Here is a 72089-nt window from a genome sequence, read left to right as displayed (position 1 = left end):
ATTATTAAAAGTAAACATTGTTATATTTCATCAACACTATATCATCATATTCAACAGTTGATCATTAATAACTGCTTGTCATAAATGTCCAATATTGCTTAGTGATTGCATACTGCTCCGCAACAGCTGGAAACACTCACAAGCTTGGGAAAATACACCAGTCACGTTTTCAGTTTGAAGGACGCAGCGCATGCATTTATATAATAAATCATATTCTTTTGAAGTTCGATTCCTGTCTTTCTGTCTTCAAATTTAAGACCTCTTTAAATTATAATTAAGACTTTTGTTGTATCATTTAAGATATTAAAATGTTTTTATTACCTTCAATTAGGGAAAACCGAATTTAAGACATATTAGGTATCCGCAGGAACCATGGATATATCTTTTTTTTATATATATAATAATCCCACTATGTTTGCCACTTTACCATCACCGTGGTGAAGAGAGCAGAAGCTGCCCTGATAGCAAACATACATCACTCAGACATCATTTTGACATGTGTGTTATTTAATGGACCAGCAACTTCAAGTTATGGTTAAAATAAAACTGAAAAGGCAGATATATTTATTCTAATAAAATAATAATAATAATATTTTAAAATGATTAACAATGCTTCAAACATAAAAATGTAATTTTATATTATCAGGTGAATTATGTAATTTAATAGTATGGAGTGCTTTGATAGAAAACTAATGCTTATTTTCTGTAATTTATTTTATTGTGCTTTAAAGAGGTCAGTGTTTATCACTTTTTATAATGAAAATACTGCCTTACTAGGTCCCACAGTAATATTTTAGCATTATGCAATGTTCTGCTGGGTTACAAAAATTTGGTTGTGAACCTTGTTCATTGGCAAAAAAAATGTTTAAGTACAAATATATAAAGGTAAATAATGCCTTTTATTAGGCTACAATGACATACAGGGAACTTTGTACAACATTCTATTGTAAACTAGTTGTTAATTTTTGCAGCTCAAGACTTTAAGACTTTACCATCCACAGTGAGAGCCAGGGTTGTGCACCATGTAGAATTGAATGAGGAATGTCAATTCAATTCCACTTTTGTCTCAATTTGAATTGAGGTAGCAAAAAGGATGTACAATCGCAATTTGAATTTAAAGAATTAGAATTAAAATGGAATGAAATTCCAAGAAATACATAGTTTTTAAGTTTACTTTTTCATAATACATTTGATTTTTCAATATATCATGAAACATGTTACAATGTTTTCACATGCATAACAAATGGGGTATTTCCAGAAACACTACATTTTGAAAAATTATTAGATCAAGTAAAAAAGGCAAATAAATATTTTTTAATATAAAAACAATAAATGATTTACTTTAATCTTGCAGTTTTACAAGTACTGCTGTTCTCTTTATTTAAGATTAAATTGGACTACACAAAAAGTTTATGTGGTTCAGTTGCATTCAATCTCTTCCCAGCATGCACTTGACGTTGAATATTATGGTTGCATTGTTTTGTGATGCAAGGATGAATTTGTTTCTCGTATAAAACTGTTTGATTGTTACCCTTGTCATGTTCTTTCCTCATAGTGTTCATGTGATGACTAAAAATGCGATATTATTGGTTGAAGACAGCAAGCGCATCACTTTCCATGAAATATACATTTATAGAAATGTACATGAGATATTCAGAATATTGAACAGTTTACAACATTTAAATAAAGGAAGCAGAGTTTAAAAAATCTTCTTAAAGTTGCTTAATTTAATATTTAATTGTTAAATATGTCAAATTAATATTTAATACTTACAAATAATATGTGAAAGTCAAGTCAGGTTGATATTTTAAGTTCAGTTAATTTACTTAAAATGAAGTACATTAATTGAACTTAAAAAAAAAATGAAATGCAATCCTAATGTACAAATGTCACAAACTTCCTCATGATGTTCTGCTTCACCTTCAGTTCACTTCAAGGTCTGTTTAGTTTTCCCGTGCTCACGGACTACACTTCCCAGCATGCACCTGTTGATGACCCTCACCTGCCCTCCATCTTCCTCAGCTGTTCCCTGTTATCTCATCAGTCATCTGTTTTTATATATACCCTCTAGTTTCACTCACTTATTGTCAGTTCTTATGTTTGCTGTATGCTTATGAGTTACCATTTAGTTCTTTGTATTGCGCCGTCATAGTGCCACTAACTGGGAAGTATGGCACTTTTAACAGACTTTGAAATGGACCTCTTGTGTTTACATGAATTGCTTTAAAATTCTTTAGAATAATATCAAGACACTGCTGATGTAAAACTGTAAAGGAATATTTGATATCTTAATTACTGTTGCCATGGCAACATAGGAATATTCTTTCCTATATTTGGGTGTTTTTGAGGCACTTTGCATGCTTAATTCATAAACTTTTACACACTTCAGAGTCATTGGCCATGAGTGCTGGGCAAAAGTTCATGCATGGGATTGTAGGGAGGGCTCTCTAATGCCCCCTTGAAAATGACCATGTAACACTTGGATTTGGATGGACACTTGCAACATTTTGGATTTTTTTTTTTTATATTGCAGTCTCTGAACTTTTAAATACTCCTCCTAGGGGTTTCATGAGACTTTGTCAGCTCTCAGGTGTCTGAGATGTTCATGATTTAGCATGTTTGTAAATCTGACATTTTTAAGATGTTTAGCAGATTATCATTAGATTGGAAAGCTTTCCAGATGAAAAGATCGGATACAGACATCTCAGAGATGGACATATGCTATCTGGGTAGTTCAATCAACTTTTAAAATTGAGTTTATCTGACAAAACTGAAGTTGGATTTTTTTTACAGTGGAGTTGCAGAAAACATTGCAGACTGCAGGAACATAAACTCGGCTGCATGTAGCACAGATAAATACATTTTGCAGCTAATTTTATTGGATCACAGATGTCTCTATCGAGCAATGAACTTTTCATTAACAAGAATTTGGTGTCTCCAACCCACTTGAACAGGGGTCAAAATTCACAAGTGCAATCTGCTTCTTATATAACTATGTAACATGTTTACTTCCCCTCCATTGAGATTTAAATAATGAGGCCAGTTAATGTTTTTTATATAAAGCTGCATTTATGGGCATCAAAAAGTATTGCAGACTTAAAATATATGAGTCTGTATTCAACCAGCAGATGAATACAGACTCGTCTGATGTTTGCTGTGAAATCTGAGCACAGGTGTTTTTCCTAAAGTGGCACATTGAGGTATTAAACGCTGAACATGAGCTCAAGGGTCCTGGAGAAACCAAGTACACCAGTTCCATTTTTGAAATGCCTCTGCAGCAGTGTTATAGCCAGAAAAAAAGGCTCTGGGAGTGTCAAGGGAAAACATTGTGCAATAACTGAAGCACAATAAATGAGCCTACCGTTAACAACCAATGCATTCATTTATTTTTATCTCTGAATTCTTTTTTTAGCCCTGTGTTAATGACTTCACTAAACAAATGAATGACACGGGTCTCTCCATATTGTGTTAAAACTATGGTAAATTAGCAGGGAATTTATCCCTCATTAATGCTGTGCAATCTATAATGTCAAAAAGAAAAAATCCAGACATTATACTAAATAAATAAATAAACACACAAAACACACAAAAAAGACTGATATCCCCCATAGCTAATACTTCTATTTTGGATGATACTCTGTCAACATTGCACATCATTACTCTACAATTTCTACCCAAAATCCTTTGTAAAAGGACTGGAAATGTACTTTCTGACTGGCCATTCCTGAACATAAACCATTCTGATTTTATGTCAATCCATAGAGCACAAAAGACTGGTTCCGGAACTAAAAATCCTGTTCATTTTCTCCATAGGCGAATTGAATTTGAATATTAACTTATAAACCTGTAAAGACAGATCTCCTGTGAGTTCCACAAGGTTGTTAATCGATGGTATATGCTTCTGATGAAGGCATCGGTCTATGTCATTTATCCTTGTGTCTTAAAAAATTATGTTTAATAGCATATGAGTTGTGTTGTTGCATGAGTAGTGTTTGAAGTCATGTGTAATGCAGATAAACACACACCTGTGGCCACACATTCTATATTAATGCGATAAGATGAAACGTTGCTTAGTAACACAATCAGCTTACAGTTACACTAATGCACTACTTGGGAGAAGATTTGATTCTTCCGATTTATAAAAGTAATAACCTATGGGAAGCCATACATTACAGTGATTATACCACGGTTAAGAGGGTTTTATGAACACCCCTTAGCTGTGGTAAAATCACAGTAATATACTTCTGGCTTATTACTTTAACATTTTCAGTGTAAAAAATATGAACGCAACTATTTAATTTCAGCCTTGACTACCAGTAAAAAGTTTGGATGCAAGAACTTATTCTTTAATTGAACAATTTTCCAAATGAGTCATCGAAACTATGAAATAACACAAAGGGAAGAATGGGAATTATGTGACAAATAAAACTATATTATTCAAGCTTATTTGTGAAGATTGCTGCTCTGCACACTTTGATCATTCTCTCAAGCAATTTCATGAGGTGCTTTTAAAACAGTGTATAGTAGAGCTCATACCTATGCCCTTAACCCTTCAAAGGGTTTACCCTCCAGAATGAGAGCTTCAGAGGGTTAGGCCTCAAAATATTAGTCGTTTGGAACACACTTCAAATCATCCATGCCAAAGGTGCCAACTGTTACTGTTACACAAAGCTGGCACTAATGAACAGTTATCTTCACACATGATTTTGCCTCACTATTAACCACTTTCAGAATGCAAACCAAAAAGAAACTCATTAAAACACTTTATAAAAATAAATTAAGCTTCTTGTTTAGTATTTGTTTGAATAAAAACATTAACCAGTAAACAACTGTAATGTGTATATCAATGATCCAATACACAAAATGCCACTGTGTATAATTATTTTATGTCAACTCCTTTATTAGAATAACAGATATCCATCCGAATGAAAGGCTTTTACAAACAGATCCACAGTGTATGGCAAAATGAAAATTCTCTCATCATTTACTCACCCTCATCCCATCCCAATTGTGTATGACTGTCTTCTTCTGCAGAACACAAATGTTAATTTTGTCTTCTACAAATCTACATTTTAAGAATTATATTTCAGGGACATGTTCCCCACACTTTTAGAAATAAATAAATTTGTCTTGTATTGAAGTTCTATCATAAAATTGCTGATGTTTCTTAAAAGTTCAGTTGACTACTGTCAAACTATATTACATAGTCATATTTTGAAGAGAGGCTGATGAGATTAAGAATGCCTAAAGCCTTAAAGGTCGGAGATAAGAGAGCAACTTGTAAGCAATGTGCTCTCTCTCCCTCACTGCCTACACACTCCGCTCACTTTCCCCAGAGTGTTGATCACACCCACTTGCTCATCATTAGCGGCTAATCAAGGACAGCATAAAAAGCCCTCTCACTCACAATCATGGTCTGATCTTATTGTTAGTATCTCAGAGACTCCAGATCTCCAGACTATGTTATACCTGTGATTACAGACTCCATTGTTTACTTAACCCTGTCTGGATCCTACTAACCTACTATCATCATTGCTACTGTTTCTGGATTACCTCACCTTTTGTTTACATTGCTGCTTCAAATCACCTGCTCTATAAACCCTGCAATTGAGTTTGTATCTCTGCCTCTGTGAGTCTCTCCAGAGTCTCTCCATGAACCGCAGGTTCAAAATTTATGTTTTGGGAATTACTGTGTGTAATTGATGTTGTTGATGCTGAACAAATGCAATAAAGTAATGTTTACCATAGACCTTATTTTATTCATAAATACAAAACTGCCATTATGAGAGAGAAACACACACACACACACACACGATTGCCCTGTATGGCAGTGAGGTGTGGGGTTCACTGACAAATCCAAATTAAGAATTGGAAAATGGAAAAGAAAATGCTAATTTAGACTCTGCATGCAGAATTCTGTAAAAATATATTTAACAAGTACAGAATTAAGCAAACATCCACTAAAAATACAAAAATAGGCCATCAAATTCTAAAACATATAAAACTCAGTGATCCCCACTCACAGTATATCATTATAAAGCCCTGCATTTAAGCAAAGAAACCCTTAGCCGTCTGGAGCTTTCATCCTGATGTTTCAGTAACATCTACTGACCCCCATTTCACTTAAACTCTGGACCAGAACAATACTGCTAAATTAATTAGAATAAACCAAATTACAGCACAAATAAAACATAATTCTATCATTATTGGGAAACTCAAACACAACAACAGAGTAAAAATGCAACACTGTCTGGCCCTAAAAACAGAATACACAATGACTGAATCCTCATGGAAGAATACACCTTGACAAGATACAGACAAAACAAAATCAAGACAGAGCTGCATTTTCTAACAGAATGCACAAAATACACAGCCATCCGGGAACATTTTCACCACAAAATGAATCATATTCACCGCACATTTGACCGTTTATCAAACAATAAAAAAAAAAATTCCCTTCTTAGTTGAATACATGGACTGCTGTGTGATAGCAGCACAGTATGTGTCTGTCTGTGGGACAGTCTGCATCTCTAACACACTTTACCTTGTCTCTTTCTAGTTTCAATCATATTTATTCCTCCAACCTGGAGTTAAGTGTCTTGCTCAAGGACACAATGGTGGTGGCTGTGGGGATCAAACCAACACCATCTGAGTACCAGTTTACCAGTACTGTGGTTTAGACCACTACACTACCACCACTCCTGGTATCAATATGCCACAACCTGAGGGACAGTGAAAGATCTGGACAAACACACACACTGTTCACTGTTTTCATTGTAATGAAAATAAATAATAATAGTAATTTATATTATAGTTTTTATATATATATATATATATATATATATATATATATATATATATATATATATATATATATATATATATATATATATATTACTAATAATAATATTATATACTGTCCAAGTTATTGGACAAAATGTATTGTGCTTTTGTTTTATTTATTCTATATGATGCTTTGGCAACATAGTTTTTGAAACTTTCATGCCAATAAAACCCATTGAATTGAATTGAATTGAATTGAATTGAACTGAATTGAGAGAGAGAGAGAGAGAGAGAGAGAGAGAGAGAGAGAGCATGTGCAGTCACGGACTTGTAAGCCCGGAACTTTAGTTCTCTCGTTTATGTTTCCGTTCGAACAAAATAAATTGGGGATCTGTTTCCTGTGCGTTACACGCGCGCAAGCTGGCAAAACTACAATAACAGAATAAAGCAGGTTTCAGATAATTAATAAATCACAATGGAAAGCATTTTAGAGCAACAGCGGCGATACCATGAGGAGAAAGAGAGACTTATGGACGTCGAAACGAAAGAAATGCTGACAAAGAAAACTACGGTAATTCCAACACACACATACGCGTCTATTAACATACTGTTATAAACACTCGTAACTGTAATTAACACCATATGATCTTTGCTGCGAGAATCACTGATGAAAAATAAATATGTGAAGTCGTCTGTGGAATATCTATCTATTCTAAGTCAGCGTTTCTTGCGCAAAATCAATCTTTTCATGACAATTTCTCTCTGACCCATTGAATTAAATAGGCTTATTCTTAAATACGTATGTAAATATATGTTAAATTTATGTATGTAAATGTATCTACATTTCCAAGTTACAGTATGTTTTCATAGTACATCAAACTCTTATTTCAGCTTATTTGGTGGGGCAACAGTACCTTGCAAACGTTTCCAAAAATGCCTCCCCTTCACATGTAAACAACTTCGCTTATGAATAGAATCTGTTGGTATCATACTACCACAGTAATTTTTTGTTAGGGGAAATAACAAGGAAGATACTGTTTTACCCTTTTACGCCTTTTCTTTCAAAGGCCAACTTATTACACGTATATTTATTTGAACATTTGTGAAACATTCCACGTTGGTTACGAGTGTTTTATCATTTTAGTGTGCATTTTCATTGGCAGTAATCATTGCTGCAGCATGCTTTGTTGATGTGCACTTGATAAATAAACCTTTGTATACAATATCTTTTCTCTCTTCAACAGCTGAGAGACCAGATTAATTCAGATCATCGAGTCAGAGCTATGCTTGATGTAAGCGGCATATTTAATGTGTTCTTTATTTAAAGTGTGCAATTTTCTGCTTCTCTGGTGGTATAAAACATATTTGAAAACACATGTGTAGCATTTACAAAAGTAATGATTGTTTGCAAACGAATGGATGACGTGACTATCAATGTAATAACATTATCATATTCACAGTTATGAAAGCAAATTCTAACATTGTTTGCATTTTTTTTTTCATGCAGATGTACATGGAAGTGAGTGCAAACCTCAGAGACTTATACGAAGACAAAGATGGGTAAGACTTTGTCAAGGACACTTGTGTCCATAATATAAAGCATACACTTGTGATCAGTTGAATGCCATTTTGGTGAATTAAAGTACCAATTTCCTTCCGAAACATCAAAATCTGTCCATTATTCCAAACATTTGTCTGCCAGTGTATATGCTGTAGGTTGTGTGATCACATGGCTGTGTGTTGTGTATTCTTCATCAGTATGAGAAAAGATGAGCTGAATGCAATATCAGGACCAAACGAGTTTGCTGAATTCTACAATCGCCTCAAACATATTAAGGAGTTCCACAGGAAACATCCCAATGAGGTAACACGGAGTGATCTGTGTCTTCCAGTTACATGCTTGTATGTATGAGTGCAAAATAATATGCATCCCTTCAATTCCAGATCTGTGTGCCCATGTCAGTGGAGTTTGAAGAGCTCATGAAAGCCAAAGACAACCCCAGTGAGGAGGCACAAAGTAAGTCCCAATGTTATTGGCGTTGTTTTCTAAGGCAAGTTGGAGTTCAGCGACAAAGTTTAAAGACTTGAATGGTGATGCATTGTTGTTCACATCTTCCAAAAACCTTTTTTGCTGATCACAGACCTGGTGGAGTTTACAGATGAAGAGGGTTATGGGCGCTACCTTGATCTCCATGACTGTTACCTGAAGTATATTAATCTTAAAGGAGTAGAGGTGCATTATTTCTTTCAATCTCTGTCTTTCCATTATTATCAGAAAGATTAGTAATACTCAATCTGCTGTTCTCTTCTAGAAACTGGAATATGTCACATACCTGTCAACATTCGATCAACTCTTTGACATCTCCAAAGACAGGAAGAATGCAGAGTATAAGAAGTATGTGCCACTTTTTAAAGATGTAAATAAACCATTAATTAATACAAAATTAGGTAGTTGATGCATGTGTCCAAAAGCTTTAACTGCACATTTGCCACGCACACACTTCAGCTAAAAATTGTTGTCAGTGCTTAATCATTTTCTGCACACACACACACACACAGTTCTGTAATTTACGGGAGTGACAACCACATTCTTCAACTGAATTAACTCCTGAAAATTTCAGGCAGTGACGTGATCAATGGCGTGTGTGAGTTATGTCCGTCTTCTCCTGGTGTAGATAATCACACAAAAAGTTACTTATCTTGACGCATTCATATGTACCAGTCTCTCTCCAGTGTAGTTTCTCTCATCAGCCCTGACGTCTTAGAGTATCTGGTACTTTACAGGCCAGAGAACACATGCTGTTTAATAGCAACCCTTTAGATGCACATCAGCTAACTAAGCATTGCCGGATGATAATACATCTCTGGTGGATAATCTCTTTGCTCAAAAACAGCGTGCAGAAAATGGGGTAAACTTTGCGAGATGCTGCTGCATTACTATGATTATCACTTGAAAGTTTGAAGTGTGTACGTGGCCATTGTCATATCATCAACCATCCAGTTATCAATTTTATTGAAGTTTCACAAGCCTCACGAATACACATAACACAATAACAGTTCTTGGTTAATTTCAAGTCAGACAAAACAGACAGTAAGTATTTTCTTGAATAACTTCAGTAAGTTATTCAAGAAAATATGTGGCTGTTCATTTGTTAGTGAATCGGAGTACACTGTATGTTTGATACACACTGATATCCTGGACTCAAGATGGCGCCGAGTATGGCTGCTGCGTTGCGATCTCCGACACAACACTGCAGTTTATTGTTTGTTTTGTTTACAGTTTTTTTGTCTTTGATGTCGTCTGCTTTATTGTATATGACAGACAAACGCTTTTGGACATTGGTTCTACAATTACACACCAAAAACCGGACTTCAAATTCCTCAATGCCGACCAGCTGTTTACAAACACGCCAGCAGAGCCCTTTGTCTGGGCTGCCCGGCCACGGAAACGCAGAAGGAAAAGGGGGGAAAAATAGCCGGCGTTCTCATCAGAGTAAGACGTCGCGCAAATCGACCCCCTCTTCCCAGTATTCTACTGGCAAACGTTCAGTCTCTGGACAACAAGCTCTGAGAGTGCGGATCTCTTTCCAACGAGAGACGAAGGACTGATGCGTTATTTGCCTTACGGAAATCTGGTTGTCTGCGGAGATTCCAGACTCGGCCATCGAACCAGCGGGGTTCTCAGAGCGGAGGGAGCGAAAGACCTCTCAGGTAAAAGCAGAGGTGGTGGTGAATGTTTTATGATCAACAAATCATGGTGTGATCAGAGGAATATACATTTTATCAAGTCTTTCTGCTCCCCTGATCTGGAATATCTCATGCTTCTGTGTCGACCACTCTGGCTACCGAGGGAATTCACAGCGGTCATTAACACAGCTGTGTACACCCCACAAGCCGACACCGACCGGGCACTCAAGGATCTGTATGGGAGTATAAGTGAGCAGGAAACCACGCACCCTGAGGCCGCTTTCATTGTTAACGGGGACTTTAACAAAGCCAACATTAAAACAATCGCGCCAAAATACCACCAACACATCAGCTTCAACACACGAGGGGATCAGGTTTTGGACCACTGCTATTCTCCTATTCTATCTGGCTACAAATCCCTCCCCCGCCCACCTTTTGGCAATTCAGACCACTCATCCGTTCTGCTTCTGGCCGCTTGCAGACTGAAATGAGACGCACCCACCCTCTGAACGATCCAGTGCTGGTCGGACCAATCAGACTCAGCGCTACAAGACTGTTTGATCACGCGGACTGGGAGATGTTCCGGTCCGCCTCTGACGACGACATCGAGGCTTACGCTGATAGCGTAACGTGTTTGATCAGGAAGTGGGTAGAAGACTTTGTGCCAACCAAAACAATATGGATCTATCCCAACCAGAAACCATGGGTTAACGGCGATGTTCGCGCGGCACTTAATGCGCGAACCTCAGCTTTTAATTCCGGGAATGCGGTGGAGGGTAAACAAGCCAGTTATGCCCTCCGTAACTCTATCAGAACATCCGTAAAGCCGCGGGTCCAGACAGCATTCTGGGCCGCATCATCAGAGCGTGCGCGAACCAACTGGCTGGTAACATTTTCATCCTGTCCCTCTACCTGTCTGTAGTCCCCACATGCTTCAAAACGTCAACTATTGTGCCTGTACCGAAGCAAGCCGAAATCACTTGCTTAAATGACTGGCGACCTGTTGCTCTGACCCCCATCATCAGCAAATGCTTTGAGAGGTTAATCCGAGATCACATCTGCTCTGTGCTGTCCACATTTTTGGACCCGCTGCAGTTTGCCTACCGCAACAACTGCTCCACTGATGATGCCATTGCATCTACAATACACACTGCTCTCTCCCACCTGGAAAAAAGGAACACATATGTGAGAATACTGTTTGTAGACTACAGCTCAGCATTCAACACCATAGTGCCCTCCAAGCTTGATGAGAAACTCCGGGCTCTGGGCATAAACAGCTCACTGTGCAGCTGGATCCTGGATTTCCTGTCAGGCAGACGTCAGGTGGTTAGAATGGGCAGCAACATCTCATCACTGACCCTCAACACTGGAGCCCCACAGGGCTGTGTTCTCAGCCCACTCCTGTATTCACTGTACACACATGACTGTGTGCAACACATAGCTCCAATGTCATCATTAAGTTTGCTGATGATACGACGGTGGTAGGTCTGATCACTGACAATGATGAAAGAGCCTACAGAGAGAAGGTGCACACTCTGACACGCTGGTTTCAGGAGCACAACCTCTCCCTCAACGTCAGTAAGACCAAGGAGCTTGTGGTGGACTTCAGGAGGAAAGACAGAGAACACAGCCCCATCACCATTAATGGAGTAGAGAGTCAGCAGTTTCAAGTTCCTCGGTGTCCACATTACTGAGGAACTCACATGGTCCGTCCACACTGAGGCCGTTGTGAAGAAGGCTCACCAGCGCCTCTTCTTTCTGAGACGGCTGAGGAAGTTTGGAATGAACCAGCACATCCTCACACGGTTCTACTCCAGCACTGTAGAGAGCATCCTGACTGGCTGCATCACCGCCTGGTACGGCAATAGCACTGCCCACAACCGTAAAGACCTGCAAAGGGTGGTGCGAACTGCCAGACACATCATCGGAGGCGAGCTTCCCTCCCTCCAGGACATATATACCAGGCAGTGTGTGAAAAGCTTTGAGGATTATCAGAGACTCCAGCCACCCGAGTCATGGGCTGCTCTCACTGCTACCATCAGGCAGGCGGTATCGCAGCATCAGGACCCACACCAGCCGACTACATGATAGCTTCTTCCCCCAAGCAATCAGACTTTTGAACATTTGATCTAGCACGATCAACAATGAGCACTGCACTTTATTAATCTTCATCTTATTATCTCACACTGGACTGTCAAATATATTCTCCACAATATAACTACTGTGTATATATATATTTTATATACTCTTTATTAGATTCCTCCGTAAGGAGGGAATCTATTGTATTTGTCGGTTTTATTAGATTCCTCCGTAGGAGGGAATCTATTGTAATTGATGGTTTTATTATTATTATTATTATTATTATTATTATTATTATTATTATTATTCTTCTTCTCCTTGAGCCCCAATAGCTCAAAAAGTCACTGGTCAAAAATTTTCTAAATTGGCACATTGATACTCCATGCCAACGGGTACCCCCAAACCAAGAATGGCCCACATTCGCCCATAGGTGGCGCTACAGGCCACGCCCAAAAAAACAAAATTCAAAGTGATACAATTTCCACGCCATTTGTCCAAATCTTCTGAAATTTGGTGTACATGCCTCATTCCTCATGGGGAACAAAAAGCCTCAAGAACCCATAACTTCCGCCATGATGGATTTTCCCGTACGTTGAAAATTTGCGAAAACCTACAAAACTCTTCTTCTCCTGAACCGTAGCTCCAATTGACTTGAAATTTGGTACACATGTGTAGAATGGACATCCTTGAAAGCGTTACTTAGGAAAAATGAATACGATACAAAATGGCTGAAAGGGCGTGTTTATGTAAATGTCCAAATTTTAACAATATATACGTGTCAATAAATCAAATGTAATTTTGACTGATGGTTTTCAAACCTAACATGCTTAAAGATGACATCACTCTGAAGTACTGTGCAAAGAATGGCCATGCCAAAATTCCCATTTTCTGGTCAAAAATGTTCTAATTTGGTAAATTAATAGTACAGGCCAACAGGAATCCACAAACCAAGAATGACCGACATACGCCACTAGGGGGCACTACAGGACAAGCCAAAATTCCCATTTTCTGGTCAAAAATGTTCTAATTCGGTACAAGAATAGTACAGGCCAACAGGAATCCACAAACCAAGAATGACTGACATTAAGCCACTAGGGAGCACTACAGGACAAGCCAAAATTCCCATTTTCTGGTCAAAAATTTTCTAATTTGGTACTTTGATACTACAGGCCAACAGGAACCCACATACCAAGTGTGGCCCACATTAAGCCCTTAGGGAGCTACAGGCTACTCCAAAATTTCGTTTTCTGGTCAAAAGCGTTCTAATTTGGTACATTGATACTGCAGGTCAACAGGAACCCTCAAACCAAGAATGGCCAACATTAAGCCCCTAGGGAGCACTACAGGCCATGCCGAAATTCCCATTTTCTGGTCAAAAATGTTCTAATTTGGTACATTAATAGTACAGGCCAAAAGGAATCCACAAACCAAGAATGACCGACATTCACCACTAGGTGGCGCTAGAGGCCAAGCCGAAATTCCCATTTTCTGGTCAAAAAGTTATAATTTGGTACATTGATACTACAGGCCAACAGGAACCCACAAACCAAGTATGGCCCACATTAAGCCATTAGAGGAGCTACAGGCCACTCCCAAAATTTCGTTTTCTGGTCAAAAATTTTCTAATATGGTACATTGATACTACTGGCCAACAGGAACCCACAAACAAAGAATGGCCAACATTAAGCCCCTAGGGGGCACTAGAGGCCACACCGAAATTCCCATTTTATGGTCAAAAATGTTCTAATTTGGTACATTGATACTACAGGTCAACAGGAACCCTCAAACCAAGAATGGCCAACATTCACCCCTAGGGGCGCTACAGGTAATTCCCAAAAGTCCCATTTTCTGGTCAAATATTTTCTAATTATGTACATTGATACTACAGGCCAACAGGAACCCACAAACCAAGAATGACCCACATTTGCCCATAGGTGGTGCTACAGGCCACGCCCCAAAAAATATTTTCAAAGTGATACCATTTCCACGCCATTTAACCAATTCTTCTGAATCTTGGTGTACATGCCTCATTTCTCATTGGGAACAAAAACGCCTCAAGGATCCATAAGGTCGTATGATGGATTTTCCTGTAGACTGAAAATGTTTAGTTTAGGATTCAGACAGAAATACATGTTTTTGGATTCATCCATTGAGAGGGTTTAACCCCAACCCTCTACTGATCAATTTGAAATGATTTGCCATTTTGAGGAGGAATCCGCATTGCTGCTTGCAGCTATATTTATTATTATTATTATTATTCTTCTTCTCCTTGAGCCCCAATAGCTCAAAAAGTCACTGGTCAAAAATGTTCTAAATTGGCACATTGATACTCCATGCCAACGGGTACCCCCAAACCAAGAATGGTCAACATTCAGCCCATAGGTGGCGCTACAGGCCACACCCAAAAACAAAAATTCAAAGTGATATAATTTCCACCCCATTTGTCCAAATCTTCTGAAACTTTGTAAACATGCCTCATTTCTCATGGGGAACAAAAAATCCTCAAGGACCCATACTTCTGCCATTATGGATTTTCCTGTACAGTGAAAATTTTGGAAAACCTACAAAACTCTTCTTCTCCTGAACCTCAGCTCCAATTGACTTGGAATTTGGCACACGTGTGTAGTATGTATGTCTTTCCAAAGCGTTACTTAGCAAAAATGAATACAATACAAAATGGCTGAAATGGGCGTGTTTATGTAAATGTACACACAAAAGATGATCAAAAATGTTTAAAATCCCATTGATTTACAATGGCTGAGCAAAAGTGCTCCCTCTACTGGACAAATATGGTCCACATGTAAAATCCCATTCACTTACATTGGCTGAGCAAAGAGGCTCCCTCTACTGGAGTAACTCTGTCTACCACATGCAGCTCTTCTGTAGCAATCTCTCTAATGAAGCATTTCGGTCTCCTAGTGGGTGGAGCTCCAGACTTAGACTACAGAAGACATTTTGCGTCTGCATGGAGGTATGTCAAATCAATTGTGTGTCTTAATGCTTTCCAGTTTGAACATTCAAGCGATTTTACACTATTCAACTCAACAAAGGCAAAACAACTCAAATAAATGTTTTCGAGCAGTTTGTGTGACACAGCGGCGAGCAGCGTCGCGTCTAACGTTCGCACGCCGATGAGAGTTACGCTTTCCCTTCTTGCGTTTCAACGGACAATTTCATACACCAAAATACATGATATATTGGGGTGTCTGCTATATCTCAAGTGAACAAACAGTTGATAAAGAAATCGGGTATCAATATATTGAATTATGAATTATTGAAGGGGTCTAGTGATGCCGCTGTGATGTCCTGTTAGATTTTTCTCTATCGAGACAGCGTTAACGTATCAAAACTTCCGAGTATGATGTTGTTTAATTGTCTCTGACAACACGCAATCCTCGAGCGAGATCATTTTTGCTCGCATCTTCCACGAAGGTTTGTTGGTTGTGTACAATGGTTGCCTGCTTGAACATTCAAGCGATTTTACACTATTCAACTCAACAAAGGCAAAACAACTCAAATAAATGTTTTCGAGCAGTTTGTGTGACACAGCGAGCGAGCAGCGTCGCGACTAGCGCTTCGCTGCGCCGATGAGAGTTCAGCTTTCACAGCTTCATGCGTTTGAGCGGACAATTTCATACACCAAAATACATGATATATTGGGGTGTCTGTTATGTATCAAGTGAACAAACAGTTGATAAAGAAATTGGGTATCAATATATTTAATTATGAATTATTGTGAACAACACGGATGCCGCTGTGGTGTCCTGTTAAGATTTTTCTCTCGAAACAGCGTTAACAGCTTAAACAAAATACTGCGTTATTTTTGCACATACAGATACATTTAATACATCGTCACAAACTATGAAAGTTGTACTTTTATTTGTTGTAAAGAAAATAAACCGTGTGCTCTTTGTCTAAGCGAATATCTTTCTGAAACACGTCACAAAAACTTACACAAACATGAAACATATGTCTAAAGAAAGTAGGGATGGGCTGATCAATCCTAGCGTATCAAAACTTCCGAGAATGATGTTGTTTAATTGTCTCTGACAACACGCTAAACCCATGGCGAGATCATTTTGCTCGCATCATCATGAAGGTTTGTCGGTTGTATACAATGTTTGCCTGTTTGAACATTCAAGCGATTTTACACTATTCAACTCAACAAATGTCAAAACAACTCAAATACATGTTTTGCGAGCTGTTTGTGTGACACAGCGAGCAGCGTCGGCGTCTAACTCACGCACTCCGATGTCTTTCGCTGCTGCTTGCGTCTGAGCGGACAATTTCATACAACAGAGTGTCAAAATACATGATATATTGAGGAGTCTGTTATGTCTCAAGTGAACAAACAGTTGAGAAAGAAATCTGGAATAATTATATTTTATTCTGGCATTATTCCAGATGACGTCCTGCTATATTTTTCTCTCGAAACAGCGGAAACAACTTAAACAAAATACTGCGTCATTTTTGCCCATACAGAAACATGCAAGACATCATTACGAACTATGAAATGTTTACTTTTATTTGTGTACACTTACAATAACAACAAAACCTTGTGCTTTTGTAAAATAAATAAACAGGGTGCTCAGTCTCTGTCTTCGCGATTATTTTTCTGAAACACGTCACAGAATTCAAGTGAACAAAATCAACCATTCACGCAGTCTGTATTTTATCATCTCACAATGAATACAAATGCAACAAGCATGGCACAAAACGAAAATAATGATACTTCTCAGTTCTCAAAAGATTAAACTGAACTGTGCCTTAAGTATCGTATCATGCGATAAAAGCCTCTTAAAGAGACAGTAACAATTTAGCCTTCAGTCCTGAACATAGACATTCCCAAGTAATTGAGAAGTACAAATGGTATTATTTTAAGTTTTTTTATTTCTCTCTTACCTTGTAAAATGCCACGTTTTTGAATGGCATGTAAACACAATCACTCCATTTTTTCACTGGATCTGTTGCTATTTTAATGATTTAAAAATCAAAGCACTGACCATTTAAAGTGTGAGCTTGTAGGCTACATTTTGAAATAGTTATAAACAGTCACAGCTATACAGTGTTATTATGTGCCTAGATAGTCTTTCAAATAAAATTGCTTGTGATATGCTTATGTAAGTCACACAAAAAAACAGAAAAAAAATCTTAAGAGAGAAGTGAAAGTGAAAGTAGAGATTTTCAAAGTGATTTTTCATTCAAAGTGATACAATTTCCACGCCATTTGTCTAAATCTTCTGAAACTTGGTGTACATGCCTCATTCCTCATGGGGAACAAAAAAGCCTTAAGGACCCATAACTTTCACCATGATGGATTTTCCCGTACGTTGAAAATTTGCGAAAACCTAAAAATACTCTTCTTCTCCTGAACCGTAGCTCCAATTGACTTGAAATTTGGTACACATTTGTAGAATGGACATCCTTGAAAACATTACTTAGGAAAAATGAATGTGATACAAAATGTCTGAAAGGAGCGTGTTTATGTAAATGTCCAAATTTTAACAATATATACCTGTCAATAAATCAAATGTAATTTTGACTGATGGTTTTCAAACCTAACATGCTTCAAGATGACATCACTCTGAAGTACTGCATAAAGAATGGCCGACATTAAGCCCCTAGGGAGCTTACAGGCCATGTCGAAATTCCCATTTTCTGGTCTAAAATGTTCTAATTTGGTACAATGGTACTACAGGCCAACAGGAACCCACAAACCAAGAATGGCCGACATTAAGCCACTAGGGAGCTAAAGGCCACGCCAAAATTCCCGTTTTCTGGTCAAATTTTTTTTTAATTTGGTACATTGATACTACAGGCAGACAGGAACCCACAAACCAAGAATGGACAACATTCACCCCTAGAGGCGCTACAGGCCATGCCAAAATTCCCATTTTCTGGTCAAAAATGTTCTAATTTGGTACACTGATACTACATGCCAACAGGAACCCACAAACCACGAATGGCCAACATTAGCCATTAGAGAGCTACAGGTAATTCCAAAAATCCCATTTTCTGGTCAAACATTTTCTAATTTGGTGTATTGATTCTACAGGCCGACAGGAACCCACAAACCAAGAAAGGCCCACATTAAGCCCCTAGGGAGCTTCTAGAGCCACTCAAAATTCCCATTTTCTGGTCAAATATTTTCTAATTTTGTACATTTATACTACAGGCCAACAGGAACCCACAAACCAAGAATGACCAACATTTGCCCATAGGTGGCGCTACAGGCCACGCCCCAAATTTTTTTTCAAAATGATATAATATCCACCCCATTTGTCCAATTCTTCTGAAACTTGGTGTACATGCCGCATTTCTCATTGGGAACAAAAAAGCCTCAAGGATCCATAAGGTCCGGTATGGATTTTCCTGTACATTGAAAATGTTTTGTTTAGGAATCAGACGAAGACATGTTTTTTTGAATTCCTTAATTGGGAGGGTTTATCCCCAACCATCTACTGATCAATTTTAAATGATTTGCCATTTTGAGGAGGAATCCGCATTGCTGCTTGCAGCTATATTTTTTTTATTTTTATTGTATATGTATTCTATATTGTGTGTATTGTTTACTGTACATTGTATATTATTATTGTGTTGTGTAATTATATGTACATTTAGATATGTAAATATGTTGTTTACTGTAATTGGTATATGTCTCGTCACTATCATGACTGCTGTGTTTCTCGGAACTGCACAAGACTTTCACCTGCTGTTGCACTTGTATATGGTAGTCTGACAATAAAGTGATTTGATTTGATGTTTCGCACTGCTGATTCAATATTGGTGTTGCACTGTGCTGTTAAATGCATCTGCAAAAGAATGAAAGTTCGACAACCATTAACGGAACCGTAAATCATGAAAACGATGCGGTTCTATTTTTTTGTTTTGTTTTATGGATGGTTCTTGGTTCCTAACTGCATTTTTGAGTGGATATGTTCTCAGCTGATGAGTTAGCTGGTCTCTCATTCTGCTCCTGCAGGTATCTGGAGATGATGTTGGAGTATCTGCAGGATTACACAGATCGTGTCAAGCCTCTGCTGGATCAGAATGACTTGTATGGAAAGATCCTGGTGGAGTTTGAGAAGAAGTGGGATAGTGGGGCGTTCCCAGGCTGGCCGGTGGGTTTGAGCTTGATAGAGCTCATTAAGTGTGATTGGAATTCAAAATGAGTTTGTAATAATATTAGCAAATCTACCGAACTTGATAAAAAAAAAATAGCTTTAATAATTATGGCAGGTAGATCTTATGAATTGGCGTTACATTTAAAGTTACCATTGTTCTCTTTTCCAAATCCTAGACCAGTGGTTCCCAACCCTGTTCCTGGAGACCCCCCAACACTGCACATTTTGTATATCTCCCTTATCTGACACACCAAATTCAGGTCGTAGATTCTCTACAAATGAGTTAATGAGTTGTATCAGGTGTGTTTGATTAGGCAGATATCCAAAAAAGATATCCGGTGTTGGGAACCACTGCCCTAGAGAGCTACCTATCTAGTCAGCATTTCAGAGCATCATTGGTGCACTCCAGATGCGTAAGTGTTGGAACGTGTTTGTTCCAAACAGTAGGAAGCAAAATGATGCTGCATTGTAAGATACCATATGTGTGTGAGCTAATGTTTTGGATGTTGTTTTGGTTTGATGTTTGTGTTGTAGAAAGAGACTAGTAGTGCATTGACCCACGCTGGAGCTCATCTGGATCTCTCTGCCTTCTCATCATGGGAGGTCAGACATGTTTGCTCAATACACTGACTTTGTTTCTCATATCTTTTGCAAAATGTGTGTATATATATATATATATATATATATATATATATATATATATATATATATATATATATATATTTTTTTTCTTCTCAGTACTGATTGGTTTCCTATATCCCTGATTTAAACTCTACAGAGATGTTTAGGGGTTGGGGAAAAATCGGTTCACTGGTGCATAATGATTCTTTCTCAAATTATTGATCAATTAAAAAATGCATATTTAATAAATAAAATAATTTATTCTTCTTATTGGAAAGCATGTACAGGACAAAACATTGCATGTATCAGTAAATATGACGTGGTAAACAAAGCTGCATAAAAAACTGTACAGATTACACACCTGCAGTGGCATTTATACAACAAAAAGGTGTGCTTTAGATGAGTTTAGCTACCATGGACAGGAAGGCTGAATAACTTTGATATTACAAAATGTTCATGAAAACTAACCACCAAGACAGTTTAAAGTCAGTCTGGTGCAGTATTTCATTTACACATAACGAAAGCTACAGAGCTTTGAGTACACACTCCTGGGCAAATAAAAAATAAATAAATGGGCCATGCTTGAAATGGCAAAACATTAAGTTTTTTCTCCACAATCTCCAAATCTCCACAACAAATAAGGTCAGGAAATTAGCATGAATTCAACAAATGCACTCCTGGTACACTTTTGCTGCAGTGAACTGTTTGGGGAAAAAGCTGGAAAAAGGGAAATTCACTTGTATAGTCTTGTTGTATGCAAAGGTAAAATCATGATGGGTGTACAAAATGTTCTAAAAAATATCTTCTGGGATAATTAGTCAATAGTTGGTGATCTGCCATACCTGTTGCAGACAATCAAAGTCCTGAAAACAAACTCCTAAACGGGACCAGGAGCAATAGAGCAGGGAGAGAGAGTCACAAGGTAAAGGAATGAGAAAATCTGCACCAAAAAAATCAAAAGAGGGTTGCTGTGAGAAACCACATATCTGTTCTGAAGTTTACAAGACCCTACAGACAGAGAAGATCTCTATTTATCTATCAGCTATTAAGAGAATAGGTCAACACTTTGAACAGGTGATGTTGACAGGAAGAAAGATCTGGAAGGCCCAAAGCCTCTTCATGCAGGGATGAAGGAATTTCAACACCTGCTGACATGTACAGTTCTCAAAGACAGAAAATAAAAGTCTACAAACTCTTTCAGCAGAAAACAAGAACCAGACGTTTATATAATGCAGGTTTTGTGTCCAGCAGATGTGTGTAAAAGGCCATTGCTGTCTCACAAGATGGAAAGTTTGATGCAGAGTTGTGTGAAGTAATGAATCAGGATTTGAGTTGCATGGTGAAGCTCCAGAGAGGTGTCTTCAAATATCTGGTGGTGAGAAATATAATAGTGAATGCATCTCTACCAAAGTGAAGCATTTTCAGCTGCTGGAACTGTTGACAAGTCAATGAATGCTTTGAAGTACAAGAGAATATTGCAGAAAGGCTTGTTTCCCACTATTGAAAAGTTGTTGTCTGAAGAGGAACGGTCAGATGTTATTTTTCAAGAAAACAACGCTCCTGCCCACACTACAAAGACCACCAAGAAGTGGTTTGAGTGTAGTTATGCAGAATCTTCACAAAGATAAAGTTACATACCCCTAATGCAAATTCATTGTGTGGGAGTGTAATGTTGTGTGTTTTTGTTTGTAGGAGCTGGCATCTCTGGGTCTGGACAGACTGAAGTCAGCTCTGATGGCTTTAGGACTCAAGTGTGGAGGGTGAGTGTCCCATTCACAGCCTTTAATACCTGCATTTAAACAGATTATAACCCTCTCAAAGACCTGACAGTCCCTGATTCTTGAGTGTGTAGGTCATGTGTCTGGTGTTGAGTGACTTATTGTGTGTTATTTTTGTAGTACTCTGGAAGAGAGGGCACAGCGTCTGTTCAGCACTAAAGGCAAATCTCTGGAGTCTCTTGATTCCTCTCTCTTCGCCAAAAACCCCAAAGCCAAGGGACCAAAGAAGTAAGTGTCGTCTCATTTGGGGAACTTTCAGGGGCAGATTCACTAAACGGTTGTGCCACTCTTGCTTGCGGTATTGCAGCTCAGATACCAGAGTCTTCATTAACCACCCGCAGTCGGGTTTAGCAGCCACAATCAGCGCTGATATTGCGCTGCGTCTTCAGTATTGTCGTTCCTTTCCACCCAAACACTCCTCCTTTCTATGTAAATTAGGCTAATTTAAGATTCCGCTTCATTCACAAAACTCTGGGGAAAAAATTCAACCAATCATTTCAGCAGTATTTAATCAAATAATAATCAAATGCTGTTGATGAGCATTATAACCTGGCATATATCCTTATGTGTGGTGTTGTCAAGCGCATGTTCTGCGTGTTTAAGAGATTATCCAGGTGTCTGGATCAAAGTGATGCTCTTCAGTCTCGACAAGTTGGGTCAAATACGGTGGTCTGCGGTCATCCTCTGCTATATTGCACTCAGAATCGGACCACAAGATCAGAATTGCGCATGCAAATTGTGTTCAACGGCGATTTTTGCGGGCTTGTTTGTGCCGTTGCCTGATCTGCATAATTCCTTTAGAGAATTTGGCATTAAATGAGTACATTTAGCACGTGCCAAAAATCTTGCTTTTAGCAGGCACAATTCATTCTTGGTGAATCTGCCCCACTGATTTAAATGTGTGCACAAACAATTCCTCAAGTGTCTAGATTTGAAAATAATTTTGATTAGAATATGCACCTCAATGAAGCCCTTATTTTAAATATGAATGTTGTTATTATCTTTTGTTTTTTGTCTGCAGAGACTCAGAGCGCAACAAGGAAACAGCATTTCTTGAAGCTCAGATTTATGAATATGTGGAGATCTTGGGGGTAAGCAGTCTCAGTCTGTTTGCTGTTGTCTGGGATTTAAGAGTGGAATCTAAAATAAATCACTGAGTGCACCATTAAATGGTGTTGGAAAGGAGACAGGGTCATGAGTATTGATGTGAACTGTGTAGCATTTCATATGGCTAATGTGTGTATGTGTATGTGTTGTAGGAGCAGAGGCATTTAACCCATGAGAACGTTCAGAGGAAGCAGGCACGTACAGGAGAAGAGCGAGATGAAGAGGATGAAGAGCAGGCTAGTGAGAGCGAGAGTGAAGATGAAGATAACGAGATAATTTACAACCCCAAAAACCTGCCGCTGGGCTGGGACGGGAAGGTACACTTCATTTCACTGTAGTGGGAAGATTTGGGAAGAATAAATAGTTTAGATGAGTTAGCCTGGGTAACACAGAAATCCCATTCTTTGTTTGATTTTGTCATAGCAGTTATTTTTTATACTATTCAGCCTTTTGATATTCTTTTGATATTTACGTATTTGCTCCTAAATTATGTGCAACTTGTGTCACCGAACAAATTTTTGCCAAATGCAATTTTTTTTACCCAAAGGAGAGAGTACTGCCCCAAACTTTGACAAGCTACACTTACACTCATCTGAAAATCAACCTACAAATTGTTAACTATTATTTGTCTACATATTAAGCTAGGAAAGGAAGAAGTATTTTAATATTGCAAAATTACACACTTCACCTTTGAAAATGTTGTTTTTCCCTACACAAGAATAATTTATTTAATTTTTATGCACCAAAATAGCAATAACTAGTAATAAACTGCAGTATTTACCTATGTATTTGAACTAAAACATGTTAATACATGAAAAGTTCCAAATGGAGAGTTCCATAAACACTCTTGAGTAGTGACACAATCAAATTGTGTTCTGAAGTTTTTACAGATAATTTAAACTGCTTCACAAACATGAATCAAACTTACCAACGCCAACACTGTTCTACAGAAGTTTAAATGTAACGCTACTTAAACATCTGTCTTCACACTCGTGAGTTGTAAGAAGATGAAGGATCACAAGTCTAATAATCTAACGACACACTCTTTATGAAACATAATGGGCAAATAAAAAGCACATTAAGATGTTGCTTGATTTTATATGACCAGCAAAATCATCACAAATATATAGCAAACATTCAGCAATAATGGGCTTAGCCTGTGTCATTAACCTTGTCTTTTGTCGGACTTTGTTTTTTAGCCTATTCCATACTGGTTGTACAAACTGCACGGTCTAAACATCAACTATAACTGTGAGATCTGTGGAAATTACACATACAGAGGACCCAAAGCCTTCCAGAGACATTTTGCAGTAAGTTACATATATTTCCACTGCCACACATCTATCCACATGTGCAACATTCTGTTTGGAAAATGTATATATATATAAAAAAATCTGTGAATACATCAGTTCATAAAGATTCCTAGGCAAAGACACTTGGCCATGTGTCACCTAATAATGTGAGGTGTTTGCAACAGGATCACGTTCAGTATTCGCAGATATGCCCAAGCATTATATTATAAATGTCATAATTGTTGCACATACAGATGTTGAAAGTAGATATAAGGATACATTTAGTGAATGATCCGTTTCCTCTGTTTTCAGGAGTGGCGTCATGCTCATGGTATGCGCTGTTTGGGTATTCCTAACACTGCCCACTTCGCCAACGTCACCCAGATTGAAGATGCAGTGTCCCGTGAGTACACTGATTATTAAATACCTGAGATATTGTACTGACAATGTATTACACCGTATTTCTAAAAAGCATCGTAAGCCAAAGTAGATCGTAGAGACCATTGACTCCAATGATGCTCCATTATGATGCTTTTGGAAAAGCAGCCCTGTCCAGTACTTTGGTGAAGTGTGAATATGATCTAGTATAAATAAATTGTATTGTCCTGTCTCAAGCTAAATTAATTTGTTGGTCTTTTCCGATTGTGACTTTTAATTGTCATACTTGAGGTGTATGTGTGCTTTATACCCCTGAAGAAGTCATTTATTCTTAACTTGGAGTCATATGCCACGTGCATCACAGCGCTTCAGGAGCGGTTAATCTTGAGGAGCTGCTCTGGGTTGGTCTGCGGTTCAAGTTTAGTTGGATTGCTCCTATAATTAGGGCCTTTATGGAAGTATGTGTAAAAAATACAATTAATAGAATAAAGCTAACAGAATTATTATAATAAACCGAATTATAAACGTGATAAAAAAATAGCATGTAACTATAACATGTAATATAAATAAAGCATGTTTGTTTACATGTTAAATGAACTAGTAAATGAAAAATAACATCAGCTGTGTGAGCTTTTAATGTAATGTCCTATGATTATTAACAGTTAACACATACTGTAGACTGCTCCTGTCTGTACCTTTAACTCAGTGCTTCTCAACTGGTTTTGCTTCAGGGCAGATTTTACATTGGAAATCATGTGGCAACCCACTATAGTAAAAACGTCCTTTTATGTTTCATAGTTTGTTCATGGTTTTCAAGTACAAGGACATGCATTAAGTGACTTTTTGTTTTTGATGTCAACAACAAAATCTACAGGAAGTTGTCTCTCCCCCCTTTTAAAAATTTAAGAGCATATTTACTTATATGAGCCCATTTATTATCCCGTTTATTTACTATTTTCAAACAGAACATACATATAACACAGGAGGAAAGGCTCCTCATTAGCATGGTTTGCAGTGAAGCTAGATCATGATGGCGAGCTCATTACACTCGTGCTAAAGTGCAGATGAGAAGCCTTTACATGATTGAGATTATCATTAAATCTGCCTCGGCAGTCCCAAATATCACTTCAGCGGCCACCGAAATATCTTCAATGGGAGAACCATGGCATTGTTCTTTCCCTGCTGTCCGCAACCCAGTCCGATAGACCTGCAACCCACCAGTTGAGAAACACTGCTTTAACACACACACACTCACTTATGTCAGACCCCCTTGCTTCTCTGACATTTTCTCCATTGCACGTGTGTGCTCGCCAGTTAACTAGTCTGACAGGTAGTTGAGGAGTAAAGATGTGCACACGCACCGTACATTTTCATACCATGGTAGACCGTGAAGCCGGTATACTGCTGCAACCCTAATCGAAGCATACCACATCATCTGCAGTGTTATGGCATGGGCATGTATGGTTGGCAATGGAACTTGGTCACTAGTGTTTATTGATGATGTGACTGCTGACAGAAGCAGCTGGATGAATTCTGAAGTGTTTAGGGCTATACTAACTACATTTCATTCAGAAAGTATTCAGACCCCTTCCGTTTTTCACATTTTGTTATGTTGTAGCCTTATGCTAAAATGCTTTAAATATGTTTTTCACATCAGTCTACACTCCATACCCCATAATGACAAAGCAAAAACCAGAATTTTGATATGCAAATTTATTAAAAAGAGAAAACTGAAATATCACAATGAGACTTCAGACCCTTAACTCAGTAATTAGTTGAAGAACCAGTGATTACAGGCTCAAGTCTTTTTGGGTATGATGCGACAAGCTTTGCATACCTGGATTTGGGGATTTTCTGCCATCTCCCAAGCTCTGTCAGGTTGGATTGGGACTGTCGGTGGACAGCCATTTTCAGGTCTCTCCAGAGATGTTCAAATGGGTTCAAGTCTGGGCTCTGGCTGGACATTCATAGAGTTGTCCCTTATCCACTACTGCGTTGTCTTGGCTGTGTGCTTGGGGTCGTTGTCCTGTTGGAAGGTGAACCTTTAGCCCAGTGTGAGGTCCTGAGCACTCTGGAGCATGTTTTCATTAAGGATGTCTCTGTATATTGCTGCATTCAGCTTTCCTTAAACCCTAACCAGTCCCCCAGTTCCTGCCGCTAAAAATTACCCCAGACCACGATGCTACCACCACCATGCTTCACCGTTGGGATGGTATTGCACAGGTGATGAGCGGTGCCTGTTTCCTCCAAACATGATACTTGGAATTGAGGCTAAACAGTTCAACCTTCATTTCATCAGACCAGAGAATCTTGTTTCTCACAGTCAGAGATTCTTTTAGGTGTTTTTTATGTGTCTTGCACTGAGGAGAAGCTTCCGTCTGGTCACACTGCCATAAAGCCCAGATCGGTGGAGTGTTGCATCGGGTTCTCGGTCACCTCTCTTACCAAGGCCCTTCTCCCCTGATTGCTCTGTTTGGTCAGGCGTTCAGCTCTAGGAAGAGTCCTGGTTGTTCCAAACATCCATTTTAAGAATTATGGAGGCCACTGTGCTCTTGGGAACCTTTAATGCAGCTGAAATGTTTTGTAGCCTTCTCCAGATCTGTGCCTCGACACAATCTTGTCTCAGAGCTCTGCAGAAAGTTTCTTCTGATTTCTTGGCCTGCTTTTTGGTCTGATATGGTTTTTCAGCTGTGAGACCTTATATAGGGACAGGTGTGTCCCTTTACAAATCATATCCAATCAATTGAATTTGCCACATGTGGACATTAAAAGTGTAGAAACATCTCAAAGATGATTCAGAGAAATGGGATGCACCTGAGCTACATTTCAAGTGTCACAACAAAGGGTCAGAATACTTATGTCTGTGTGATATTTCAGTTTTTTTTCTTTTTAATACATTTGCAAAGTTATAAAAAAAAATATTTAGTAATTATGGAGTGTAACCTGATGTGGGGAAAAAAAATATATATTTAAAGCATTTTAACATAAGGCTACAACATCCATCCATCCATCCATCTTCAACCACATATCCGAAGTTGGGTCGCAGGGGCAGCAGCTCCAGCAGGGGGCCCCAAACTTCCCTATCCTGAGCTACATTAACCAGCTCTGACTGGGGGACCCTGAGGCGTTCCCAGGCCAGTGTGGAGATGTAATCTCTCCACCTAATCCTGGGTCTTCCCCGAGACCTCCTCCCAGCTGGACGTGCCTGAAACACCTCCCTAGGGAAGCGGCCAGGGGGAATCCTTACCAGATGCCCAAACCACCTCAACTGACTCCTTTCGATGCAAAGGAGCAGCGGCTCTACTCCGAGCTCCTCACGGATGACTGAGCTCTAAGGGAGAAGCCCGCCACCCTTCTGAGGAAACCCATTTCGGCCGCTTGTACTCGCGACCTAGTTCTTTCGGTCATGACCCAGCCTTCATGATCATAGGTGAGGGTAGGAAAAAAAATTGACCGGTAGATCGAGAGCTTTGCCTTTCGGCTCAGCTCTCTTTTCTTGACAACGGTGCGATAGAGCGAGTGCAATACCGCTCTATCTGCTTGGATTCAGCCAAATGCTGCAATACTTTTGTGAAACCCCTGAAATCAATGTTTATGGTCTCGTCTTGATTGCTTCATTTTAAATCCATTGTGGTGGCGTACAGAGCCAAGATTATGATAATTGTGTCTGTTTAAATACATATGTACCTAACTGTGTGTATCCATCCATCTTAAATATTCTAATAAACTCCCAAAAAAAAAAAAGGGAACCAAAGCTATTATATCTTCAATGTCCATGTCATTTCAAATGTGTTTTTCTTTTCTTGTGAATAGTCTGGTCGAAGCTGAAGTCACAGAAATCCTCTGAGCGCTGGCAGCCAGACACAGAGGTGAGTTCTTTTGAGACATCAAACTTACAAATCTAAATCGATTCCTTTAAAATCAATGATTGTATCTACTCTGAAAGAGTCTGTTGCATCACAATGGAAAAATAAGTTGCTCATTTGTCTTACAGGAAGAATATGAAGACTCCAGTGGAAATGTGGTCAACAAGAAGACTTATGAAGATCTGAAACGACAAGGGCTGCTGTAGAGCCCCATCACAACATTAACAAAAGCATCTCACATACTTGCTTTGTGAAAACTGAAGCATAAATGTTTCTTTAAACTATAGAGTTTAGTCCCCATCTTCTCCAGAGTTTAAGGAATGTGATGCCTTTTTTTTTTTTTAATTGTGGATTTTGTATGTCTTTATTTCATTATGATCATTCCACATTTTCCCTTCTGGTATGAGACAGGATACTTTCATTATTCAATACATTTTAGTACATTGTACGGACAATTGTTGGTTTTTGGACTGTTTTAATTGGTATAGAGACACATTTCTAAACATGCTGTACAACTGAGAGTTTCACTTCATTAATATGAAGACAATATTTCAATAAAAGTGATTTTTTTTGATTCAGTAAGTATCTGCCATTGTATAAAGACTTTAGTTGGAGTTTGAATACACTGCAGAGTTAAGTGTGAAACTATTCTATTTCCTCCATGGTGGAATTATATTTGCATTCATTTTATTCTAGAATAACAACCTTCTTGTTTTGTCAACCCATGCTTGTGCTGAACCATCATTACAAGGACAGAGCTGGATTAATGATCTAAAAAATTCTACCCCGTTTTTTTATAGCATACTAATATGACTCTGGGTATCTGAACACAATATAAATGTATTTGAACAGGTCAGACAAACCTGTACAGTGTACAAAACCCATTGTATTCCCAAACATCTCAAGCACTCCCACAATCCTTTAAGATGGAGTAGATGCTGGCGTTTTCAAACTGAATTACATGTTCTTTGAAAAAGCAGAATTTGTAATAAAAAACAATAAAACAAAGCCTACAGTGAACATAGCCAACAATTTATTTTTATTTCAATTGTTTTATTCTAGATATGTTGTACAAATGATGTGTATACAGGTGTAATTAATGTTCCTGATGCTTTACCATTGTAAAGCTTCTTCTTCAGTATGTATCTGAGTTTAATAATGTGTTGAGACGGTATAGGGGCAATAATGATAGGGCTCGGATTTTTCAAAATGCTAATGTTTTTTTATATAGTTTGACATGTACATCTTCAAAATAACCCCTACAGAAGATAGTGCTTTTATTGTCTTTATTCACTTTTGCCCTTTTATAACCACCCAAGTATTTCAAAAGAACTCCTGTAATTTTTGCCTTCAGTAACTGGAGCAAAATCTAGAAGTAAAGGAAATGAATCTCCATTGTGATTCCAGCAGTCAATATCATTTCAGTCTATGGAAGCACCCTTTGCAATGAATCTTTTTCCTCCAGATCTTCAACGACACTTGTATGATCTCTTTATTTCTTTAAACTTTGTAAAGATCATGAAGCTTCTGCAAGTTGTGTGTACGGTAGACTCATGAGAAAAGATAACGTATGAGCACAACTTTATATTTGCAATGTTTTGGAAATATTACATTTTAGATCAGATTGTCTCAAAATCAACCTTTTAATCTTATAAACATATCATGTCTGGTTTTGTCCATACAGCACATATCAAAATCAATCACAAAATCTATTATTTAATGCAGTTATCACTCTCTTTCATAATTATGTTTTTTTTTTTATTAATCTGATGCTTTTACTCTATAATATCTTTATTAATCTGATGTTATTTCAGTTGCAGAAGTTTAGCTGTATTACTGATGTAATGGTTAGAAACTAGAGAGCCAATAGCACATCACTGTTAGTAGCTTATCTATCATGCAGCACTGAATGCTGGTTTATGACAATATTGGGTGTAGAATCTTTCTATTATCTATACTGTTAAATCAGACAGTGTCATTGATCCATACACCCTAAATCCAGGATATAGAGGTTGAGTGAATGTGGTCTGGACTCTGTGCATGAGGGTTTTTGAGTTCCTGCACTGTGATCCACATACACTCCTATTCTACAGGATCTGAACACTACAGGGGGATCAGTGTGTTTGTTATTGTGAATGAATGAATAACTGGATGAAGTGCAATACAACCTTCAGGACTGATCATTAGATCAAATACACTCATTTCCCTTCCTGCTTATGCTCTTATATGACACTGATATCAACACTCCATCACTCCACTCAATCTCCCACATGTCTCTCGTCAGGGTGCTCTTTTTCACATAATTAAATAATATCAATATTTAATGCCTATTTATTTATATATCTGGTAAATAGTCGTGTAATAAGCAGTATAATTTACAGTCGGCTGGTCATCATCACAAAATAAACTCATTTAGGGTGATACTTGAGCGCTCTGCGTCACTCAGCCGGGGATTATTTGACGATATATCGGCTGAATGATTATTCCTTACATATGAGGTCATATATGTTTTATCGTGTTTGTCTGTTTATTAGCTGGATGTTATAATAGGAAACACTGCTTTAATGAAATTCACTCGATGTAACCTTAGGTAATATACATCTGGTCACTGATGTAGTAAATTTGAGGCAGGTGCTGATTCACATAGTAACCACTAGAGGGCAGTCCAGACATCACCTGCACTTTCACCTGTAGAATGATCTAGAGATTTGCGATCGTCTTCATCACTTACTTTACAACATGATGGCTATACCGCAGATGTATCTTTATAAATAACTTCAAAGCAGTTTCCAAGAGAGAGTTTTTACAACACCTCCAACCACATCAGAAGACAATGACATAACAATAAAATGCACACTAACAGATGTGCACGATACTATACAGTGGCAAGAAAAAGTATGTGAACCCTTTGGAATCACCTGCATTTATGTACTGTATAAATTTGTCTTCAAATCTGATTTGATCTTCATCTAATTTACAATAATGAGCAAACACAATCTGTTTTAAATAATGACACACACATTTTTGTGTTGTTCTTACATCATTCAAACATTCACAGTGTAGGTTGTAAAAAAGTATGTGAACCCCTAGGGTAATGACATCAACAAATGCCAATTAGAGTCAGGAGTTGGTGCTCTATTGGGTAAAACAGAACCCCAGGGTGACTAAAGACTTGAAGGATAATTTAAACTGGTTATCATCTCTGTTCATGAGTCTACTATACAGAAAAAAATAAACACGCATGGTGTCCATGACAGGACACCACAAAGAAGCCGCTGCTTTCCAACAAAAACATTGCTGCGCGCCTGAAGTTTGTCAAAGAACGCCTTTGACACTCCACAACACTAATGGGAAAACGTTTTGTGGACTGAGGAAACTAAAGTTCAATTGCTTGGGAAGAACATGCATCACCACAATGCTGTAAAAAGGGCTCCGCATACTAACATGAAAATATCATATAAACGGTAAAGTACGGTGGAGAGAGCCTCATTATTTGTGGCTGCTTTGCTGCTTCGGTGCCTGGACCACTTGCAAACATCCAAGGAAAAAATAATTCCCAAGTTTATCAAGATATCCTACAGGATAATGTCAGGGTGGCTGTGCATCAGCTGAAGCTCAGTGGAAGCTGGGTGATGCAGCAGGACAATGAGCCTAAACTAATTAATCGAAGTAAATTATATACAGAATGGCTTAAAAAAGAAAAGATCCAACTTTTGGAGTGGCCCAGTCACAGCCCAGACCTTAACCCAACAGAGGGGTTGTGGAATGACCTTGATGAGAGCCATTCACACCAGACATTCTAAGAAAATGGCTGAGCTGAAGCAGTCCTGTAAGGAAGAATGGTCCAAAATACCTCCAGAACGTATTGCAAGTCTAATCCGCAGCTACCAGAAACACTTGGTTGAGGTTATTGCTGCCAAAGGAGGATTGATCAGTTATTAAATCCAAGGGGTTCAGCACTGTGAATGTTTAATTTGATGTGCTAAATGAAGACATGAAAGATTATAATTGTTTGTGTGTTGTTAGCTTAAACACATTGTGTTTATACTTGTGAATTTAATGAAGATGAGATCACATTTTATGACCAATTAATGCAGAAAACCAGCTAATTCCAAAGGGTTCACATACTTTTATTGCCACTGTTACTGCAAAAACAAGTGCAGTTGTGCATTTTATTGAAATACTCCCATATTACAGGAATATCACATAGGGACCTAAAAGTGACACCACAAGTGAAAACACTTCCCATTTAGCATTCTTTTCTAATTGAATACATTTTATTACAAATGATATTATCAACAATGAATCACACAAGTGCTGTACTGCTCTTGTCCAGACTGCTGGTTGATTTAGAAAGTCAGTTCATGTACACGTACAGTACATTTCAGAGAACAAGCCGTAGAGCTGTCCAGGGTGCTGAATCTTTGAACCACTGTACCGTCCTCTATTTCACTTTCACGTCTCGGAAATCACTACTTGCTCAAATCAAGTCTTCGCAAACGTTTTTCACTCAGTGTGTTTCAGCTAGAGATATGAAACAGGTGAGAAAGAATGAGGGACATGAACTTCTCTATCTAAAACTATTTTAAATTAAATTATTTCAAGTTTATTGTGCTAACACTTTTTCATATTTTTTAATATAATTGTTATTATGTATGTGGTTTTTATATCCTCATTTTAACAGAAAGATTACATGGAATATTTGCTCTCAAAAATATATATATTTTTTCAAACCGCAGGACTATTTCAAATGAGCTTGTAAATGCAAACAGTTATTAAAATTGTGAAAAATGTAAAGAAATGGCCTAAAATATACACTTTGCCTAAAACTTGAGGTTGATAGAGAGAAAAAGAAGGGAAAAAGCTCTTGCACATACACATAAAACTACCTAATTCTACTGCAAGTTGGAAGAGTACTCCAGTTTCTAATAGTGAGTCAGAGTAACTGAGTAAACATAATACTGACTCCTCATCATGACTCACAGCCAAGAAGTGATGGACAGCACACTGAAATCAGATCATAGTGGTGACTATCTGTCCAAACGTTTCACACTAGCATTCAGAGTATTGATTAACCAATGATTCCCTTTAGTAAAGGACTGAACCTACATTAAAAAACAAACAAACAAACAAACAAACAAACAAAATATCTAAAACCAGTTACTGAAACTCAAGGAATAGGAGATCTAACATACTAAATGCAATCAATGTTTGTGTGTTGAGGAGAAAAAGGGGTAGTTTTAGGGAGTTTACGAGCACACGTGCCAGATCCATTGTACTTGGTCCCCTCTGCCAGACATGTTTGACCTCTAGGATACCCCTCTGGTGCAGAGAGTGAGAGAAGGTCACTGGTTTCTAAGGAGATATCCATAGCAATACTTTAGTCTATATTGTCTCATCTGAGGGAGGCATAAATGCTGCCAGCTGTTTTATCATCTGCATTAATGACTCTTTTATGTTTCCATTTGAAAATATGACACAATTTTCACATGTTGATGATGATGATGACATCATGCAGCCTACATACGCCACATCTCCACACTATAATCGTCTGAAAGGCTGTTTGGGTGTATGCTTGGGGAGATCATTGATGTCACAAAGTGGAGAAACTCATGAATATTAATTCGCTTATGTGGAGATAATAAAAAAATATATTTTGCTGTTTCGGTTAACAGTCAGTCTTGAGGACCAATTTAAGAGCTCCAATAAATATTTCACATAATTCATTTGATTACTTGATCCGTACATACAGTATGACGCTGTTAGCACTTGGGTTTTGTAACTCAATGGATAAATACATGGATCAGTACATTTTAGCAAGAATGACTGATTGGTCTCATGGTAAAGTTTTCTCATTTTAAAAATATTTAAAAAATAACTAAACTTCGGCACTGGATCGCCACTTATTATAACACACGCAAATGAAATGGGATCTCCTGTTTAAGAACTGAAGATGTTTTTTTGTGCTAATGTGCTAATACTGTTTTTAACACCCCTTCTTTTTTAATTATTTGATTGAACTGCCAAAATTACCCACAATTGGATTTAAAATGCTTAATGCCGTGATAACTGGACGCCATTCTCTGAACAAGCATGTAATGAGGACATGTGTTCAAATACAAACCTGATAACACAAGTACATGTCTGATGTGGGGTCACTTTATTTTAAAAAGTGGTGGGGATTCGGGGATCGGCACTTATTATAACACACATGAAATGGAAACTCCTGCTCAAGAACTGGAGATGTTTCTTCTGCATTTGAAACTTACCTGATGAAAGCTATTTCAAAAAGTGGTGGGGACAAATTTGGCAAATCAAAAATCAGAAGGGACATGTCCCACCCATAAATGACGCCTTTGTCTGAAAAGCATCACAATCTAATCAACATCTGCTAAACATCTTGAAAAGATCCGATTTAAAAAAACATTCTAAATCAAAATCATCTCAAAGACATCTGCTGAATGTCTTATTGACATCCAAGAGGGAACGTATTATAGTTGTTGTATTGCAGATTTAGGCAAACCGCCTAAAGTCTTCCAGATGTAAACACAGACATCAACAGCCTTCTGGGTGATGTGTGTGCTATCAGGGAAAGTACTACCATTTGAATTGTTTATCATATATCATACCCTGATATAGCACACGTACACGTCTGCTGTATAAGAGACATTCATCAGGTCAGATATCTCTGAGATGTACGTGTGGCTATCTGGAAACTGTTTAATATACATTAAATAGTAGGCATTATTACACAGTAGCTGCGCGGTTAGCAGTACGCTAATATTTCGAACACAGCCAGAGATCCAGCAGCTGCAAGTAGGTGTGCGTTTGATTGATGTTTAATGATTCTGTCACGTGACCCTCAGAAACACACGCCTAATTATCATATGAACAGAGTTCGGGTTCTGTTCGTAACGTTACTGCTTTAATTAGTTAAAGCTTTCTGACTAACACGTCTAGCAGGTGCTGTGCCGTTTCCTCTGAAATGAGTCAGCAACCCGTGTTCTTGTTAGCAGTGCGTTGGAGAAGCTAATGAATGGCACCCAAGTATCCTGCATGAATATTTAATTGGAAAGTGGATGCGCCTGTAATTGTCTTTGAGCGGTGATGGGCTGCGTGAGTTCGAGCCACATGACAATGGAGAGATGACCGTCACCTGCAAATCCAAACCACACTCATTAGTCCAGAACCAAAGCAGAGCAGAAGCCCACACTGACTCACCACTCCTCATTCATTCAGTAATGATCAGCTCTGTATATAATGTCACCGAGGCTGAGAATACTTGGGCTCACACGTCTAGGTCTTTACAGTTCTTGAAATCAATCTATAGCAGTTATATAAACAACAGGGAGACATTTAAGTAAGGAATAATTGACTCTGGCCCCTTGAATTGTTGAAAAATAATGCACAACTGAGGTGGTAATGCAGACACAACACACAGCGGAGTGACCGTTACACCTTGGGTGTATTTCAAGAGGCCAGAGTCAATTATTCTGCTTATACCATGTTACCACACCTTATATATCGTTCAGGGTTTTATATCTCAAGACATTTTCTGGTTTCGTCCCTAAAAACAAGTGATATGGAACTGTTATGCGGTCAAGAACTGGAACTACTTCATAGCCATGCGTTTACTTGAAAAATAATTGCACACCTTAGAACGTCCGTCAACCAATCAGAATCAAGCAATCAACAGACCAGTTTTTAGGAGAAATTTCATATATGAAATATATTTTTACTGACAGTCACATACTTATATATTTATGAATGCGTCAAAATACTGTCCCAGTTTACTGAATTCACCCTATAAGTAGCCTAATAGCCTCTATCAAATATTTCCTCATTTTCTATCAAATGAAATGATGGATACCCCAAGCATTATAATATTTACGGGGTAATTTAGCTAGTTTTTGGGGGTGATTTGTCATATGGATGTCTGAGTTTCATTACATTAAGAAAATGCTTTTATTATCCATTTATATTTATGAATGTTATGAGTATTTATAAATTAGGAATTGTAGGCGTGCATGCAAGGTATTCGTCCTCATGTTGTCCAAATGGTTGGTTGAAACAATTCACCTTCATATGTCTTATGTTTTATTGTATTATCTGCTTGAGGTGTGTGGTTTCCCCTTTGAGACATGTATTGGCATTGATGTGCAATAAGCCAAAAGCAGAATTAATATGAATTATTTTAATAACAGAAGAGAGATAGAGATTAATTGATTGGCTTATATTTCCTGTTTTCTAGCATTGAATAAAATTAATTTGGACCATAAATAGCTTGTTTCCTCTCAACACACTGTATATTGGTTGATTATTATTATTATAATAATTATTATTATTATATAAAGAACACCATTGGCTATTAAAATCAGCTTTTGCTTACACACAAGTTTCTGACAATATTTAAAAACAAATGAATAGGTTACACATTATATGGCGTGTCAAGTAGGCTATATTTTAGCAGAAAGTGTTGAACTAATGACACACTTTCAATCTTTTCCATGGATTTTCTTTCATGACCTGAAAGAGTTTTTTTTATTATGCATATATCTTATGTGTATGTGTATTTGATGTATTTTTTAGCAAATTAAATGTGTGTTTTTTACCCTGAAATTTCATATATGAAATATGTTAATTTATGTTTTTTACTGACAGTCACATACAGGTCCTTCTCAAAAAATTAGCATATTGTGATAAAGTTCATTATTTTCCATAATGTAATGATAAAAATTAAACTTTGATATATTTTAGATTCATTGCACACCAACTGAAATATTTCAGGTCTTTTATTGTTTTAATACTGATGATTTTGGCATACAGCTCATGAAAACCCAAAATTCCTATCTCAAAAAATTAGCATATTTCATCCGACCAATAAAAGAAGTGTTTTTAATACCAAAAAAGTCAACCTTCAAATAATTATGTTCAGTTATGCACTCAATACTTGGTCGGGAATCCTTTTGCAGAAATGACTGCTTCAATGCGGCGTGGCATGGAGGCAATCAGCCTGTGGCACTGCTGAGGTGTTATGGAGGCCCAGGATGCTTCGATAGCGGCCTTAAGCTCATCCAGAGTGTTGGGTCTTGCGTCTCTCAACTTTCTCTTCACAATATCCCACAGATTCTCTATGGGGTTCAGGTCAGGAGAGTTGGCAGGCCAATTGAGCACAGTAATACCATGGTCAGTAAACCATTTACCAGTGGTTTTGGCACTGTGAGCAGGTGCCAGGTCGTGCTGAAAAATGAAATCTTCATCTCCATAAAGCTTTTCAGCAGATGGAAGCATGAAGTGCTCCAAAATCTCCTGATAGCTAGCTGCATTGACCCTGCCCTTGATAAAACACAGTGGACCAACACCAGCAGCTGACATGGCACCCCAGACCATCATTCCTTCTCCCCAGTCTTCCTCCAGACTCTGGCACCTTGATTTCCGAATGACATGCAAAATTTGCTTTCATCCGAAAAAAGTACTTTGGACCACTGAGCAACAGTCCAGTGCTGCTTCTCTGTAGCCCAGGTCAGGCGCTTCTGCCGCTGTTTCTGGTTCAAAAGTGGCTTGACCTGGGGAATGCGGCACCTGTAGCCCATTTCCTGCACACGCCTGTGCACGGTGGCTCTGGATGTTTCTACTCCAGACTCAGTCCACTGCTTCCGCAGGTCCCCCAAGGTCTGGAATCGGTCCTTCTCCACAATCTTCCTCAGACCTCTTCTCGTTGTGCAGCATTTTTTGCCACACTTTTTCCTTCCCACAGACTTCCCACTGAGGTGCCTTGATACAGCACTCTGGGAACAGCCTATTTGTTCAGAAATTTCTTTCGGTGTCTTACCCTCTTGCTTGAGGGTGTCAATGATGGCCTTCTGGACAGCAGTCAGGTTGGCAGTCTTACCCATGATTGCGGTTTTGAGTGAAGAAACAGGCTGGGAGTTTTTAAAAGCCTCAGGAATCTTTTGCAGGTGTTTAGAGTTAATTAGTTGATTCAGATGATTAGGTTAATAGCTCGTTTAGAGACCCTTTTCATGATATGCTAATTTTTTGAGATAGGAATTTTGGGTTTTCATGAGCTGTATGCCAAAATCATCAGTATTAAAACAATAAAAGACCTGAAATATTTCAGTTGGTGTGCAATGAATCTAAAATATATGAAAGTTTAATTTTTATCATTACATTATGGAAAATAATGAACTTTATCACAATATGCTAATTTTTTGAGAAGGACCTGTACATATATGAAATCGGCAATTTTTGTAGTGTTTTGACACGTGTAGCAACTTTGTTTCACAAATAGGCCTATTAGTGGAATTTGAATATGTATATGCTAAAATATATTAACTGATTTCACACACACACACACACACACACACACACATACACACACACACACACACACACACACACACACACACACACACACACACACACACACACACACACACACACACATGTTGTGTTTCCATGTTTTATGGGGACTTTCCATAGACATAATGGTTTTTATACTGTACAAACTTTATATTCTATCCCCTAAACCTAACCCTACCCCTAAACCTAACCCTCACAGAAAACTTTCTGCATTTTTACATTTTCAAAAAACATAATTTAGTATGATTTATAAGCTGTTTTCCTCATGGGGACCGACAAAATATCCCCACAAGGTCAAACATTTCGGGTTTTACTATCCTTATGGGATGACATTTGGTCCCCACAAAGTGATAAATACACGCCACACACACACACACACACACACACACACACACACACACACACACACACACACACACACACACACATAGGTTAGTCTACCTATCATTATGAGGACTTTATAATGTCCTCATTAAGCACATTTATAGCATAATTCCCTTGTAACTACCACTTTGTAACCTAAAAATTGTCCTTGTAAACCACCTAAACATGCCCACACATACACACGCGCGTCACCATACACACAAAAGTCCAAGTGATATTTGTGTTTGGAGTGTGATCCGTTATTGCTGCAGTGTCTATCCACTGTGTGTGTGTGTGTGTGTGTGTGTGTGTGTGTGTGCGCGCGCGTATGTGTATGTGTGGCTTGCTTAGTGTCAATACAAACTGTCCGAAAGGTTTAAGAGGGGATGGAACTTACTTTTTCCCAGGCTAGTTGTACTCTGTGATTGGCCCATTGGCGAATTCGGACACTATCGCCGCCAAAATGTGCAATTCATCAGGTCAATGAAGTAGATTGACCTAAAGGTGTGGGGAGGTAATAGAGATGCTACAGTGACCCGTGTCTTATACGATTCACACAGGAATAAAATCTAGCCACTGTATTATGCTGTTTCGGGGCCAATCAATGATCTTTTTTTTTTGATCCAACAAAAGGTTGAAGACATTCTGGAGACATGGCTGAAGGTGAGGTCTTCCAGTGGGGGTCAGTGAGTGAAGAGAGACTGGAATAAAGGAGAGGGGGTGGGACGTACTCTTTCATTGTCTTTCAGATTTGGGGATCTTTCCAAAAGCCTTGTCATTTCCACGTCGATACCGCTAAAATGTGCCCAAACCCCTTTGTTTGTTCGTTTCTTCTGGCGTCCATAAAGCAGTTTTTATTGTTTTGAAATGTGAGAGAAAGGAAAAGTGTCTTTTTGAATACTCGGGATTAATTCGGACTCTGATGAACGAAATGGGCTCGGTGTATGATCAATATTACACAGGTGAGTCGGGGCACATTTGTGCTTAAGTGATTCATTTTGAACCAGTCGCGCGAATCCTGCGCAACTAACAACTTTAAATGCGCATTGACATGTTTAACTTTTACGAGGAGCAGCGAATGAGTAGATGTTTATATAGGCTTTATTCATTGACTTTGTAGAGTATGCGACGCTGAGACAGTTTAAGTATGATTTTAAAGAAAGAAACATCTATCATACGATTTATTTCAATCTGGGACAAGTTTAGAGGTGTAAAAATAGTGCACATTAGTGACGCGTGTAATGCAAAGAGTAGGCTAGCTATAGTGTCCACATTGGGCACGCTTGTCCAAAATATTCCTTATTTTACGTAATTGCGCTTACCAGATCTTTAGCTATCTGTTAATGCATTTGAATTTTATTGTTGTTTACTTTGTTAATATTGTGTTACTATTGCAGTTTATGTATTTTATGCGTTTTTTTTAAATATGAGTTTTTATGCTGTTATATTGGTAGTATAAATGCAGTAGGCTGCTGAAAGAAAATCCCAGGAATACGATTGGATCGGAGGCTCATTTTGGAACATTTCAATCACGCGCGCTTCGAAAACTCTTTTGGCATTTTCACGCACGCGTGACGGATTCATACATGCTGAAACTGCTGGGTGATAGCTCGCATAATTCCCTTTCTCGTTCGGTTTCGATAGCTCGGGATTTGCGCATGTCGAGTTGGGTGTGAATTGTGTTCTTGTTTGTGTGCTTTTATAAAGGGGGCTGTGTAAAAACTGAGGAGGAAGACGCGGGCTCGTTTCGCGGCAGTGGGGTTTGTAAATGGTTTAACGTGCGGATGGGCTTCGGGTTTCTGTCCATGACCCATCAGGAGGGAATCCGTCTGGAATCACCCGTGGATGTGTTCGTACATCAGGTGAGAACAAATTATTGCTGCTGTTTTTATGTATAAGGCCTTAATCTTTCCCTCGAGTCATCTAGCTTGTGTATTTTCTAATGATTCAAGTGACATTAATACAGACTATGCGTAAAGACATAGTTAAGTAACCTTTTAACTGCCCTTTATCAAGCTGTAATTCAGAGTTGGTGTTGATTTTATTATAACAACACATAAAACAACTTTAAATGCCACCATACATGTTTATATGTTCACATACACACAAAAAGAATATATTAAAAATGAACGTTAGATTGACAGTGATGTGTGTGTGTTACACTCATGAAATAAATGTCTGACGAGGGAGAAACCTTTAAAGCACTTTAGACTGAAGACTTTTATATCAACACCTTGACTCTTACAAATAAAGCTTCAGTAATAAAATCGTATATTTGTATAATTTCATGAGGTTTTGATGTTTAGTGCTTTAAGATTAGTGTATTGGTTTCTGGGCTCTCCTGTCAAGCTGTACAACCTTTTTTCTGGTTCAAACAAAATCATTAGTTGAATACACCTATACTATGATGGACATGCTTTCAAATACTGAGTTCAAAGTCATTTGGATGTTTATTATTATGAATATTATTATTTAATTATTAAATTAAAATGTGTCCTGCACAAATTCCCCCATTGGCCTTTATCTATCATGGCCTCCTAATAATCCCCATCCAATAATTGGCTCTATCTCTCACCTCTCCACCAATAGCTGGTGTGTGGTGAGTGTACTGGTTAACTATGGCTGCCGTCACATCATTCAGGTGGATGCTGCACACTGGTGGTGGTTGAAGAGAGTCCCCTGTTCACTGTGTAAAGCACTTTGTGTAGTGTCAGAAAAGTGTTATATAAATGTAACGTTCATTCATTCATTCATATTATTATTCAAACATGCCATGTGGTGTAGTCTTCCAGGAGTTTGTTTCCTCAACAATGACATAACCTACTCCGTAACCACCATAGTAGGCTGCAATGCATCGTTAGATAAACTAACTAGCTAGTCACGAGTGGTTCCCGAAACCCTACAGTAACTATGCCGCACATCCATCATTCGAACCACGTTGGTTCAACAATGTAGAGCTGTCGTTAATGATGTTACTCAGGGGGTGGAAATCAAGTGGACATGAAATATACACTTGTGTTTATATGCACTTTGTAAGTGTCGTACTCGTTATTACAGTATAAAGCAGTTCGGTCAGTAAGCAGCTCCACAGCAACATTATTTCCCCTACGCTGCTGTAAATAACGAACATGGCATCTGACTACTACTGTTATTTTCTTTTCTCTGTTATTTTGCTTTATTTTCACATTTCCTCCGTTACTTGTGTGTTTGTTTTCATTGTTACCTCTCGCAGCCAGGGGTGGACTGAGAAGAGTAATCGGCCCGGGATTTTACATAGAAACTGGCCCAAAAGTTGTCGCTGTCTGTTTCTGCATATTTACATTTTTTTTATTTTTTATGCATTTGGCAGATGCTTTTATCCAAAGCGACTTACAGAGCCCTTATTACAGGGACAGTCCCCCCGGAGCAACCTGGAGTTAAGTGCCTTGCTCAAGGACACAATGGTGGTGGCTGTGGGAATCGAACCAACAACCTTCTGATCACCAGTTTACCAGTTATGTGTATTAGACCACTACGCCACCACCACTCCACACCACCATATCGGTGACCCCTTCGGCATATCGCAGTGCCGTTTTGTGGCCCGCTCTGGATAATGCGGCGGCTCATTTCAGCTTAGTCCCGGTTCTCCCGATGACCAGTCTGCCCCTGATCGCCCCCAAAGTGCGTCAATCCAATGGAAAAATCCATTAGTGGAGGTTCCCGCTTACCTCCGGGGCACTAGAGCACATACATATGCACACTTTTCAAAAACCATTAAGAATGCCACTTTCATTCTTGAGACAATGAAAGATATAGAATTATATGGAGTGAAAGATGCAGGCTGGGTCTGGCAAACGGCAACTAACATACGATTTTCAAGTTGCTTTTCAGTGACAGAGAAGTTAAAACCCTTCATAATCTGAATTTAAATACAAAATGATGACTGTAAGGGGGTTATGATGAGCAAGGAGGAGGCAAGAACCGGCTTGTCAATATAAATGATAATTTAATGAAAACTTAAACCAAAAGCACAAACATAAACACACACATGACGGACATGCCCGTAATTCTCTCTCTCTCGAACTGTCGTCACCGGCCGCCTTTATCCCTTGCGTGCACCATCAGGCCGATTGGGGACCGGGCGGGTGACATTCTAGCCCGGGCCCGCCCCCCTCCGCTCCACAATGACCAAAATACTGAGTACATACTTGAGAGTTGGTGCATCACAGTAGCATTGGAATGCCAGATCAAATGTAAGCAATTATTGTGTGAATCATGTCACGCAATGTCATTACTTAATTATCAACTACCAGTGACCAATAATGTCATTAATTAACAGGAAAATGCATACATAATTTACGAGTTGGCTATTTCATATTGTCTCGCACGATGTTGTTTGCATAAACTTGTAGAGTTTACACTTCATCACGTGCAAATTCCAGGACGTGTAATGCAGAAGTAAGCGTGAGTTCTGCTCACGAGGTGTTTAGGACATACTTATTAATATTATTTACCCAAACCACTTATCTAAACTTAACCAATCAGTATAGTGTGTAAACATGACAGGAAGATGTTGTGTATGACAGAAGCAAGTAATTGTAGTGTATTAGATGGAAACGATGTCCATGTTATGACTTGTGGAAGTAGGAGAAGGCAGACGGGAGTGTGGATCCAAATGCGGTTCTTTATTGTCAAACAACTAACAACAGTGCAAAACTGGAGCAAAATAAAAGGACCACGATGGGTAAAAGAAACTAAAGACTAGATGACATACAGACGGGATGCGGGTAATGAAACATACACTGAGGGCAGGGAGATCCACGAACGGGTTAACAGTGGGGAACACGAAGAGCAGGGAGATCCTCGGACGAACACGCAGACAGCGAACATAAACTGTGAACAACAGGGAGAGAGATTAATAGCGAACATGTAACGTGACCTCAACATACAACGTCAACGAACGACAGAGGAAAGGGGAAACAAGCGGGTTTAAATAGACAGACATGGTGATAACAAAATAACAAACCGGTGCGGACAATAACACGGAGAGGGCGGTGATGAGTGAAACAGAAACCACGGTACAGACAACAAGGGATCGTGACACGGAACGTGATAAGTGAAAACGGAAAACATGGGACGGACAACACGGGATCGTAACTGTCCAGCAACGTCATTGATGTTGTGAGAATCATAGGAATTCAAATGAATCCCCCTGACAATTCCCCCATAAGAGTGTGTTGCATAAATGATATACTGTAAGTGTGATTAAGAATTCATGTATGGAATGAAATGCAAATCTTTATTGTTTTGCAGTGGTGACACACCATCAGATACACTACAACAGTCAAGTAACTAAAGCTGGCTATGTAAAGATTTTCTCTAAGATAATAGCCATGATAATATAAGCCAAACATGACACAAAACACATCCTATATTTAAATCCTCAGACAACTCTAAAGAGAGGCCTTCTAATTTTTCCCCATCCACAGCATGAAAACTATGAAAAATAAACAGCCTATTTTAAAACCAAAAACCCATTAACAGATGAATGCAATCATTTGATAATCAAATTAAGCTGTGCCCTATTACTATCACTAATCACTGATGAAACACTCACATTTAGCTAGTTCATTTAGATGATTATTAGCCGCCAAGATGTTTCAATCCATTCCTCAGGCGCATCAGTAGCAGGTGTATTAATGACTCTCCTTACAAATACATTATCTATGTGTGTATCAAATGCTCAACAATGGCGGCTTTACAAAGAATCCTACAGCTTGAGCACAGAAGGAGACACAGAAGTCAGGTAGTGCATATAAATGCCTACATGAGGACACATTTGATGACGACATCACAAGAAAATTCTGGATACCAAGGACCAAGATCTTTGAATTGCTGCAGGTTGTGAAACCACACCTTCATTGGGCCACAAGGAGAAACTCCGCCTTTAGTCCAGCAGTGCAGTTCTTAGCTTTGGGAAGTTTCATGGAGGTGGTTGGTGATGGCCTGTGGCTCAGCAAGGCTCAGGCCAGCAAGGCTGTGAAAGCAGTAACACCTTTGCTGTTACAGCTAATGAACACCACACTGACTTTCAGACTTAAATCCAGTCACAACAGTGCATTCACAGAATTTTGTTCAACTTCCTGAGGAGGAAGAGGGGGTCATGCTGGTGGTGCTGATGATGAAGATGCTGTTGTACAGATGATGATGATCCACTGAACCCACATCAAGACAGAACACATCCTGCAGGAGCAGAAGTCAAAGAACATTTCATTCAGAAAATATTTGGTTACGTTTTTCATTTTTAAATACAGTTTTGTTACTGTATTTTCTATTATTTCATCTGAATGACATGTGTCGTTGTGTGTTAATACAAATATTGTGTAATCTCCGACCATGGTCTATGGTTTTCCCCCTGCAAACATGAATTGAAAGACTGCTGCAAACAAGAAGTATACAGCTGTTTTCTATAACATAGCCTATTGAGAATATTCCATATTCTATTCTATTCTATTCTACTTCTGTGAACATTAAACTCAGAACCACTCACACAGACATGTTATTCCAAACAGAATTCAGATATATGGCCATACATGTATATTTCTACAGTTATTGTTCATTTATTTGGGCATATTGACTATATAAAATTACACTGTGATTTGGGAAATTATGTTTGACATATATGAAAGTGTAATATTTTGAAACATGTAAATGAATGAATTTTACACTTACATAGTGCTTTTCTGACACCAAGCTCAAAGTACTGCAGATATGTTGCATATATTGTATGTACAGTACAGATAACTATATATATCAGTGAAAACCATTAACATGCAGATTGTGTTTTACATATATTGTCATATGTGAAATTTCTCTTTGGGAAAATGTTGTAACAAAGATATTTGCTTGTAAATAATAAAATAACTCGAAAACGAAGCCAATCCTGTGTCATAAATAATGCCTTAGTAGGGCACTTCAAAGGGAGAACAATTCTGACAGTTATGCTGGAAGATTGTTTTAAACTGAATTTCCAATAAAAATAACTATGGGATTCAAGTCTGGGCTTTGTGTAGGCCTGTCAAGGAGATTCACTTTGCTCTTTTGGAGGTAGTTCTTCACCAGAAGTGAGGCATGCTTTGGGTCGTTAACATGCTGGAAGATGAAATGTCGACCAAACCAATCTTCTCGTAGTCTTCCCTTTTCACGATTCCTTAGACCCTGATGAGATTCCCAGTTCCAGATGCACTGAAACATCCCCACAGCATTATACTCCCACCACCATGCTTCAATGTGGGAACGGTGTTCTTTGGGTTGAGCGCCTCTCCCTTCTTTCTCCAAACATAGGCAACATCTCTATGGCCAAAGAGCTCTAGTTTTGTCTCATCTGACCAAAGGACACATTTCCAGTATGCATCCTTTTTCTCTAGGTTGTCCTTGGCAAACTTCAGTCTAGCTTGGAGGTGTCTCTTCTTCAGAAGTGGAGTTTTTCTTGGTCTGCAACCTTGCAGTCCATTCCTGTGCAGGGCTCTATCAACTGTCTTCATTGAGACATCAATCCCAGACTTGGCTAAATCATTCACTAGTGTCTTGGCAGATGTTCTTGGGTCTTTAGAAACCTCTCTCACCAGATTTCTTTCCAAGGTTTTTGAAATCATTCGCTTCCTGCCTCTGCCAGTCTTGTTCTCCACTGTGTGGGTCTCTTCAAACTTCTTGATAATACTTCTCACGGCAGTTCTTGACACCTGAAAATGTTTTGATAAAGGTGTATATCCTTCTCCTGCTTTGTGAGCATTAACAATTCTTTTTCTCAAGTCTAAACAAATTTCTTTTGTCTTTGCCATGTTAACAGTTTTATATTACTTCACTAGTTGTTTTGCAAGATACTAAACCTCAGATTGAAGTGCAACTTAAAGGCTTGGGGGATTACTTAGGTTAATTAGGCGAGTTAGGTTAATTAGGCAAGTCATTGGATAACAGTGGTTGGTTCCGTAGCCAATCAAACAGATCATTTCTTAAGGGGGCTAATAATTTTGAACTTAGCAGTTTTTTCATTTTTTAAATAATAATTTTATTCCAGGCATATTGAAATAAATAAGGCTTTCTCCAGAGGAAAAATATAATAAGAAATACTGTGTTAAAATCCCTTGCCCTCTTAAACATACAGCTTGGGAAATATTTGAAAAATAATTCATAGGGGGCTTCAACTGTATGTATATGTATATATATATATATATATATATATATATATATATATATATATATATATACACTCACCTAAAGGATTATTAGGAACACCTGTTCAATTTCTCATTAATGCAATTATCTAATCAACCAATCACATGGCAGTTGCTTCAATGGATTTAGGGGTGGGCCTGGTCAAAACAATCTCCTGAACTCCAAACTGAATGTCAGAATGGGAAAGAAAGGTGATTTAAGCAATTTTGAGCGTGGCATGGTTGTTGGTGCCAGACGGGCCGTCTGAGTATTTCACAATCTGCTCAGTTACTGGGATTTTCACGCACAACCATTTCTAGGGTTTACAAAGAATGGTGTGGAAAGGGAAAAACATCCAGTATGCGGCAGTCCTGTGGGCGAAAATGCCTTGTTGATGCTAGAGGTCAGAGGAGAATGGGCCGACTGATTCAAGCTGATAGAAGAGCAACTTTGCCTGAAATAACCGAGGTATGCAGCAAAGCATTTGTGAAGCCACAACACGCTCAATCAACCTTGAGGCGGATGGGCTACAACAGCAGAAGACCCCACCGGGTATCACTCATCTCCACTACAAATAGGAAAAAGAGGCTACAATTTGCAAGAGCTCACCAAAATTGGACAGTTGAAGACTGGAAAAATGTTGCCTGGTCTGACGAGTCTCGATTTCTGTCGAGACATTCAGATGGTAGAGTCAGAATTTGGCGTAAACAGAATGAGAACATGGATCCATCATGCCTTGTTACCACTGTGCAGGCTGGTGGTGGTGGTGTAATGGTGTGGGGGATGTTTTCTTGGCACACTTTAGGCCCCTTAGTGCCAATTGGGCATCGTTTAAATGCCACAGCCTACCTGAGCATTGTTACTGACCATGTCCATCCCTTTATGGCCACCATGTACCCATCCTCTGATGGCTACTTCCAGCAGGATAATGCACCATGTCACAAAGCTCGAATCATTTCAAATTGGTTTCTTGAACATGACAATGTCAATAAAACATGAAACTCTTGGAAAAAAAAAATCTTGGCATAACTAGTGCATAATAATTTTTATTTCAAAAAAAAAAAAAACATTTATCAGCTTGATTAAGTTCCAAGGAAAGCATTTTAATACCATGTTGCTTGGATGCACAACATGTCATTTTATAAATTATATCAATATTTTTTTGTAAACAATTTTGTGAAGCCAACATTAACACAAAGATAAATTTTTTTAGGTTACCCCCATTGTTTAGGTTACTTTGAAGCATTGGTTACTTCCTTATATTTGATTCTGAGACCTGGCATGTCTGTTGGCACAAAGATATGATGTATTTAATTGATACGAGTTGTCGTTCTTAAATCTCTCAGTTGTGCTCTGCAGTGATTATACCGGTGCTGCTACGAGAGCTTACCGTCTTCAGTCTGAGAACACTAACCTTCTCAATCAGCTATAATTCAACATGATATTGCAAACCGTGGATCACCTATCACTCTGATTCAAATGCCTCATGACTTCAGGTCATTGTGTAAAATTACCCAGAGATTAGAGCATCTTACGGGCAAGCAGCCCTGCACATAGTGTCAAGTGATCTCTTTGTAAGTAAGAGGTCTTTGGTTACCTCCAGAGTGGCTGCCTGGGAGGCTGAACAGAGGTTGGTCAGGCTTAGCGCAGATTGTGTCTAAGTCTCGTTGACTTCACATTATGATGTAACAATTGAGATCAACATGATATGAAAATATACCCAACATAATTAGCTTTTCTTAAAGGAATAGTTCAGCCAAATTCAACCCTCATGTTGTTTCAAACCCACATGACTTAATACCTTACTCTTTTTGGAGAGAATGTTAGGGACTGATAGCCTCAGTCACCATTCACTCTCATTGTATGGAAAAAGATGCAAAGAAATTGAAATGGTGACTGAAGTACTGTATATAAAGTATATGACTCATTACAGAATTAAAATGGGTTGTGATTGGCATTTCATGTTGACGTTAAGCATTGTGTTCTAGTCATTCATGTCATTTCGGAATTACCGTAACCATGAAATTACAACTTGTAAAAAGCATTCACATCTTCATAGAACTCGTAATTTGTGAAGTAGTAAATGGAGTTATTTGAAAGTTAAAAGAACCAATATGACAGCACACTCAACAGTTAAAGATAGTGAACACACAGTGTCAATAATGATGCCAGTTGTACCTGGAGCACTTTAGTTGTTAAACATTTTCAACATCATTTAGAGGCAAATTAATGTAGTGCTAAATATTTTGCTATTATCAACAACAAAGCAATATTGATGTTATGAGTGTTGCCATAGAAACGAATAACTGCAGAGGTCCGAAGATGTGAACAGCTCTGAGTAGAATCTTAAGTGTTGCCATCTCATAATTACACAAGTTCCGACACGTGTACACCGCTTTATTCTGAACTTGTAACAATAGTCGATAGACTGCAGACAACCCTTTTAGATCAATATTAAGAGTACATGTGTGTATTTGACCTTGGTTGTTCGAAGAAAGATCTTATGCCATTCTTGGGTTGTGTGGGTTTTGATAACCAGGAGGCACCCCAAAACCTACCCCAGTGTCTTTCTGTGGATGTAATTATGATGCTCAGAGAAGGGTGACTGCTGTGGGACCTACAAGGCTGTCATTGTCAGACACATGGAAGGAAATCCCACCTCCTTTAAATTAAAGAATCACTGGATGAATAGTGTTTGTGTGTGGGAATGACCAAAACAAGGGTAAAATGGCGAGACATTTCATTATTAATGGGAACATATCAGTTGAAAGATATGTTGAGGGAGAATGTTGGGAATGGAGACCAAGAGAATGGAGAAAAGGGGGGCAGGGAGGAAGTATTTGAGTGGAGGGGGTTGTTTGCTCAACTCATTCATAAAAAAGCCTCTGTAGAAAAAGAGGAGGGCGAGTGGTAGAGGAGGTCAAAGGATGGAGCCAGGGATTCAGGAAGCCTTGGCGGGGGTAGGGTGGCAGTTAGGCCTGATTCCTTTCTTAGCAGCCCTCCTACCCACCCCCTCTGTGAGATAAGTGTCAGGGTTAAGCTTGACATCATGTGAGAGCAACAGTGTGGACCACCGCGAGCCTCCCTCCCGGCGTAGAGGCGCCGTGTTAAGGAAGCTGTTACTCATATTTTGAAGTATTCAAAGGTGACGTTATTAATTTTTCTAAATTTTCAAATGCTTTCTTTATCCCAGTTTAAGATGCAGAGATAACTATCGGTATGCCATGGTTGATTTGATATGGTTAATACACTACTCAAGCTTGTAGCCTTTTTGATTGAGTTAAGTCTGTGACAAGGAGTCTCTGATTCTATTGTGTACTCATCGCCGATGGTCTTCGCCCTGAGTAGTCGCAGACATTACATCAGATTTCAAAGAAACCCATTTAAAATCTGTCCGACAAGTCATCAGGTGTGCGTATTTTGTCCTGTATTTAAGAAGGTCAGATGGCATCGTGGTGAAATCTTTCCAGATTGCTAATTTAACATTGATAAAAGTTGGACATTTTGGCCAAGGGTAAGGGTCTGTCTGAAAAGTCCACACATTGTTCTAAAAGTGTGGATTTATTTCTATATAAATGTCAGTAAGATGTATCAATGCAATCACAGTGTCAGAAAGATAAGAAGTACAGTTGAAGGAAAAAAAATCAAATGATAAAAAAATACTTATAAACCAACCATAATGTATACATAATATAAAATTAATTGATCATTTTTTTGTATAAATATATACAGTATCTCACAAAAGTGAGTACACCCCTCACATTTTTATAAATATTTGTTTATATTTTTTTCATGTGACAACACTGAAGAAATTTTACTTTGCTACAATGTAAAGTAGTAAGTGTACAGCTTGTATAACAGTGTAAATTGGCTGTCCCCTGAAAATAACTCAACACACAGCCATTAATGTCTAAACCGCTGGCAACAAAAGTGAGTACACCCCTAAGTGAAAATGTCCAAATTGGGCCCAATTAGCCATTTTCACTCCCTGGTGTCATGTGACTCGTTAGTGTTACAAGGTCTCAGGTGTGAATGGGGAGCAGGTGTGTTAAATTTGGTGTCATCCCTCTCACACTCCCTCAAACTGGTCACTGGAAGTTCAACATGGTACCTCATGGCAAAGAACTCTCTGAGGATCTGAAAAAAGTATTTTTGCTCTACATAAAGATGGCCTAGGCTATAAGAAGATTGCCAAGACCCTGAAACTGAGCTGCAGCATGGTGGCCTAGTCCATACAGCAGTTTAACAGGACAGGTTCCATTCAGAACAGGCCTCGCCATGGTCGACCAAAGAAGTTGCGTGCACGTGCTCCGCTTCATATCCAGAGGTTGTCTTTGGGAAATAGAGTGAGTGCTGACAGCATTGCTGCAGAGGTTGAAGGGGTGGTGGGTCAGCCTGTCAGTGCTCAGACCATACGCCGCACACTGCATCAAATTGGTCTGGCTGTCATCCCAGAAGGAAGCCTCTTCTAAAGTTGATGCACAAGAAAGCCCGCAAACAGTTTGCTGAAGACAAGCAGACTAAGGACATGGATTACTGGAACCATGTCCTGTGGTCTGATGAGACCAAGATAAACTTATTTGGTTCAGATGGTGTCAAGTGTGTGTGGTGGAAACCAGGTGAGGAGTACAAAGGCAGGTGTGTCTTGCCTACAGTCAAGTATGCTGGTGGGAGTGTCATGGTCTGGGGCTGCATGAGTGCTGCCGGCACTGGGGAGCTACAGTTCATTGAGGGAACCATGAATGCCAACATGTACTGTGACATACTGAAGCAGAGCACGATCCCCTCCCTTCGGAGACTGGAAGCAGAGCACGATCCCCTCCCTTCGGAGACTGGGCCGCAGGGCAGTATTGCAGCATGATAACGACCCCAAACACACCTCCAAGATGGCCACTGCCTTGCTAAAGAAGCTGAGGGTGAAGGTGATGGACTGGCCAAGCATGTCTCCAGACCTAAACACTATTGAGCATCTGTGGGGCATCCTGAAACGGAAGGTGGAGGAGCACAAGGTCTCTAACATCCACCAGCTCCGTGATGTCGTCATGGAGGAGTGGAAGAGAACTACAGTGGCAACCTGTGAAGCTCTGGTGAACTCCATGCCCAAGAGGCTTAAAGCTGTGCTGGAAAATAATGGTGGCCACTGGGGCTGCACGATTTGGGGAAAATGTCATATTGCGATTATTGAGGTTAATATTGCGATATGCGATTGCGATATAATAAACAAATAGTATCATGAGTCAAGTTGCTTGATTATCAAGGAAAATGCACAAATAGATTACTGATAATGCTGAAATGTGTATTTTTCAACTCAAACATACAAACTATTAACAACAACAACTATAACAACAACAGAGTGTTTTCAAATTAAAATATTTTTACAAAATTAAATAATATCTTTGCATTACTGCAAACTTGTTATTTTCTCAATATTACACCTAAATAAAATAAAACAATAAATAAGAACATAAAAATTTTCACGAAATAAGATTGTCCAAACAAACATTTAAGCAGGATGTAACATGTACTTTGTATAAACTCTTTTGAAAAGGAAACTGGATACAAAAGTGTGGTTCACTCAGTCAAACCACTAAAACTGTTGTTGTTGTGTGTGTGTGTGTGTGTGTGTGTGTGTGTGTCTATATATATATATATATATATCTATATATATATATATATATATACCGTAATTTCCGGACTATAAGCCGCAACTTTTTTCCCACACTTTGAACCTCGCGGCTTATACAATGACGCGGCTAATATATGGATTTTTCCCGCTTTCAAATTTTATTAAAAAAAAAAAAAAAAAAAAAAACAGTCTGTGACGTGCTCAGTTTTTTGGCAGCGTGAAGCTTTCATTAGACCAATGAAATTGCCGAACGGGTTAAGATCAAAACAACTTTTTTTTGTTTACTGTTTAGATTAAATCGAGCGCGCTCAAACTTCCCATCATTATGATTACGGTAGTAATTTTGTCACCCTCACCATGGCAAAGACATGGAGAAACGCATATGATGCTGCTTTCAAGTTGAAGGCGATTGATCTGGCTGTTGGAGAAGGAAATAGAGCTGCTGCACGGGAGCTTGGTCTTAATGAGTCGATGATAAGACGTTGGAAACAGCAGCGTGATGAATTGACTCAACTCATCACGCTGAAAAAGACAACTAAATCTGATGCTATTCAACTCCGACACCGAAGGAGATGACTTCAGTGGTTTCAGTGCACAGGACGAGGAAGATAGTGACCAATGACTTTATTGCTAGGCTACTGTTTACTGCAAATGTTTTATTACAAGCCGTGTGTGGCAGTGGGGGCGTGGTCAAGCGCCCGTCCGGGAGAGAAAAGCTGTAAGGGCGCTTACACCTGCGCTAAATTATGTCTAACACCGGTGTCTAATTTCAAGTGCCCTGCTTCACGTGTCCTTCTTGGGAAAACTGTCACACGGGCACCAGTGTGACAGTTTTCAGCAGGGCACTTGACGTTCCAGGTAAGGCTTTTAGTGGCCACAGCAATGTTTACAATCAATTTTATAAAGTTTCTCAATTCTTCTATGCGCCAACACTAGACTGACGTGTGTCACTCTCTCAGCTCTGTGGCTGCTGCCTTTTTATGCCGCTCTCCCCATGCTTACTGAAATTAGACACCGGTGTTAGACATAATTTAGCGCAGGTGTAAGCGCCCGGGCGCTTGACCACGCCCCCGCTGCCACACCGTGTTTCGTTAAAGCCTGTGTAAAGTGCATTTGTTTCAATGTACCGGTAGGCACCTGCGGCTTATAGACAGGAGCGGCTTTTTTATGTTCAAAATCATATTTTTTGTAAAAATCAGTGGGTGCGGCTTATATTCAGGTGCGCTCAATAGTCCGGAAATTACGGTATATATATGTGTGTTGCAATTTTAATGTTATTTTTCACATAAGATTGATGTTATGATGATTTCATCAATGATGCAACACATTGCAAGCTGCAGACAGCGGGGGTGAGAGACGAGCATCTTAGTGTTTGGTGCGCATCAGCCGGCGGAACTTTAAATGTCTCCCGGTTTTGACTCCCGCTCAGATTGGGTCTCTTCCGCGACTGGTTGAAGGGCTCTGACCACACCGAGAATGACAGTTTTGGAGTTTGTGTTTATTTACATGGCACGTTCCCATATTATATGAACTTTAATTAAGGATGAAATAAAGATATATCGCCAAGCTGTGATATGTGTTTCTATCAGACACTCGAGCTGCAGACAGCGGGGGTGAGATATGAGTGTTTCAGTGTTCAGTGTGCATCAGCCGGCGGAATTGGGTCTCTTCTGCGACTGGTTGAAGCAGCTCTGACCGCCCAGGGAATGGCAGTTTTGGAGTTTGTGCTTATTTACATGTCACGCTTCCGTATTATATTAACTTTAATTATTGATGAAATAAAGACATTATTTGTGCTTTATAAGCTGTGTGTTTTTGTGTTATTTTTTCTGACCACCAGTTCAGTGTCTGTCTGCTCGGTGTCCATCTTCACCTGATTTCCCCTCTGAACACCGGAAACTCACATGACCACACGTGCCACTCCCTAAACTGAGACTGACTGGTCATCTTTTTATTAGCAGTGTAGAAAATGGGCAAACAACTCTCAGAGAGAATGGGCTGTCATGTCCACACATGCACTTATTTATTTAATAAAATCGCAGCATTTGCTGTCATATAATCACACATGCTGACATCGCGATTGCGATATGATTAATCGTGCAGCACTAGTGGCCACAAAAAATATTCACAATTTGGGCCCAATTTGGACATTTTCACTTAGGAGTGTACTCACATTTGTTGCCAGCGGTTTAGACATTAATGGCTCTGTGTTGAGTTATTTTGAGGGGACAGCAAATTTACACTGTTATACAAGCTGTACACTTACTACTTTACATTGTAGCAAACTAAAATTTCTTCAGTGTTGTCACATGAAAAGATCAAATATTTATAAAAATGTGAGGGGTGTACTCACTTTTGTGAGATACTGTATATAATTGTATTTTTCATGTCATGGTTCTCATTTTAGCATATACACTCACCTAAAGGATTATTAGGAACACCATACTAATACTGTGTTTGACCCCCTTTCGCCTTCAGAACTGCCTTAATTCTACGTGGCATTGATTCAACAAGGTGCTGAAAGCATTCTTTAGAAATGTTGGCCCATATTGATAGGATAGCATCTTGCAGTTGATTATCAAGTTGTTGGAGATTTGTGGGATGCACATCCAGGGCACGAAGCTCCCGTTCCACCACATCCCAAAGATGCTCTATTGGGTTGAGATCTGGTGACTGTGGGGGCCATTTTAGTACAGTGAACTCATTGTCATGTTCAAGAAACCAATTTGAAATGATTCGAGCTTTGTGACATGGTGCATTATCCTGCTGGAAGTAGCCATCAGAGGATGGGTACATGGTGGCCATAAAGGGATGGACATGGTCAGAAACAATGCTCAGGTGGGCCGTGGCATTTAAACGATGCCCAATTGGCACTAAGGGGCCTAAAGTGTGCCAAGAAAACATCCCCACACCATTACACCACCACCACCAGCCTGCACAGTGGTAACAAGGCATGATGGATCCATGTTCTCATTCAGTTTACGCCAAATTCTGACTCTACCATCTGAATGTCTCAACAGAAATCGAGACTCATCAGACCAGGCAACATTTTCCAGTCTTCAACTGTCCAATTTTGGTGAGCTCTTGCAAATTGTAGCCTCTTTTTCCTATTTGTAGTGGAGATGAGTGGTACCCGGTTGGGTCTTCTGCTGTTGTAGCCCATCCGCCTCAAGGTTGTGCGTGTTGTGGCTTCACAAATGCTTTGCTGCATACCTCGGTTATTTCAGGCAAAGTTGCTCTTCTGTCAGCTTGAATCAGTCGGCCCATTCTCCTCTGACCTCTAGCATCAACAAGGCATTTTCGCCCACAGGACTGCCGCATACTGGATGTTTTTCCCTTTTCACACCATTCTTTGTAAACCCTAGAAATGGTTGTGCGTGAAAATCCCAGAAACTGAGCAGATTGTGAAATACTCAGACCGGCCCGTCTGGCACCAACAACCATGCCACGCTCAAAATTGCTTAAATCACCTTTCTTTCCCATTCTGACATTCAGTTTGGAGTTCAGGAGATTGTTTTGACCAGGACCACACCCCTAAATGCATTGAAGCAACTGCCATGTGATTGGTTGATTAGATAATTGCATTAATGAGAAATTGAACAGGTTTTCCTAATAATCCTTTAAGTGAGTGTAAGACAGGATATGCAATTTGTTTTTTAATTACTCAATGCATTTTTTTCTAAAACTTGCCATATAGTTTAATAAGTACACAATGCACAGATGTTTTGCAAAAATGTATTTAGTTAAATTAAAACATAAATCTACTTTACTCACATCGGGAATGCCTTGTCCTGTCTTATCCTTCATATCTAGGCAGATAATACTGCCAATAAAGTTAAAAAAATCTAAACATTATTCAATTTCTGTTGTGTTGTAGCTGAATTTATTTGTGTTGTGGCTTGATTTCTTTGTGTTGTGAACTTTTGTTTGTTTTGTAAATTTGTTGTTGGCACCTCTGGGCTACCATACCCATGACAAAAAGAGCCAATTAATTAAATATGAGCCAATTAATTAAATGTTGTTTTTTTGGCCATAGCCAACATACACTTCTGAACAATTTCACATCTTAAAATCTTGTGATAAACATTTGTCATGAGGGTCTCTAGATGATACATTCAAAATGTATTTCAAATTGAACCGTCTGGGAGTAGTTCAAAACAAAATTGAAATCTGAGATATACATTTTGTTTGACTCAACTCAGGGAATCAGGAAAAATTCTTTTCATTCTAGCCCATACGGTTGCGAACATATTATAAAAAATGTAAAAGTGCTTATAGTCCCACCTAGTAGTGGAATATTTTGTCTCTCAAATTTGTTTTTGTTTTTTGCTGCCAAGACATTTAGGGCAAAAAATATATAATAATAGTAATAAAAATAATAATAATGAGAATAATATTGAAAATCAAAATACAATTTTTTTATTTTTTTTATTTTCATATTTTCATAAGAGGTGCTTGACCCCTGTGCCAACTAAGTCTGTGTACTTTTGCGTCCATTCCTTTTTTCTTTTTTTAACCTAAAAATGAAAAACTAAAAATTGTTTTTTTTTTCTTTATTGGTTTTAACACTGATAAATAAAATAAGCAGATAATAAACTAATTTCCTGTTGATTATTTCACTTTCTATTTAAAAAGGAATAAACGAGATTTGGGGGAAAGGCTCAATTTTTATTTTCCTTCAGTGTTTAAAAAATTTATTTATGCCTTGAATATTTGATACGCACATGTGGGCGGCACTGAAACACACCTTTCATCTGATTGGTCAACTTGCCCCGTCATCTGTATCCGACTGCCTTCAGCTAGAATTTGAGTTATGATCGCTCTGCAAATTTATCTAAATGTTTACATGAGCCACTACTAACTGTAAACTATGCATGCCATATTTAACTTTTTTTTTATTTAATTTTATTTAAAAAAAAATTTGTATATGTATTAGTATCTTACAAAACCTAAAAGAACAACATTTTTTATTAAAAATAATATATAATAGACCATTTCCAGTCAGCATATGGCTAAGTGATGAGGCTTGTGATCTCTCATGTGTCGTCCATTAATAGGCAACAACACCATGATGTGCCCAGCAGCAAGATTCTAATACATATGGCATGCATAGTTTACAGTTAGTGGTGGTTCAGGTAAGGACAATATTTAATGAAAATTGAGACAAATTTGCAGAGCGATCCCAACTCTAATTCTGGCTGATAGGATTAAGGCAGTACAGAAGATGGGGCGGGTTGACCAATCAGATTAAAGGGCCTTTCAGTGCCGCTTACATGTGCATATCAAATATTGAAGTTGTAAATACATTTTTTAAACAGGGAAATAAAATGAAAATTAAGCCATTTGCCCCTTTCACTTTATGATTCAAAATGAAATAGTCAACAGAAAATGAATTTGTATCTTCTTATTTTATTCATCAGTGTCAAAACCAATAAAGAAGAAACCATTTTTTTGTTTTTGATTTTTGGGTTTTAAAAGTAAATAAGAATGGATGCAAAAGTACACAGACCCAACTATGTTGAACTACTTGTTACCCAACTATAAATTAAGGGTGATAACTTTGAACTTTAACAGAAATAGACTAATGCACTAGAAAACACAGAATTGAAAACATACTGACAAACAGCAGTAATGAAATATTTCTCAACACAAAAAAGCCAGCTAGCATGCAGCTAACAAGATTAAAGAGCCATCCAGTGACACTGAGATGGAGAATGTGTGGAATTTACAACAGATCATTGGGGGCTTTCATGTGTAAAAGCGCGAAGACAGCATTCTCCCAAGGCATGTCCTGGCGAGAAGATAAGCAATCTTCCAAGGGCTGATTTTAAGGTATTGGTTCAACACCACCAAGCAGATGTTCTTTTAAACAGCTTGGCTGACATTAACATGGAGACCAAAGATCTAGCGAGTTTGTTTGTGTTAGATGATAGCACCATTTGGCTGTTTTTTTTAAGATTAACGCAGAAGTGGTTTGAAATGGTAGATAGTTTCTTGAGGACCGTTTACATATGCCTGTGGAGCAACTATCTCAGGCATGCAAGGTTCCCCCACCTCACAGCACAGCAAATGCACAACACTGAGCAGGGTGAGATTTAACCAGATAGAATTATTTTGGGGGAGCTCATTGGCCCACCCCAGTCATCACAATAGCCACACTTTAGTTGTCTTACTAAAACTGAGATGTTGGTGCTAGTGACTGAAGGAGACTGCCTTTATCTGGTCATTTTTGTGAAAGCATCTTAGGTGTATCCTTCGCTGGCTATGATATCTGGCCATCCTGAATGTGGGGTTTGGTGGTAAGAATAAAGGTTGTGTCTTCAACCTTGGGACACTTTTAGCCCTGTGAATTTATAGGAAGTAAAAGCCTTTTAAAACATTTTTCACTAGTTTAATTTGTCTAACAATGACCAACAGTGTATGTCCATGCATCACAGAAGATGTAATTTTTGTCTTTTCTTCCCCATCTTACTAACAATAATGAAGTGCTTTGTTTATTTCAGTCTTTGTTTAGATTTGCACAGCTTAAAAAGTTAATTAAAAATTAAAAAAAATTAAAAAGGCTAAAATATATACATAAAATGCATTTAACTAAAAATATAAAGAATAAATGATGACGGTCTGATAAAAAGTCAGCTTTAATGAGACATTAAAATTTTAAATGCAGTAAATGCATAAATGAGTCTGATAGATCAGTTGAAATGTAAATGTAGCAATAGCAGTAATGTGCCTTTTATTTAATAAACGATTATATGCTGATGATGAGTTAATGAAAACAAGCAGTTAATAGTAGCAATTTTATTTGAATATTCCATATCCTTCTGTTAGGTAACTGTCCATGCTATACCCTAATTAAATGTAACTCTGTTGTCTGAAGCACAATTCACTGCTTTTGTAGACATGCAAAACCCCAAAACTATACTAAATGTTCCCAATAAATAAAGTGAATACCTTTTAATCTTGCTACAATAAAATTAAATAATCAACTTTTAATTAAGAATTAAGACAAAAAGTATGGATCCTTCTTATATCCTAAGATAAATCTAAAATGATACAGTAGTTAGTTCCAGTCCTTGAGTCTGATTGGACAAGAGGCATTCCATGAATGCTGATAAAGGAGTCATATCAGCACTGGTTTGTATCACTCTGCTTGTGTTTGTGTATACTACAGTGTAAGAGCAGTGCAGATGTGTCTTAGTTAGATCTGGAGCTTTATCCCTGTGACATTAAAGATATTAACTGGCAGGTAGTGATGAGCGAGTTGCATTAAAGATATTAGCCGGCAGGTGGTGATGAGCAAGTCGAGTTGACGTTGAAAGTATGTGCTGTAGTCAGAGAGCGGGTTTCATTGATGTCATCAGCTTGTCTCAGTCTATGATTGCTTGGATTACTACCTCACTATAGCTGAGAATTACATTTAAACTAACAACTTCAGCATTTCTGCCTATCACAGCTGACAATACATGAAGCTGCCCGAATATGATGCTTTCTATTTACACAGCGTTGCGTGCTGACCTATAGAACACTGAAACGCTAGAACATATTCTACTTAAACACATGGGACAGATATATAATAGTTCTGGGGGCTGAGGGCAAATTGGTTGACGTGAAGGGGCACAGTAGTCGAAGTGCCCTCTGTAGTGGCAACACTGCTTGGTCATTTCAAAAGCTCACTTGAATTTGTTGTAGATCATTAGCTAGCTTTAAACCAGTAGTCTTAGTAGGTACTTTACAAAAACGCTGTCTGTTAAGTGATTAACTGACTAGGCAATGAGGTAATAAGGCAACTGCCTTTGATTTCGGACACAGCCACTGACCGATACAGATCTTCAGATTTGATTAGCAAAGAGACGAGAGAAGGAAGCCATTTTGATTGGCTTCCTGCCCGGCGGTGCCTGGTCGTGAATATACTCACGGTCACCCGGTCCCTTATCAGGCTAATTAAGCCTCCGAGAGGGAAAAGACCAACGCGGATCAGCAGTGAGAGAGAGAGAGGAGAGAGAGATGAAAAAAAAACACTTACTCGCCAGTTCTCCGATACACTGTAGCTTGTTCCTCGGCCACTCCTCCACCCTCTAACGGACGACTGCCGTGCCTCTCCGGACGGATCGGAGGCAGTCTTCCAGCCCCTGGCGGACGGAACGCCCCAACGCATTCTCGGGGAACAGAAGGGGTCTCCCCCGCCCATGGCAGCGGTTCTCCCGCTCTAGGCGTTCGGCAGCGAGCCCCCTCCCCTGCTAACTCAGATAACCACTCTGTACAATTGTAGTGAGCAGAATATCATCTCAAAATGCACAACTCGTCGAGCCCTGAGGCAGATGGGCTAAAACAGCAGAAGACCATGACAGGTTCCACTTCTGTCAGCCAAGAACAGAAAGCTGAGGCGGCAGTGGGTCTACCATTTGTGTACCTCAGCAGAAATCCAGATTTGCCAGACCAGGTGATGTTTTTCCAATCATCTACTGTCCAGTTTTGGTGAGCCTGTGCACCCTGCAGCCTCAGTTTCCTCTTCTTAGCTGACAGTAGTGGTACCCAGAGGGGTCTTCTGCTGCTGTAGCCCATCAGCCTCAATGTTTGATGTGTTTTGATGTTTTTCTACATAGAACTGTTGTAACATGTGGTTATATGGGTTACAGCCACCTTCCTGTCAGCCTGGACCAGTCTGCCCATTCTCCTCTGAACTCATTAACTTGTCATTAACAAGCCATTTTTGCCCACAGAACCGCCGCTTGCTAGATGTTTAGTTTTTTGCACCATTCTCTAGAGACTGTTGTGCATGAAAATCCCAATCGTATGATTTTGTTCTTATGAATGTGCAAATGCCCGGACGTGTAATGAAGTAGTAAGCGGGAGTTCCATGAGCAATGTGTCAACATGCTTAATAATTTTATGCCCCTACCCAAACTCCTGTCTAAACCCAATCGGCAGATTTGACAACATGATAGGAAACTGTTGTGTGTGACAGAAGCATGTAATTGCCGCGTATTAGATGAAAATGATTTCCAGCGACGTCATTGGCTGTAGTGAAAGTCATACGAATTCATACGAATTAGCCAAGTTTAGAAAAGTCGTACAAATCCTTATGATTTCGCTGTGAGATTTTGCCCCCATTTCCATTAATTTAAAATGGCATGGACTCAAGGTCAAAACATGATGATTGTGCATGATGGAAGCAAGAAAATCTGACTTTGTGTACAAAGGTGTTAACATGACCAATGTCACACATTTTGACATTTGATTGGTAAAATAATGCAGAAAATTTTATAATTTTACATAACTTTTCTTTGTTTATATATATGATATATAATGTACTGTATGTTAATATTTCAAGTGTGTGCATGAGCACATATACAGTTTATGCATACATTATATATGCTGCTTGTAGGATAGTGCCACACAAAATTTAATTGTACAGATTATAATGACAATAAATATATTCAATTTATACAATCCTTGAACATTTTATTTACTCTGACTTTTAGACCCCACTTTACATATGTGTAACAAGGAGGAGGGCGTGGACGGGCCGTGATGGAGTACGGCCGGTGCTGAATCAGCTGATCAGCGGGAGGGCGAGATAAGGGGTGGCCAGAGATGCTGGTTCGAGAGAGAGAGATGCATGTGGCTGCATTGCATATGTGTCTGTTTATGTTTGTTTAAGTTCATTTATGCATTAAAGGTTTATGTTGATTGTTCAGCCGGTTCTCGCCTCCTCCTTGCCCGACCTTTAACTGCTACAAGATGTCATCAAGAAATTTAATATCTACATAATGATACATTTATATTCTTCATCACAATCATTTATTTGACAAATTGGTAAGCTACGTAGTTCCTTTAGCCAATGATCCAAGTGTTTGAAGCAGTGTTTTTACCATCTCTCTACAGAGCAAGCTTCATATGGAGGGCTTTCGCAGTCTGAAGGAAGGGGAAGCGGTGGAGTTTGCATTTAAAAGGTCTTCTAATGGTCTCGAATCCTTACGGGTAACGGGGCCAGGCGGGGCACAATGTGTAGGCGGTGAGAAAAATCCCAAAGGTGCCCAGAAGCGTCGTTCAAAAGGAGACCGGTGGGTGAAGAACATCTTTGTTTGGCCATGCTCTATGATGAATGATTTAAGACTTTAGACCAGCTCTAAGATCAAAGATGAACCATACATCTCTTAGGGTGGGCTGTAAAGTTGTCTCCCTTAGCCCTTTTTTATTTTTAATGTGTTACCATGGTAATTCACTGGTATTCTTTAAAGTACTATCATGGCACATTAAACATTCAGTGCCTTGGTATAGGTATTTATTTAGGCATAATCATCCTCATATATCAGGCACATCCCCATTTACTTGCAAAGATGTTGGTTTTGCTTTTTTCTTTGAGACTATTCCTAGAAAACCTTCCCAATTTTCTTTTCGTCCCTACTTTAAAGACATATTTAACTACTATACACAAGCATTAAAACATACGTACAATACAATGTATTGTAACAATGTTTTTCAGCAAAATTCTCACATGATTCACATTTGATGCTACTGCAGTTGAGGTACAGGTAGGTTTATGGGTTGGGGTAACCTTTGTTAACAGTGTAATTACATATGTAACTAAATTCAGGAACTTAAAAGCAAGTACAATGCTACAACATGTATGTACATAATAAGTACATTGTATGCTAAAGTTGTTAAAGACACCTAATATAAAGGTGGTACTTTTTCTGTTTTATAAAATTTGCCTAAATTTCACAAGCCACTGGTCATTGTTGGTTAAGCTACATTAAAACTGAAAGCTATTCATAACAATCATTACACCCATAATCAGTGTTGGGTGTAATCTTATTATCAAGTAATTATTTACAGAAATCGTATTACTTTTAATCAGTAAAGTAATCTGATTACTAGATATTCTAGATAAGTAATTTGAATGGGATTACTTTAAGTAACTTTCCCAACACATATTGTAAAGCAGTTTAACTACAGTAAAGACATTTATATTTACATTTATGCATTTGGCAGATGCTTTCATCCAAAGCGATATAAGGCCCGGGTATACTTAATTTTTCTGCGTTACGGATCGCGTTCAGTGCATGCACACTACAACTGCTTTGTGACACTCTTTTAGTACAGTCAATATCCAGCGCATGCACAGATGAGGAACACGTTCGCTGGTCAAGACATTCTAGGCGGCACACGGACAAGCCAATTTGTGTAACGCATACTGTGCGTGGAGTGAATTTCAAGGCGGATACTTTGGCCTTTACAGGGGCAATCCCCCCAGAGCAACTTGGAGTTAAGTGCCTTGCTGAAGGACACAATGGTGGTGGCTATGGGGATTGAACCGGCAACCTTTCTGATTACCAGTTATGTGCTTTAGCCTGCTATACCACCACCACCAACCCAGTAAAGCTACAGTTTTGCAAATGTGGCTAAATTACAGGCTATTAACAAAACATTTGTAAACAAAATTTGAAGCTATGGTATTTAATGGGGAAATGTCTTTTATAAATGTACAATTACTAGACGATGAGAGTAGGGTTGGCATTTTTTTTGCCATGTGGGATGCTTGAACATTTTGAACGCTTAAATATGGATGGTTGGATGTTTCGCCGTCAGACACCCTAATCCATTTTGTCGTATTTGCGAGCATTTTGCAGCTTCAATGAAGAACAGAATGCTGTGTTTCAACGACAGTCCTTCATGCGTATTGCCACTGGAAAAAAGGCGTCCTGTACAGAACGTCTTACCAACTGTCCATACAGGACAGTTTCCAACCCTAAATCGTAGCAAATTTGGCACAAATACAATTAGCTTGAACACATTAAACTTAAACAGATACATTTACACAATAGTAGTAAAACTAGAAAATGACTTGCTTATAAAGTAGAGTTAAATACTCTACTTTATAAAAATTGCATTTAGAAAGCTGCAAAAAAAGACCATCACACGGTGACAAGAATAATTTTTGCCATTTCGTTTAGAGAAACCCTCTGAATAAACGTATTCACTTTATTTTAGGAGAAGATGTCTGATTGTTGTCTCAGTTTTGCTTGGTTGGAACGGTTGCTAGCTTTTTTACATTGCACGCCGAGCCAGTGCATCGCGTCAATGTCAAAAAACGAATTATGCACAGCCATTGAATAGAGATATTGCTTTGTTCAAACACCAGCCAAAACATTTAAGTGTCAAGTACTTTCCTCACAAAATGGACTCACTTCCAATATGTTAACTTACCATATTTACCAACAGCCAGGTACAGAATACAACGTGTTTTCCTTATAAAATTTGAGGGCAATAGAGCACTTTAATACAAGTGTCTTTGTAACACGGTTAAAGGGAAATGAGGAGGCAAGAACTGGCTTGACAATATAAATAATATTTTAATGATCAACTTAACCAAAACACACAAACATAACCACACACAGGGCAACTGCCTGTAATTCTCTCTCTCTCGAACTGTCATCTCCGACCGCCTTTATCCCTCGTGTGCACCATCAGGTTGATTGGGGACTGGGCGTGTGTCGTTCCAGCCCCGCCCTCCTCCGCTCTACAGCCTTTCAATACAAGACCGAGATATGTTCTCAATTTACAGACCACACGTGCTGTTGTATGCATTTGTTTACATTTGGTAGTACACTCGGCCATATATGGGTATACTGTTAACCCTTTAGACCTGTGGCCACAAAGCAGGATTAAGAAGCTAGCTAGACAAGTTTAAACTTAGTTTAAGTGAACTCTGAATTCACGGTACCAGTAAAGTGGATACGCTTTCATCAGGGTTCCACACCATAGTAACATACGCTAATCGTCTAACCTGCTCCGGAGCAGTTTATGTTCTCGATCAGAGATCTTATCCAGATTCTGGACCAATCAGATGTGAGCAAAGTGACAGTCACTCCCCCCCAGTATGTCTCACTCCAGTTTAAAGTGCATTCAACGAGACAATTTATATAAAAACATTTTGATCATTATTTATTGCAAGACATATTTTTGGCAGTCTTGCATTTGTTTAAAGACTTTTTAAATAATTTTCCCACACTAGCCATAAAATATGTATGAATAAATAAACCTGAAATAATTATATAATTTCCATTAAGATATTAATACAATATAAATAATTATCGAATTAATATAAAAATGTAATCACTCCACAATATACTGTAGATATATCAGAAAAGTTTGAATGCCACCCAAACCCCTTCTTATAAGGATAGACTGGCAGAGATGCCATGAACATACAGAATTTCACTTGAAGCTCAATACAAGCACACCAAATGTGTCTTTGTGTCTTATGCTGGTCTTATGCTTAGAAAGAAAGAACAAATAAGTCTTTATTAGTTATTACTAGGGCTGTCAATTGATAAAAAAAAGTAATCGGATAAATTAAATGGTGTCCCGATTAATTAATCGCGATGAATGGCATATACAAATATTTGCTGAGAAAGCCCCTGTGGCATTCTTGTAGCAGAAGAGTTAATCATTAATAAGACAATACAAAAAGCAGCTTTAGAATACAATGTATTGTTTATTACCATATTATTGATCATAAGTCAATCATTGTCACACAGTTCACAGCAATCCATTTCACAAGTGAATTTGTCAATCAGAAGCACCGCTTCTGTCCTGCTTCGGCATGTGGTGTAAAACAGGCGTAAGGCTGTGTGTGTCATACAGTGTAACAAAAAACACACATGTAACGATTTGTCACGCTATACTGCTGCTCATTGAAAAAAGTAGCTTGCCACTGAAAAAGGTAGTAGCACTACTACTTTTAGTTAGTTGTTCCCCAGCACTGCTACTGAGATGAATGGCCTGATTGTGTTACTATTAAAGGAGCAATATTTAGCATTGACATCAAGCGTTTAAATTGGGTACTGCAGTCCAAATTCAAAATATTGCAGAGAGTTGTCTCCCCCACCCCCCTCCTCCCAGACTCGAAGCTCACATGGGTTTCCAGGTTGAGGACACGCAACAGGAGCGAGCAAACTGACAATGGCAAACGACAAGACTTACACTGTAAGTTGATCAGCTAATGTAAATGTTTGCAATTTTTCACATTTTTCAGCTCATGTGGATTTTTTATAACTCTGTCAGTGTTAGCTAGATATATTGCTGGCTTCCATGGCTGCAGAGCGCTGTGTTTTCCTGCTAACTTGTTTGAAATGGGAAATGGGCAGTGGGCAGGATCACACAGGCCAAAACACAAACAGAAATTCCGGAACGGCCGTTTCAAAGGAGAATATATATATGGCTGTAGCATTGTTTTCGGAGAAGCCAGTATTTCAACTAGCATGCTTCCTAAATATCTGATAACATATTATGATATTTTATGCTTTAGTACAGTAAATATATTACATATTGCTCCTTTAAAACATGGTGTTTTTTTAATCACTTTGAAACTGTTTTCTTCAGATTCTGACCAAACATGTCCTTCCCCCACCCTTTGCAGCGGTGACTTGACCTGCTGGATCAATAGGTTGTTTAAAATCTCATAGCTTTGAATTTAGGCACACTGGAGTCACCCCCCCACTGCATAGTGGCAGGTTATTGATAGTCACCGTCCTCTCACAATCCTCAGCTGTATCTAATCATGGTCAAGTGTGGATGCTGACTGATCAAAAAGATGGTGATGTGTTCCAAATGGACTACTAACATACTACTGACTGAATAGTGGGGACACTGTGTACTACATACTATTTATAAAAAATAAGTGAAAAATAATGCAATGATAATCATCGTGATTTTACACACCTGGTCCCTTATCAGGCTAATTAAGCCTCCGAGAAGGATAAAGGCCAACTGCAGATGGTGGTGCGAGAGAGAGAGAACGTTTACGGGCAGCTGACCATCATGTTTGTCTTTTGTTTACGTTTTCCATTAAAACATTATTTATATTGTCAAGCCGGTTCTCGCCTCCTCCTTTCCATGAATCGCTTTACACTGGTGCCGAAGACCCGGGAAGGAGGAGGGATACACCGTGGAGTTCTTGCCGCTACCATCCACCCCAACGGAGCAGCCACGGCCATCTTTTGGGGGGGCGGAGGAGCTCGGCCGCCTGGAAGTGGAGGAATTGGTCGCCGACCGCGAGGGGAGAAGGGGCCAAGGGCGGAGGAGACCCCTTCTTTTCCCTGAGAACGTGGCGGGGCATTCTGTCCAACATGGGCCGGAGGACTGCCTCCGATCCGGGGAGGCGTGGCTGTCGTCCAGTAGAGAGTGGAGGAGTGGCCAAGGACCAAGCTACGGCATATCGGAGAACCGGCGAGTAAGTGATTTTTCTCTCTCTCCTCTCTCTTTCCCACTGCCGTTCCGTGTTGGCCTTTCACTCTCTTTTAAATTTTACAGTGTTTTTTTTTTAGGGAGGAGGAGGAGGAGGGTATTACACTGTTACAGGAATTACCCCACCTATTTTAATTATTTTAGTTTCCCTCCCCTGTCCCTTCTCAGATTCAGGAAGGCGGGGATGGCCTGCCGGTAGACGGGGCTTAGGGCACACCCTCCCTAAAAAAAGGTTGGGGGGGTGTACGTCATGCCGGGGGCTCCCTGGCCTGAGAGAACGAGGGAAGAATGTGACGGGGGAGGGCGGGCTGGGCTGTGATTTTACACACCCGGCCCCTTATCAGGCTAATCGAGCCTCTGAGAGTGATATCGGCTGACTGTGGTGTGAGAGAGAGAGAGAGAGATCGTTTATGGGCAGCTGACCGTCATGTGTGTTTTTGTCTTTTAAGTTTATCATTAAAACTATTATTTATATTGTCAAGCCGGTTCTCGCCTCCTCCTTTCCATTAATCCCTTTCAGACTAATAAGTCATTTATTTATTATTTAATATACAACAATGATATGTGGTTATAACAACATGAGTAATAGGACTACTTTCATGTAGTACTTGCCAAATAGTGAGAATTTTAACTTACATGTTATACATGCTGTATAAATATACTTTTTTACATAAAATGCCCTAACTCATGATTTGTCACAATGCAGCAAGCATTTTTATAAATAATAAAATAAAATAAAATAATTATAGTGAGATTATAAAGAGGGATTATGTGATTTTTGTTTTTATTTTCATTACTGTAAACACTGACTTGTGTTGTCGCTTTCCTTCTCACGTTGATGTCAAAAGAATGTTGCAGCTCCAAGTGTTGTCCTGACTTAAATAGTTCTAGAACCTGAAGTGAGCGTGAAGAGTTGAAAGTGTTTTTGCGTTCACATCAGATATCATATAATAAAGCCTGACAACCACTAAGCCATACTAAACTTTATGTACAGATTTCCAATGCTGGCAGTGTTTTAATACATGCTTTATAGATGTTAAGATACATTTTCATATGTTACTAATGTTGAATAAGTGTCATTAAGCATGTATAACATGATGTAAAATGGTTTACTATTTGGCAAATATTGCATGAACGTAGTCCTATTACTCATGTTGTTATAACCACATATCAGTGATGTATACTGCATTTGGAAATTAAACATGCTGAAAAATGATCCCCATCAAACTATATGTGGATTATTGAAATAAATACTTTCTAGATTTTCTTTAAACAATAACAAACATCATTAGTGCACGCAGTCTTTCTTTCTCGTCATTTTCATCGGCAGTATAATTAAAATCACTTTGTAATTGTCACGTGTCTTTTGTCTCATCTTGTTTATTGTTGACAAAATAAAAAACCCTTCATTAATGTAAAAAAAATAATTTCTGTCATTTTGGTGACGGGATTAACACTTGCAAAGTTCACAGAAAATGTGCATTGTACGCTCAGAATGCGTAGTCTTCACTGCAGAAATGGAGTAGTATGTTCCTGTTCCAAACATTGCCATGGTCATTTGCCCACAATCTTGAAAGTTTAAAGCAGCGCATTGTTATTACCGTAACCTGCAACAAGGTATCAGTCATGCGATTTACGTAATCAGAAAACTTGAATGGAATTCTACATGTGGCAATTCCCATTTTGTAAAATGTACTTTTACCTGCTGGTTATTGATATTCTGTCTCTCTTTCCATGCCTCATGATGGAGAATCAGATCCTGTCCATTTCATTAATAACAGATGTAGGTGCCTAAGAAAGGTCAAAGGTGAATGCAGCCATAGCAACCCTGAGGTGTGATGTATGTGAGCTGGGTGGGGGGGTGAGCAGAGGGGAACAGGGATCAAAGTGCAAAGGTCAGGCTGCATATTGAAACAAAGAGCCAAAGAGATGTCCCACCTCCTCGAAAACCGCCTCCTTCCCCTGCCTGAACAATAACACCCTTAGACATGCAGAATAGTGGGGTACTAAACAACAATGTTGCATACCACTGTTTGAAACATTTACTGTTCCATTCTGTGTTCCATTTCAAGTACTGTGTGTTTTTACAAAATAGCTGCCAGTATAGGTACATACTGCACACTACTGAATAATCAGTAAGCTAGTGGTCCATTCCAAACAAAACCTGGCCAATGATTTCAAAAGTTATAGCGCCCTCTAATGGTCACATATGCAAATAACAATTATTTCTCTGCACCATTTATAGATGCTTCAACTGTGGAGGGCCGAACCATCACGCCAAAGAATGTCAACTGCCGCCTCAGCCAAAAAAGTGCCATTTTTGCCAGAGCATCTCCCACATGGTGGCCAACTGCCCAATCAAAGCACAGCAGTTATCACCGGGATCTCAGGGAAAGTCCACAACTTCAACAACAGGAGAAGATGAGGACATGTGCCACACCCCCTTACCCCTCGAGAGCTCTGATTAGATGCTGGAAATCATCAGGGAAACACAAGCGGCAATCAAAACGTTTCAATAGAATGCTGCTTTTGGAACTGACTCAGGTTTTTGTTTTTAAAACAGCATAAATGAATGTCTTCTCTCACTTTTGTACTTTAGTCAGGAAGTTTGGATGACATCAGATGAGAATTCATTTTCAAATGTGTAGAAAGAAAGTGGTGATCATTATCCTATCCCACTGTATTCTTTTTTTTAACATTTTTGGAAAATCTTTTTAAATCTACAGAGCCCCTGAAAGGACAAGGCAGGATTTTGTTTTTCTAAAATAGTTTTGCATGCTCTTGCAATTGTTTTCCTACAGTAACCATATTTTAACCATGATATTCATAGTGAAACCATAGTAATAATACAGGAAAATGAAAACTAGGGTAATAAAATCACAATTTTGTGGGTAGTTGTTTTAACACTTTTAAATAAGATTTTCATTTGTTAACATTAGTTAACAACATTAGTTAACATGAACTAACAATGAACAATTCTTTACAGCATTTATTAATCTCAGTTAATGTTAATTTCAACATATGACTTTTAAAATCAATGTTCTATATGTTAACATTAGTTAATGCATGAACTAACAAACTAACAATGAACAATTGTATTTTTTATTAATTAACATTAACAAAGATGAGTAAATGCTGTAAAATATATATTGTTCATTGTAGGTTCATGATACCTAATGTATTTAATAATGTTAATAAATGCAACATTATAATAAAGTGCCACCAATATTGTAGATGTAGTAACCATAGTTTTTGGCAGAAAAAACGTAATATTGCAGTAACCATGATTGTTTTAGGCTAACAATTTTTTATTATTATTTTATGTAAATCATAGTTTTATCCATATAGTAACCATGGTTTTACTATAGATTAACCATGTCTAATTTTGTGGTTACTATAGTTTTACCACAAATACCATGATATTTGTAGTAAAATTAATAACCACAAAATTAGGATTTTTTATTACCATAGTTTTAGTTTGGTTATTTTGGCGGCCTGAGTATCCCAGCGAGTATTGACGCTGACTACCACACCTGGAGTCGCGAGTTCGAATCCAGGGTGTGCTGAGTGACTCCAGT

General features: G+C 38.7%; 2 protein-coding genes across 2 annotated transcripts; both read left to right on the top strand.

Annotated features, from left to right (window-relative positions):
• Positions 1-7167: 7167 nt before the first annotated feature.
• LOC127620014 (splicing factor 3A subunit 3) lies at positions 7168-29737 on the top strand. The gene is made up of 17 exons (XM_052093075.1): positions 7168-7354; positions 8028-8075; positions 8291-8343; positions 8542-8647; positions 8728-8800; positions 8925-9016; positions 9096-9178; positions 19532-19670; positions 20208-20276; positions 21987-22054; positions 22193-22300; positions 23094-23163; positions 23332-23496; positions 24379-24489; positions 24784-24874; positions 28663-28718; positions 28844-29737. Exons 1-17 carry the CDS (start codon positions 7259-7261, stop codon positions 28919-28921), a joined length of 1506 nt encoding a protein of 501 aa, XP_051949035.1. The 5' UTR covers positions 7168-7258; the 3' UTR covers positions 28922-29737.
• Positions 29738-40371: 10634 nt separating this feature from the next.
• LOC127620022 (protein lin-28 homolog A-like) lies at positions 40372-70979 on the top strand. Its single transcript, XM_052093088.1, has 4 exons — positions 40372-40402; positions 41148-41302; positions 63145-63323; positions 70757-70979. The coding sequence occupies exons 1-4, from the start codon at positions 40372-40374 to the stop codon at positions 70977-70979; spliced, it is 588 nt and encodes a 195-aa protein (XP_051949048.1).
• The last annotated feature ends 1110 nt before the right edge of the window (positions 70980-72089 follow it).

Source organism: Xyrauchen texanus, chromosome 26, assembly GCF_025860055.1.
Source record: "Xyrauchen texanus isolate HMW12.3.18 chromosome 26, RBS_HiC_50CHRs, whole genome shotgun sequence".
NCBI lineage: Eukaryota > Metazoa > Chordata > Actinopteri > Cypriniformes > Catostomidae > Xyrauchen > Xyrauchen texanus.
This window is presented reverse-complemented; position numbering and strand designations above follow the sequence as displayed.

Coding starts and splice junctions, on each gene's coding strand:
- LOC127620014 (XM_052093075.1), top strand. CDS start 7,259: ATGGAAAGCATTTTAGAGCAACAGCGGCGATACCATGAGGAGAAAGAG. Junction 9,179..19,531: donor AAGAATGCAGAGTATAAGAA/GTATGTGCCACT, acceptor CTGCTCCTGCAG/GTATCTGGAGATGATGTTGG. Junction 19,671..20,207: donor GGGCGTTCCCAGGCTGGCCG/GTGGGTTTGAGC, acceptor TTTGTGTTGTAG/AAAGAGACTAGTAGTGCATT.
- LOC127620022 (XM_052093088.1), top strand. CDS start 40,372: ATGGGCTCGGTGTATGATCAATATTACACAG. Junction 41,303..63,144: donor TGGATGTGTTCGTACATCAG/GTGAGAACAAAT, acceptor ATCTCTCTACAG/AGCAAGCTTCATATGGAGGG. Junction 63,324..70,756: donor CGTCGTTCAAAAGGAGACCG/GTGGGTGAAGAA, acceptor CACCATTTATAG/ATGCTTCAACTGTGGAGGGC.